This window comes from Crotalus tigris, unplaced genomic scaffold (assembly GCF_016545835.1).
Source record: "Crotalus tigris isolate CLP2741 ecotype Arizona unplaced genomic scaffold, ASM1654583v1 scf7180000019525.322107, whole genome shotgun sequence".
NCBI classification, from domain to species: Eukaryota; Metazoa; Chordata; class Lepidosauria; order Squamata; family Viperidae; genus Crotalus; species Crotalus tigris.
The window spans coordinates 150776-222864 of NW_024097580.1; the positions used below are offsets into that span (position 1 = coordinate 150776).

At 37.6% G+C, this 72089-nt stretch overlaps 3 protein-coding genes across 3 annotated transcripts; all 3 read left to right on the top strand.

Annotated features, from left to right (window-relative positions):
• Window positions 1-4944: 4944 nt before the first annotated feature.
• Window positions 4945-17880, top strand: LOC120316933 (vomeronasal type-2 receptor 26-like; the record flags this gene model as incomplete). The annotated part of the gene is made up of 7 exons (XM_039363098.1): window positions 4945-5162; window positions 5677-5962; window positions 6801-7655; window positions 15878-16105; window positions 16301-16427; window positions 16515-17390; window positions 17870-17880. Coding segments are annotated over exons 1-7 (2601 nt in total), but the record flags the coding sequence as incomplete, so codon positions are not given.
• A 4111-nt stretch (window positions 17881-21991) lies between these two features.
• Window positions 21992-37198, top strand: LOC120316934 (vomeronasal type-2 receptor 26-like). Its single transcript, XM_039363099.1, has 6 exons — window positions 21992-22209; window positions 22731-23016; window positions 31654-32397; window positions 35363-35590; window positions 36086-36212; window positions 36300-37198. The coding sequence occupies exons 1-6, from the start codon at window positions 21992-21994 to the stop codon at window positions 37196-37198; spliced, it is 2502 nt and encodes an 833-aa protein (XP_039219033.1).
• A 4372-nt stretch (window positions 37199-41570) lies between these two features.
• LOC120316935 (vomeronasal type-2 receptor 26-like) lies at window positions 41571-51830 on the top strand. The gene is made up of 6 exons (XM_039363101.1): window positions 41571-41776; window positions 42291-42576; window positions 43401-44255; window positions 49985-50212; window positions 50718-50844; window positions 50932-51830. The coding sequence occupies exons 1-6, from the start codon at window positions 41571-41573 to the stop codon at window positions 51828-51830; spliced, it is 2601 nt and encodes an 866-aa protein (XP_039219035.1).
• Window positions 51831-72089: the final 20259 nt, after the last annotated feature.

Sequence of the window (72089 nt, forward strand, 5' to 3'; positions counted from 1 at the left end):
CTCCTTCGACAACCAGCTTTTGGCCTCATCTTTTCTGTGGCAGTTTCTTGTATATTGGCCAAAACCTTTGTTGTGGTTCTAGCATTCATGGCCACCAAACCTGGTTCCAAATTGAGGAAATGGGTGGGGGGAAGAATGGTCAGTTTCATTCTTCTATCCTGCTCCCTTGTACAAGTATGTTTTTGTGCTGTGTGGCTGATAATGTTCCCACCATATCCAGATTTTGATGCACATTCCATGTATGAAGAAGTCATCATGGAATGCAATGAAAACTCAGTCATGTTCTGCTGTGTTTTGGGCTTTATGGGTTTTCTTGCTCTGCTTAGCTTCTCTGCTGCTTTTCTAGCTAGGAAGTTACCTGACAGTTTCAATGAAGCCAAATTCATCACCTTCAGCATGTTGGTCTTCTGCAGTGTTTGGCTGTGCTTTATTCCAACCTATCTAAGCACAAAGGGAAAATATACATTAGCTGTGGAGATGTTCTCCATGATCTCCTCCAGTGCTGGCTTATTGGTGTGTATCTTTTTCCCCAAGTGTTTTATCATATTGATCAGACCCGAACTGAACAATAAACAACAGCTGATGAAAAGAAAGTTTTAGGAAAGATAGTCTTTGTATGTCCAGGTTAGAGATCTTCCTCACTTGCCCTTTGAAGCCAGTGAGCAATGTACAGTTAGATTGGCCTGCTGTGTTGCAAAGCCGACCTTGTCCCTGAGATTTGGGTAATTCAAAACTTTTTTTTTTTTACTTCTGAAAGACAATTAAAGATGAGAAGCATAAAACCTTTATAAAGAACAGATAGAATTTGATCAAATACTTTTGAAAACAGATGAAAATTTGATTAAGAAACTTTATAGATTTCTGCTAAAATGGAAGATGGAAGAAGAACAAGTGAAAGAGACAATGATAGTATGGGCAAAAAAACTTTGGATATTCTATAGATTTAGAAGCTTGGCAAAAACTATGGGACAGGAACATCAAATTGACTAAAGCAGCTTCATATAAAGAAAATTTGTATAAAATGTTTTACAGATGGCACATGACACCAGTTAAGTTAGCGAAAATGTTTAAAAATGCTTCGAATTACTGTTGGAAGTGTAAACAAAAACCAGGCACTTATTATCACATCTGGTGGGTGTGTCCCAGTGCAAAGAAATTCTGGCATAAGATTCATATATGGCTGGAAAAGATAACTAAAATACATATATAATTTAGGCCAGAATTGTTTCTGCTAGGAATACTAGGATCTAATTATGGGAAAGAGAAAGAGTATTTAATATTACATATATTGACAGCTGCGAGAATAGCATTTGCCCAATACTGGAAAAATGAAGATCTACCACCCGATGAGATTATAATTAGAAAAATTTTAGAATGTGCAGAAATGGATAGATTAACGTTAGAGATTAAGGAAAAAGAAGACTCAGTCTATTATAAAACATGGGAAAACTTTTATCAATGGTTAGCAAAATGAGATAATGAAACTGAAATTTATTAAGATGATTGATTTCTTCTTTTGATTAATTGATATGCTTTATAATTTCTGTTATTTTTGTTGTCTACAGTTACTGATCAAAATATTAGCCCTGTGGAATACTTGTATCCAGAGGATAGTTTGCTTGCTAAAGCGTGAAATGTTATTGGGGCAACCCCATTGTTCTACCCATTCTCACCCTAAATCCTCCCTTAAACCCTACTCTGAACCCCACCACTCATAATGACCCTGGCTTTTCCCTACCCTGAATATTTAAATAAAATTTTTATTAAAAAAACAAACAAAAAACATGTAAACAAAGAAACAAATAAATGATAATATTATTTTTTGTGATATTTCAGTATGTGATAGGCATCTCTGACTCAATATATAGATTAAATTTGAATTATAATTTTTTCTTTACTGGTCATCCAAATTTATATGCACTCTTGAACATGTAAAAGAAGTGGGGATTAAGTACAAATGAGACTTTCATTTAAACAAGGAATGCCAATTATTTGTTTCTAAAGCAGTCAGATAGCCAACTGACTGCTTTAGAAACAAATTATGGAACATAATTATTAAAGAAAGGATGCAAAAAGAGGGACAAAATGAAATGTGAATGACAAAAATTAAAATATTTTAAAAATTATTTTAAATAATGAAATTAAATTATTGAATTGTCCTTTAGCAAGTTGGCCGTGGCGAGCTGGCTGCAGTGAGTTGACCATGGTGAGTTGGAAGCAGTGATATGGTAAGTTGGTTGTGGTAAGCTGGCCATATGTTTTCTCCTCAGTATCAAAACCAATGAAATCTCTGGCACAAAAATAATTCTAGTAAATTCAAATAAATTCCATCAGAATATGTACATACTTTTATCCAATTTACATAATGATCTCTTTCTAGGAAATTCAAATGAGTATGGTAACTGTGTAAACAGTACATTCTATTGTTATGTGTCTGTTTTAGTAGATAGAGTGTTGCAGCACTTGTGTGAGAGGCATATGGTAATTCTAAATGCCAACTGATGAGTTACTTGAATGAGCCTGGGTTGGAATTTGCAGAGAACTTGGAATCTGGTTATCTGATGAACCATCTCACTCGAATGGGATTAGCTCATCTAAGCCATGGTGCCATAAGAGGCATGCTGTGTATGGTGGGTGGTTCAGGAGAAGAGCATTTTCTACCATGGTGCCCACCCCTTGAAGCTTGTGTCCCCGAGATTAGATCAACACCCACCATTTTGGTCTTCTGAAATAGGTTGGATATCAGGTTGCCCCGATAGTTACCATGTTTGCCCAAAAGAAAGACCTATCTCAAAAATAAGCCCTAGCTTGATTTGGGAGGGGGGAGTAATATAAGCTCTACTTCAAAAATAAGCTCTAGTTTTGGGGTGAGGCACACACTTAAAAATCAATCCCCACACTCACTTACCTTGCATCCAGGCCTCACCGGCCCATTTCGTCTGTGGCATCCCCAGGCCTGCATTTTGCAGTCAGAAGCCTTTCCAGAAGACCAGTGCAGCCAAGAACCGAACTATGGATTAAATCTTCTGGAAATGCCTCTGACTGCAAAATGCAGGCCAGAGCTCCATTCTCAGCTGCAGAACAAAGCTGCTCCTTTGGCTGCAGAAGACGTGGGCTGGCTGGCTGGGGCTGTCAGTGCTGGAGGTGAGTGGAAAAATAAAACCTAGTGCCTCTTTTGGAGGCAAAAAATAAAATAAAATAAAATCGGGTCTTATTTTCAGGGAAACATGGTAATAGATTAGGCAGAACCTATCTCACTTCCATCCTCTCCATTTTCATTATTAAATTTTAATTCAGTTAAAATTGAATGTTAATTGAATTTTAAATTTATGGTCTGCATTTAATGTTTTAATGTTTTGTATGATATTTGATTGAATGCCTGTAAGCTACCTAGATTTCTATGTTGTGAGATGAGCAGCATAGAAGTTAAATAATTAATTCTTTGTTGGGGCTACAGTAGCAGAGATAAGATATAATCCAGTGATGGGGAACCTTTTAGAGACCGAGTGCCCCAAAACTGGCCCTGCCCCCCAATCCCCTGCCCCACCTGCCCGCAGGGCCACTCACTGCCTCTAGGGTCCTCTGCAGATCACCCAGATAGCCCAGCAACGCTATGGCAGTCACGCCCTCTGTCCGCACTTGTAGCATCAACTGGATGCAATGGGGCATGAGGGCAGAGTCTTGTCTAGGCTGCCTGGCTGCCATGTCCTTGGCTGCACTGCTCTGTGTGTGCCACGCTCGGGGTTAACTCTCCTTCGGGGGGGGGGGCTGCTGGACAGAAAGGGGTCACGGGGACAGGGCTGTTATTTTTTCTTGTTCACTTTACAACAAACAAAATACATTTTGTTTCTTAACAGTACTGTGTCATATGTCTCTTACATTTATTTACAGTTATTTACATTAATTTTCATACATTTTTATTTCTATGTTCTAACCAAACATAACATTTATTCCATATCTCGTAAAATTCTGTTGCTTCCTTGTCTTTTATTTCTAGAGTAAGCTTGTACATCTCAGTGCATTCTAGTATCTTGTGAATGATCATATCATTTGTTGGTTCACATTTCCAACACTGCGCATATGCAATGCGTGCCGCTGTTATTATGTGTATGGTATGAGTCCTTACCTAAACTGTTTTTTTCCTCTGTTCTATTTCTAGTAAACTAATCTTCACTTTGCTATATGCTTATTACATTGTCATTAGTTGGTTTCCCAATGCAGTCTTCATAAATTAGCATCCTACAGCATCATATATCATTCTTGAATAGTAGAATTCAACCACAGGATAACCAAGTATTGCAATAAACATCCAAATTTTTGGAAGAATATATGAAAATAATGGTAATGTAATGGATAGTAGAGAATAGAGAGTAATGTTATTTAGGGCAATGGAAGAATGGAATGGAATTTAATGGAATGGAACATAGAATGGAATGAAACAAGAATAGAGTAGAGTAGAGTAGAGTAGAATAGAATAGAATAGAATAGAATAGAATAGAATAGAATAGAATAGAATAGAATAGAATAGAATAGAATAATGCCTTTATACATACATATATTTACATCTCTATTTTGATTTATGGATCTAATGATATTAGTTTTTTCTTATTGCTCATGCATCCTGCCTCTGGAGGCCCTCACATGTTTTGAAGATCTTCACATATGTGACTGTCTTATTATCATGAAGAAATTAACCAGTTTGTCTCTTCCAAATCCTATGGGACCCCATTAAAACAGCAGGAAGGGACACTGAATTATGGTATTTATTGTTCCCATGATATTCCAGCTTATGGCTGGGAACCCCAAAGCTCTGTGATTTGATAGTATGTTGCACTCACGAATTGTGTCTGAAGAACATCTCAAAAAGAACGGTCAGCCTGAGCCACTTCAAATAACTTGTGCCAGACAGACGCATTTGCACCCAAAAGAAGACACTCATGGAAGATGTTAGCATTCATGGAGTTACTGTTAATTGTATTGCCTGAAGTGGTGTGCAAGGATCCTGGCCTTCAATGTGACTTTCATCAGCCTCTTCCTATTTGGCACACCTATCATCAGCTTGGAGACATTAATATTGCTGGTATTATTTCTGCCTTCTTTGCATCTTCTAATCCCATTAATTTTATTCAAGATCCTTCTCAGGGATTTCATCATGGACTTATGTAAGTAAACCATTAATTTATTGTCAAGCTCTGAACCTTGCTGGTATATTACCTGATGCTTGAAATGTTTCCTCTAAGGGCAAAAAGTCCAGAAAGAAACATCTAAAATGGGATGCCTAGGTTTATTTTATGTGAAGTTATATTTTACTTTAGTCTCCAGACAATGTTGAAATGAAGATCAGATCTCCATTTATAAGAAATCATATCTAAATATCTATTAATATACAGGAGCGTGGCTTAATTTATGAAGCTGTTACTATCATTAAGAAAGGGGAAGCCCATATTTTCCATGATCATTTTTCTCATTTGATATTTCTGTGCCAAAATGTAGCAATTTCCTTCTGCATATAAGCCATTCTTAAAATCTGTTGTTTGAAAGTGGGCCATTTTCATAAAAAGACCATAGAAATAAGAATAATTTCACACATTCCACAAAATGTGTTGTATTGAAGGATTACAAGTGCCATAATGTGAAGCAGACCTTTCCTAATGTATTTTTTTAAATGTTTTACAGAATAGTTTTTCAGAATTACCAGCATATTCTGGCATTAGCATTTACTATAAAACAGATTAATGAAAATCCTCAGATCCTACCCAACATCACACTGGGCTTCCACATTTTTAACAGCAATTTTAGTCCAAGCTGGACTTACTTCGCCTCAATGCTTCTGCCTTTCACTCAGGGAAAATTCATCCCTAACTACAAGTGTGGGGTCCCAAATATCTTGGCTGCAGTCATTGGGGCACCTGACATCTCTCTTCACATGGCAACTGTGCTCTGCATCTACAAAATTCCTCAGGTAAGAAGACCTACACTATCATTCTGCCATACCCTCACAGGTATCATCTATATGATTGCCTCTGAGAAATGGAGAAACTGTTCTGATTCCTAGATATTATTTTTTGTTTGATAGGATCAGTAGAGCTGCCTGAGTAATGAGTAAGTTTGAATAGACAGTGGGGATACGTGACATAGGAAAACATTTCTCAGTTCTAGAAATTGATCCAAGGTTCAAATCTGATATATCCAGAATGAGACTACTTCTAGGAAATGGTATTTACTGATACGTAAAGAGTGACATCTTGGTGATATTCCTAAGAATCCTTTCAGATTCCTAGATATTATTTTTGCTTGCTAAGATTAGCATAACAGCATGAGTAATCATATCTCTGAACAGATGGTGGGGCTATTTGACACAGCAAAACATTTCTCAATTCTAGAAATTGATCCAACGTTCAAATTTGATATATCCACAATGAGGCAACTTCTAGGAAATGTTATTTACTGATACGTAAAGAGTGACATCTTGGTCAGATTCCTAGATATTATTTTTGCTTGATAAGATCAGCATAACAGCACGAGTAATCATAACTCTGAATAGATGGTGGGGCTATTTGACACAGCAAAATATATCCAAATTCCAGACACTGAACTAAGGTTCAAATATTTAAAATGAGATTACTTCCACAAAAATGTATTTACTGATACCTCAAGAGTGACATCTTGGTTGATATTTCCTAATAAACACAACCAGTTGCATATTGTTTCACAATATAACATCAAAGATACCCAAAAATGCAAATGAATTTTTAGACTTACAAAGAGCTTTGCAAGTGCATATGTTTATCTTTCTATAGTTGATATATGGCTCTGCTCCAGTCATGGATAAAGAGACTCAAGCAGTTTTCTTCCAACAAATGTTTCCAAATGAATCCCACCAACATAATGGCCTCCTGCAGCTATTGCTGTATTTTAGATGGATCTGGATTGGAATTCTTGTATTAAAGGATGAGAAAGGAGAGAACTTCCTTCAGGAGATGCTCCCCACATTTTCTGAGCATGGCATCTGTACTGAATTCATAGCAGAGTTCCCAAATGTAGCTTTTTACAGTGATTTTACTGATACCATTGATGAAGGACTATATATATACCATGTTCTCATGAAGAGCACAGCCAATGTAATTCTCTTATATGGGGAAACTCAGTCCTTATCAGTTCTGAGAAGCTTTCTCCAGTTTTCAGAAGTGGAGGATATACCAAAGAAGAATAAGATTTGGCTTATAACAGCTCAGACAGATTACACTTCAGTTGCCGTTCATAAATTTTGGGATATCCATTTTCTCCATGGTGCTTTGTCCTTTGCAGTTCATACAAAGCATGTCCAAGACTTCCAGGAATTTCTTCAAAACTTGAATCCAAACAACAACAACCAGCATGATCGTTTTGGGAAAGATTTTTGGGAACAGGCATTTGATTGTTTCTTTGCAAACTCAAAAACTGAGATATCTGGGAAGAAATGTACTGGACAGGAGAGGCTTGAGACCCTTCCCACATCTGTGTTTGAAACACTAATGAGTGGCCAGAGTTACAATATTTACAATGCAGTGTACGCTGTGGCACATGCTTTGCAATCTCTGTATTCATCCAAATCCAGGGGAAAAACATTTGTTAAAGAAGGAAGGAAACAGTTTCATAATCAAGTGTGGTGGCAGGTAAGTCTGTAACCAGAGCAGTACAGAAACCACCATATCTGTAATTGCAAGATCTATCCATAGACTTCTTCTTCTTCTTCTTCTTCTTCTTCTTCTTCTTCTTCTTCTTCTTCTTCTTCTTCTTCTTCTTCTTCTTCTTCTTCTTCTTCTTCTTCTTCTTATTCTTCTTCTTCTTCTTCTTCTTCTTCTTCTTCTTCTTCTTCTTCTTCTTCTTCTTCTTCTTCTTCTTCTTCTTCTGCCATATCCATTATCGGACGTTGGTGATCACGTTAGTGATCCTGTTTTTATCAGCAGCTGCACAAAAAAGTGCAGCTGAGTTTTGTCCAAACCAGTCCCTTAGATTTTGAATCCATGATGTTCTTCTTCTGCCTGGACCTCGTTTGCCTTCAATCTTTCCCTGGAGGATTAAATGGAGTATGCTGTATTTTTCTGGGTGTCGCATCACTTGTCCAACATATTCTAATTTTCATTTTTTAATTGTTTTGATGATTTCCCTTGGCTTTCCCAGGCGGCTTATCACCTCCCCACTTCTGATCTTGTCAACCCAGCTTATACGTAACAGCCGCCTGTAAATCCATATTTCAAATGCTTCTAGTCTCTTCAGCTGGCCTTCTGTCAGAGATCAACTCTGTACTCCATAGAGCAGGATAGATAAAATATAGCATTTGACAAGCCTGATTTTCACTCATAGGCTTATGTTGTGACTGCAGAAGACCTTTTTCATTTTGAAGAATGCTGTTCGAGCTTTCTCTATCGTACTCTTTACTTCAGTGGTCATATCCCAGCTTTCATGTAAATTAGAACCAAAGTGCGTGATCCTTTCAACTTTTTCTAGTGGTATTCCTTCTGAATTTATTGGTAGTAAATTAACAACTTGTTTGCTGATGTCCATGACCTTGGTTTTTGAGGTGTTAAGCTTCAAGCCATATTTTTCAGATATTTCTGTGACTCTGTTGATGAGGAGCTGAAGTTCTTCATGCTTACTGGCAAGCAGAACTGTATTGTCGGCATATCTTAAATTGTTGATCCAAACACCGTTTACTTTGATGCCAGCATCGATGTTCTCCAGTGCCTAATTGAAGATTGACTCAGAGTAGATATTGAACAACAGTGGAAACAGAATATATCCCTGTCTGACCCCTCTTCTTATTTCCGCATCAGCGGAGTATTTTTGGCCTAGTCTCACATTTGCTACCTGATGCCAATACAGATTCTTTATGATTTGGATGTCTTTGTCATCTAATCCCCCTTGTTTCAGGATTTCTAATAGTTTGCTGTGTCTTATTTTATCAAAAGCTTTTTCAAATCAATGAAGCACATGTAAACACTGTGATTGACATCTCTACAACACTGTACAAGAACTTGAATGCTGAAGCACATCTCATGTACCAAGATTGTTTCTGAAACCAAATTGTGTGTTACCTAGACGCCCTTCAATTTTGATGTATATTTTTATGTGAATTATTCTCAGGAATATTATCAGGGCATGACTCATTAAGCTTATTGTTCTGTATTCGGTACACTTCTTTGCATTTAATTTTTGGGGGGATTGTCACAAAGGTTGATTTTAGCCAATCGTTTGGTATCTTTCCTGTTTCATATATCCAACTGAAGATCTGCAGTAAAAAATTCTTCCTATTGTCTTCCAGCAATTTTAAAATTTCTACTGGGATATCATCAGGGTCTGTGGCTTTTCTTGTTTTTGCTATTTTTATTGCATGTTCAACCTCCTCCATAGTGATATTTGGTCCAGTTGTTATACTTCCCATATCTATAGCATCCCTAGTATCCTCAAAAAGTTCTTCAATATATTCCTTCCATCTTTTTAGTTTTTCATCCTCATCTAAGATAATTTCCCCCTCTTTGTCAACTAAATTGTTGGTTTTCTTTTTGTAGAGGCCTTCTGCTTCATTCACTTTTTTTGTGTAAATTGAAATTATCATGTATACATTCTGTCTCTTCTATTTCCTTGATCGGATGGTACATCTGCACCTGGGTATGTCTTTACTGATTTTACTGAGTTCCTAAATCTTTTGTTTATTGTAAAATAGTCAGTTTGGTTCCTTACTACATTATTTCGTGTATCTGCTGGTGATCTCCAAGTGTAGAGGCATCTTTTTGGCAACTTGAAAAAAGTATTCACTATACATTGCCTATATTCCTTGCAGAAGTCTACAAATCTGTCACCTCTACCATTTCTGGTTCCTAAGCCAAAGTTTCTAACTACAGGAGCATCACTTCCCTCCCCACTTTTGCATTGAAGTCCCCCATGACTATTGTGATATCATTACTTTTTAGGGTTTTCAGTACATCGCTTATACCTTTGTAGAACTTCCCTAAATCCTCCTCATCGCTGTCAGCTGTGGGAGCATAAACTTGTATAACATTCATATTTACTGGAGTACTATTTATTTGGATCATTATCATTCTATCAGATACAGGAATAAAGGACTTGATGCATTTATTTACACGATTGTTTACGATTATAGCTACTCCATTTTGATGGTGTTTGCTATTCTCATCAGAGTGGTAGATAGTATAATTTCCTATTCTACAGATTCCATTTTCAGGCCAGCGCATTTCACTCACTCCCAATATAAAGATATTGTATTTAGACCTTTCTTGGATAGTGTTGTGTGTTTTCCCTGCTTCGTAAAGGCTTCTCAGATTTCACATAGCAATTCATAGTTTTGGGTTTCTCTTGCTTCTAGCAGACCGAGAGATTCTTAACATCCCTGCCCCATTTAAGGAGTGCTGTACTCGGGGCCATTGTTAGGTTTTGCCACCATTAACATGATTTTCCTGGGAAATATATAGTGTAGTAGTCTTCTCTTTGCTTTCTACACTGCTGTGCACATGCTGTTCAAGTGGCTGCCACCACACCATGTGCTGTTCTTCTGAATACCTTCCAACCAATATGATCGATAGTGGGGAGCCAGCTGCCACTCACTAGTCCTTTTGGTCCATGGAAGATATTTGATTCCCTCCAACCCACCATTACAGCATAAAACCCATAATGGGTAGGGCCCCCCTATCTGCCAACCGGGGAAAGGCTCTGTGGGGGTTCTAGGCTCCCCCTAAGAGCCACAGGCCCTAGTGAACAATAATTCCTTGAGGGATTGACATTAGCTTTAAATGTGAGATACAGTAATGGATTAACCAACTGAAATATTTATATGCTGATGTTAAAATTGTAAATAGCATCCTATAAAATTGTAACAACATCTCTTAGAATGTAAGAGATGTAGAATATGAGAAATTAACTGCCTGCAAAATTTAGAATAGGATATGGTGATTCTTCCAAGCTGGTTTCTTTCTTGTTTCATACCTATAGACAAAATCTGGCCAGACTGAGCACTTTAATACATGTATCCACAGTATAATCTGTGAACTATTCAGGAAGGAGTGTTTTTATCCTCTTTCTCTCACATAATATTCAAACTGAGTTGTCTTTTACTTGTCAAAAATATATTCCCTCCCTCCTGAGAATTCACCTCCTTACTACATTCCATCTCTCTGCCATAAATTCAGTCTATTAATAAATAGAATGAGGTGATCTATTCCATTCATATGATGTGCAGTAGTCAAACTCGCCATGTCACGTGATGTGTCACAATGTATCACAAGTTTTTTCCCATTGCCGGAGTTGGGATGAGTGCAGCTTCCATGTGACACAACCAGCCCGCAGACCGGCAGTTTTACACCCCTGTTCTAGATGTTTTTTTGGAGTAGTTGATTTTAATGACACACAATTCTGTGATTGTTGAAAGTACAGTCATGCCTTTATTAGTCATTCCATTTATTAAAGAGGAAGGACTGATAATTATATTGTGACATGATTACTGAGAAAAGGATTCAGATGTTCCCTTTCCATCAGGCATCGGTTTCCCAGACTTCACAAACCATTAGAAGTCACCTATATTTCTACACACAGAAATTAACAGCAAAACGTGCTTAGTTTGGGAGCAAATGAATGGAAAAGAATGAGAACAGCTTTATATGCTTCCAGGAATAGAGTTCTAGGAATAGCAGGGAAGGGAGTGAAGGTGTTTTTAACATCTCAGGTGCTTAATAAAAGAGGACCAAGATAGGATCTAATTTTGAGTCTACTGTTTGTGAGACGTATATACTCCCAAGTGATGAAAGAATCATAGGTTTAAAAATGGATATTTAAGCACTTGCTTAGTGCAGGATTTCAAATTCTAGCATCTCAGCAGCTGTTGATTCTGTCTCTCTTTGAACACATCCAGTAAAAGAATGGGCATTGCCCTTTGGTCATTATTTCTCATTGCCAAAGCGATCAAATGCACCACATCATGTGATGTGCCGTGACGTATCGTGACTTTTTTTGCATTGCCAGAGCTGGGCTGGGTATGGCCTCCATATGATGCAACGGGCCTGCAGGCCGGCAGTTTGACACCCCTGGCCTAACCTCTTCTACTGAGACTTGGTTTCATAGGTAAAATATAGTTTGCAAAAATATTTTTTAAAAATATTTTTAAGTTTAGATTTTACATTTTAAAAGTAAGTCTGTTTCCATTATACTGAACATTTTACAGATCATCCTTACTGAGCTAAGGTAATCAGCGCCAGAATTTCCATTGCTAAGTGATACAGTTATAAATTATGCTGTCATTTGACCATGCAACTTACAAAAGCAATTGTGACAGTTCCCAATTATCATTTTTTAAGTGAGGACTGCACAGGTTTAGAAGCACCTCATGTGATTACAACTTCCAACTTCCTTCCAATTTCCCCATTGACTTTGCTTGTGGAAAGCCAGCAATGAAGGTTACAAATCCCAATCATGTAATTTGGGGATGCTGCAAAAGTCAAAAATCCATTTACCAAGTTCCAATATTGTGATCACATGATCACAGGGTTGTTGTGACAGCTGGAATTTCAAATGATTGCTGAACAAGCACTCATTCAATGAGGACCACTTGTACTTAAGTATTTCAGTGTTGTCTCAAATATAGAGACCTCCAAGTCATTTTCAGCCCCAAAAGGTAGACCAGACTGAGAAACCATCACCATGTAGGTCAGGACTAATTTTATTGCAAGAACTGTAGTAACTGAATCTTGCAAGTCTGAATGTGCTTAGCTCTCTACCATATTCTCTTTGTTTGATACACTAAGGATTCTCTGAAATGTTTTCTCAAATCATATTTCTTAGTCAAGGTTCAAGTAATTCTTATTTGAATGTCACCTTGATAGTGGCTCTCCGTTCTGTCCTTCAAGACCATTTATATGATCATTAGAAATGTAGATATTTCTGCATTCACAACACATTAGCTATGGAAGAAGGACCCTGACTACCTCTGTCTCTTGCTAACTGTCCAGTGTATCAGACACTGTTACCATAACTTAGTATGCCTTATGGCCATTTTTCTCTCTGTTTTGAACATAAGATAATATAGCTAAATACATAACACAATATCTAGATAAAACATATTGTAACTGGAAAGGGTTTTCTGTTTGTCTGTACATACATACATACATACATACATACATACATACATACATACATACATACATACCTTTTCAGTTAGATTTTTTTTTAACTTGTTAGTTCCTTGCCTTTAGTCCAGGGGTGTTAAACTTCCAGCCCATGAGCCGGACGCGTCACTATGAAACCGCGCACACCCCATTGCCGGCAATGGAGAAAAAGCTCTGATATGTCATGCGACGTTGCAAGATTGACATGTCTGCTCTAGTCTGTTTGATTTTAACTATTCTGTAACTGAAGGCAGGGCTAGATGAAACAAAAGTTGGAATTAAGATTGCCGGGAGAAATATCAACAACCTAAGATATGCAGATGATACCACTCTAATGGCAGAAAGTGAAGAGGAACTAAAGAGCCTCTTGATGCAGGTGAAGAAGGAGAGTGCAAAAGTTGGCTTGAAACTCAACATTAAGAAAACCAAAATCATGGCATCCGGCCCGCTCAATTCCTAGCAAATAGATGGGGAAGAAATGGAGGTAGTGACAGATTTTATTTTTCTGGACTCCAAGATCACCTCAGATGGGGACTGCAGCCAAGAAATCAAAAGATGTTTGCTCCTGGGGAGGAAAGCTATGGCAAATCTAGACAGCATACTAAAAAGCAGAGACATCACCCTGCGTATAGTCCAGGCCATGGTTTTCCCAGTTGCAATGTATGGCTGTGAAAGTTGGACCATAAGAAAGGCTGAGCACCAAAGAATTGAGGCCTTTGAACTATGGTTCTGGAGAAGACTCCTGCGAGTCCCTTGGACTGCAAGGTGTTCAAACCGGTCAGTCCTAGAAGAGATCAACCCAGACTGCTCTTTAGAAGGCCAGATCCTGAAGTTGAAACTCAAATACTTTGGCCACCTAATGAGAAGGAAGGACTCACTGGAGAAGGGCCTAATGCTGGGAAAGATTGAGGGCAATAGAAGAAGGGGACGACAGAGAATGAGATAGCTAGATCGAGTCACTGAAGCAGTAGGTGTGAACTTAAATGGACTCCAGAAGATGGTAGAGGACAGGAAGACCTGGAGGAACGTTGTTCATGGGGTCGCGTTGGGTCGGACACGACTTCGCAATTAACAACAACAACAACAACTGAAATCAAATTTTAGCACAGCTACAAGGCTCTTAATAAGTAAGAAGAGTATTCAACTATTATAGCCCTATATATTCTACATATTGTTGTTGTTTAATCATTAAGTCGTGTCTGAGTCTTTGCGACCTCATGGACCACAAGACCAAGCCTCCCCCTATCCTCCACTGTCTCACAGAATTTGCCCAAATTAATGTTCATTGTCCTGAAGACACTATCTAACCATCTCATCTTCTGCTTTCCTTTTGACTTCTCTTTTGCTTTCCTTCTTTCCCAACATCAGGATCTTTTCCAACAAGTCCTCTCTTCACATTAGGTGGCCAAAGTATTTGAGCTTCACCTTCAATATCTGTCCTCCAGAGCAGTCAGGGTTTATTTCCTTTAGGATTGACTGATTTAGTCTACTTGTACTCCAAGGGGCTCTCAAGAGTCTTCTCCAGCACCACAAATCGAAAGCATCAATTCTTTGGTGCTCAGCCTTCCTTATGGTCCAACTCTCAGTTTTACATTACTACTAGGAAAACCATAGCTTTGACTATACAGACTTTTGACAGCAAGGTGATGTCTCTGCTTTTTAATACATTGTATAGGTTTGCCATAGCTTTCCTCCCAAGGAGTAAATTTCTCTTAATTTCATGGTTGAAGCCACTATTTGCAGTCACTGCTTCCATTTCTTCTCCTTCTTTTTGCCAGGAGTGATGGGAACAGATGCCATGATCTTAGTTTTTTCATGTTGAGTTTCAAGCTAACTTTTGCACTCTCCCATTTTATCTTCATCAAGAGGTTCTTTATTTCCTCTTAACTTTCTGCCATTAAAGTAATATTGTCTACTTATCTGAGGTTGTTAATGTTTTTCCTGGATATCTTAATTCCAGCTTTGATTTATCCAGCCTGGAGTTTTTCATGATTTATTCTGCATATAATTTAAATGACAAGGTGAAATATACAGCTTTGTGGTACTCCTTTCCCTATTTTGAACCAATCATTTGTTCCATGTCCAGTTATAACTGTTGCTTATTGAACCTACACAGAGGTTTCTCAGTTGCTTTTAAGAACTTGTCACAGTCTGTTGTAATCCACACAATCAAACGCTTTAGCATAGTTAATAAAACAGAAGTAAATGTTTTTCTGGAACAAACATGCTTTCTCATAATCCAGCAAATGTTGGCAATTTGTTCACTATTTCCTCTACCTTTTCAAAAAATAATTTGTACTTCTTCTGATTCTTGGTTCACATACCACTAAAGCCTAGCTTGTAGGATTTTGAGTATAGCCTTGGTATTGTGTGAAATGAGCACAATTATGTAGTAGTTTTAAACTTCTTAGTATTTATTATATATTTATTACAAGTCCTCTGGCTTAAGTAGCTTTCACAATTAAACTACAAATGTTTTGTTTTGTTTTTTGCAATTATTTGTTAATTTTATTTCAGTAAACTGATATGTTATGTCTTCCTTTGTGTTAGAATTATTATTATGTAATTTGTTTTATACTGGCCTAACAACTAAATTAAAAAAAATGTTTATATTTTCTTTGTTTAAAGAAACATTCATATGAATGTTTTGAATATATGAATTCTGTCTCCCTCCCTCAGTCCTATTCTCTCTCTTTTCCTTTCTGACTATCAATATATTTCAGGTTCATTCTTTTCTGAGAAGTGTCAAATTCAACAACAGTGTTGGTGAAAAGATTTCCTTCGACAAAAATGGAGAATTCATTGGTGGATTTGATATTATCAATTGGATCACATTCCCAAATCAATCCTTTGTGAGGGCCAAAGTTGGAAAAATAGATCCCACAGCTCCAGCAGACAAGTTCTTCAATATTTCTGTGGATTCCACCACGTGGCCAGTAGGCTTTAACCAGGTTAGCTTTTTGAATCTAGATTGGTCTGCCAATAATTGTAGATATTTAATTCATTATTATTTCAGATCAATTACATCAAAAATTATGTTATCACACTGCTTTATTTTTAATCTATTGATTGTACACTAATAGTATCACTCCAAGCACTTCCTTTCCCCTCTATATTTTAAAATATTCTTCTTCATTCATTGATAGGCATTACCTCTATCTTTGTGTAATGATCCTTGTGAGACAGGATACAGCAAGGCCAAGAAAGAAGAGGAGTGGTTTTGCTGCTATGATTGCGACCTATGTCCAGAAGGGAAAATATCAAATGAGAAGGGTAGGAAATTTTCAAATATAATGGGATTAAGCCAAGATGGCACAACACTATAATTCCCTAAATCAAATCACATGCATTCTTTTTCAGACATAGATGACTGCTCTCCATGTCCAGAAGACCAATATCCAAATCCTGACAAAAATATGTGCCTTCCAAAGCGGATCACCTTTTTGTCCTATGAAGAACCCTTGGGAATCAGTCTGACTATTCTTTCTCTTTGCTTTTCTTTAATGACAACTTTGGTAATAACAATTTTTGCGAAACACAAAGACACTCCCATTGTCAAAGCCAACAATCAGAATCTCACTTATACACTCCTAGTTTCTCTTCTCCTTTCTTTCCTTTGTGTCTTTCTATTTGTTGGGAGACCTAATACAATTGTGTGTCTCCTTCGACAACCAGCTTTTGGCTTCATCTTTTCTGTGGCGGTTTCTTGTATATTGGCCAAAACCTTTGTTGTGGTTCTAGCATTCATGGCCACCAAACCTGGTTCCAAATTGAGGAAATGGGTGGGAGGAAGAATAGTTAGTTTCATTCTACTGTCCTGCTCCCTTGTTCAAATATCTATTTGTGCTTTGTGGATGATAACCTCACCACCATATCCAGATTTTGATGTGCATTCAATACCTGAAGAACTTATCCTGGAGTGTAATGAAGACTCGGTCATGTTCTACTGTGTTTTGGGTTTTATGGGTTATCTTGCTCTGATTAGTTTCTCTGCTGCTTTTCTAGCTAGGAATTTACCTGACAGTTTCAATGAAGCCAAATTCATCACCTTCAGCATGTTGGTCTTCTGCAGTGTTTGGCTGTGTTTTATTCCAACCTATCTAAGCACAAAGGGAAAATATACATTGGCTGTGGAGATCTTCTCCATGATCTCCTCTAGTGCTGGCTTATTAGTGTGTATCTTTCTTCCCAAGTGTTTTATCATTGTGATGAGACCTGAACTGAACAATAAACATCAGCTCATGAAAAGAAAGTTTTAACAAATCTCTCTGTTTGCCTGACATCATATATAATGTATTTTGGGGAACTTATTCACTTGTTCATTGAAGCCACAAAGCATTGTGCAGTTAGACTGGCCTTCTAGGATGCCCTGTCCCCTAGGGCTCTTTTTCTTTCTGGAAGTCAATTATAATTGGGGACCATCATAAATGTATAAATAAATAAATAGGACAAATTGATTTGTTGAGATATTTCAATTATGTGATAGACAATTCTGACTAAATATATAGATTAAATGTGAATTAAATAATAATCTTTATTGGTCATCTTAGTTCATATCCAGACTAGAATGTGTAAAAAGAAGTGGGTATTAAACAACAATGAGCCTTTCATTTAAATAGGGAAGACCTATGAATCGGGTTTTTAAAAAATATATTTTTTTTTTTACAATAACAATCTCCAGTGCCTGTTGCACAGTGTGTTGTCTTGGTTTATATATTTGAAAAAAAAAACAATGATAATTAAAAAACAGTCAATAATAATTGATTTTGATAATTCCATAATTACTATATTCTTTGTTCTTCCCTTTTTCCAATTATATTCTCCTTCTTCAACCTTAAAAAGATACAATACTTAATATTTTCAATGTATAAATGATTAAATATAAACATTTTTTTCATTTTTGTTCAGATAATCATAACTTATCATCAGCTTATATTATTCTTATAGAAATCATCTCATTAGTTCACCATGCATCCTATTTTCGTAGTTATTGTTTAAGCTTAATTTCCCCTTTATATTCAATCCATTCTTGTCAATCATGATTTTCTCAATGTTAGTCATCTAAATATCCATTTTTTTCCATTTAAGTACACCGTCCCAATGTTTTCATATTTCATATGTTATAAAAGTACTATATTTCTTATCTATCATAGCATCTGCATATGACATCCTTTCTGATCAGCTTATATTTCATTTATATTTATAAAAAATACATCTTCCCAATATTTTTACATTTCATATATTTTAAAACATACTATACTACTTAAATCTCTTATCCCTCTTGTTATACAGCCCCTTTATGTTTAAAGGTCTCTATTCTTTAAACATATTCAAACAAGTATTACTCATGTAATACTCCATCTGGTAGGGTGAGTCGAATCTCTTGAATCTGTCTCTAGCCTTCTTCTTTTGCTGAGTAGATTTTCAAGTTGATATATTCTGCTTACCTTGCAGCTTCTGTGTTTTTGTAAGTTTTGTTGGAAGTAAAAAAGATAAATAAGTAAAATATATACTTTCTGTCTCCCAAACTCTGATGATTCACCTGGGAATTCTATAGTCCATTCCATTTTTGTGGTATGGCAAAGTCTTGTAATTTTTTTTCTATTTGTATTAAATTGTTTGTAGCTTTGTTGATTTGATCATTTTCAATTTCTGATTCATCAATTTCTGAATTATTTACTGTTAATGTTCTGTGTTCTGATTCTCCACTAGGTGTCAGTAGTTGTTTATTTTCCAGTTTTTTTCAGACAGAAAGTTATTATTGTTATATATTTTTTATAATTTCATCAAAACCCTTTAGGGTATGGTCTTAACAGATTTTTTTTTAGTTTCTAGATGTATCCAAACTATGGTATTTTAAATTTAATATCCATATATTTCTTTCTCCCATAGTATTAATTTGCCATTTCTGTCTATGAGGGAGTGGAGGTATAGTTCCCTCCTTTCACTTTTGGAGGTTTTCTTGCTTTGGGGTACTTTCCGAAGGATTCAGCTAAAGGGTAGAAAAGAAAAGATCGATACTCTCACCAATTCCAAACATGCTGTTCACCAATGTTCTGGTTCATGCTCTTCGACTTTGGCTGCAAGTAGCTTGGGCTAAACGCTTATGTACAGCTAGCCTTTCTCCTGTCGGTTCAGAGGGCTTCCCTCAGATCAAACAGAATGACTGCCATCGTTTCGTAATCAACAGGGAACCCCTTCCTTCACGGTCACCTCTTCAGGGCAACTTCAGACTCATTTAAGGTCTCCCTGGCAGGGCGAAACTGGCTGTGGGGAGCAGAGCTTTACTTTATAAATTATTAAACATTGGGGTTGGATATTAAACATTTCTCATGTTTTCAGAAATAGCGCTTCCAATTTCAGCATAGTTACCTTAAAAGTAATCCTACATATATACCTGTAGAGGTATTTATGTACTAGTATTATGCTTTGCATCTTCCAGGTTCTGAATTAAACAGTAAAGATATAACACTAAAACTCATTCCATAAAGTGTATCGTACTGAAGGGTTGGAGGTACCATAAGATGAAGCAGACATTTCAACATCTCCAACGTCCTCAGATTTTGATATGCAGTCAGTGTCTGAAGAACTTATCCTGGAGTGTAATGAAGACTCAGTCATGTTCTACTGTGTTTGGGGTTTTATGAGTTTTCTTGCTCTGGTCAGCTTCTCTGCTGCTTTTCTAGCTAGGAAGTTACCTGACAGTTTCAATGAAGCCAAATTCATCACCTTCAGCATGTTGGTCTTCTGCAGTGTTTGGCTGTGGTTTATTCCAACCTATCTAAGCAAAAGAGGAAAATATGTGCTGGCAGTGGAGAGCTTCTCCATGATCTCCTACAGTGCTGGATTATTGGCCTGCATCTTTCTTCCCAAGTATTTTATCATTGTGATGAGACCTGAACTGAACAATAAATATCAGGTTATGAAGAGAAAGTTTTAACAACTCTTTTCATTTGCCTGATATCCTTTATATGTAGATTTTGTAGATCTGTTCCACTTGAACATTTAAGATAGAGAACAATGTGCAGTTAGATTTGATTTGCTATGTTGCAATACTTACCCTTTACCTGATATTTGGATAGCTTTTTCCTTCTGGAAGTTAATTGTAAATAGGGATCATGTAAACAAACAAACAAACAAACAAACAAATAAATAACAGTTCAAATTGATTTATTGACATATTTCAGTATGTGATGTTGAGCTCTGACTAAATATATAGGTTAAATGTGAATCATAAATTTGTCTGTACTGGTCATCTTAATTCATATGCACCCTATAATGTGTAAAAAGAAATAGGGTTAAATACAAATAAGGCTTTTGTTTAAACATGGAAAGCCTATGAATTGTTTCTGAAGCAATCAGACAGAGGAAATTCTCTTAAGCCTATTATGTTTATTGGTCACCTACTAAATAGTATAGGATTTCGTTCTTGAGCAGGGCATTGGAATAGAAAAATTCCAAGGTTGCTTTGTTTTTCTATTAAAACATGGGGTACATTTAAAAGATCTTCCAGCTGGCACTCTGTTTTCTCCAATGATATCTCTGACACAAAAATAAATCTAGTAAATTCAAATAAATTCCAGCAGAGGGGCAACTGCTTCAACTTTCTGCCAAGTACATTATACCTCCTGAAGTTGCTGAGTGCTGTTTTCATAAATCTGAAGGGTACTGAATTGAAAGATTGTGGCAAAAACTACCTCCTTCCTTCATTGACCACTGACACCTGCAACTAAAAGCAGTTTTCAAGTTACAATTCCTTAGTGACAGTTCAAAGTTACAATGGACATCTCCATCGCTATGTAACTCCTGTAATGACATCATCACATTTTGAATGCTGAGCAATGAGCCCACATTTATGAGTGCTTGCAACGTCTCAAAGTCATGCAAACATCCGTTATGATTTTTTTGCTGGGCTTATGACCATGATTCTGCACTCAATTAAAGTTGCAAGGTGAGTAGCAAGGAGTAAAACAGTTGTAAGTTGAGTTATACTTACCATGTTATATGAAGAGAGCAAGGGTTTGAGTCCCTACCAAATCTCATTTTTTTCCTCTGTTCGGTGGCTAGTAAACCAATCTTTACTCTGCTGTATGCTTACCACATTGTCATTCCTCTCTTTTTCAATGAAGTCTTCATAAATTAGCATCCTACTGCATCATATGCAATCTTAAACAGTAGAATTCAACCACATGACAACTAAGTATTGCAATAAACACTTAAATTTCTGGAAGAATACATGAACATAATAGCAATGGAATTGAGAGTAGGGAATGGAGAGCAGTGTAGTTTAGTGTAGTGGAAGAAAGGAATGGCATGGCATGGCATGGCATGACATGGTATGGCATAGCATAGCATAGCATAGCATAGCATAGCATAGCATAGCATAGCATAGAACAGAACAGAACAGAATAGAATAGAATACATCTATAGTAATGCTTTTATCCATACATATATTTACATCTCTATTTTGATTTATCGATATAATGATTTTATTTTTGTCTTGCAGCTCATGCACTCCTGCCTCTGGAGGCCCTCACATGTTTTGAAGATGTTCACATATGTGACTGTCTTATTATCATGAAGAAATTAACCAGGTTGTCTCTTCCAAATCCTATGGGACTCCATTAAAACAGGAGGAACTGACACTGAATTATGGTATTTATTGTCCCTATGATATTCCAGCTTATGACTGGGAGCCCCAAAACTCTGTGAGTTGATTTGATAGTATGTTGCATTCACAATTTGTGTCTGAAAAAAATCTTGGTAAGTCTGATCCACTTCAAATAACTTGTGGCAGAGAGAGGCATTTGCACCAAGAAAGAAGACACTCATGGAAGATGTTAGTATTCATGGAGTTACTGTTAATAGTATTGCCTGAAGTGGTATGCAAGGATCCTGGCCTTCAATGTGACTTTCATCAGCCTCTTCCTATTCGGCACACCTATCATCAGCTTGGAGACATTAATATTGCTGGTATTATTTCCGCCTTCTTTGCATCTTCTAGTCCCATTAATTTTATTCAAGATCCTTTTCAGGGATTTCATCATGTAGTTTTGTAAGTATACCATTAATTCATTGTCAAGCTCTGAACCTTGCTGGTATATTACCTGATGCTTGAAATATTTCCTCAAATGGCAAAAATTCCAGAAAGAAACATCTAAAAAAAAGATTCCTAAGTTTATTTTATGTGAAGTTATATTTTACTTTAGTCTCCAGATAATATTGAAATGGAGATCAAATCTCCATTTATAAGAAATCACATCTATTGTAAATATCTATTAATATACAGGAGTGTGGCTTAATTTATGAAGCTGTTACTATCATTAAGAAAGGGGAAGCACATATTTTCATGATCAGTTTTCTCATTTGATATTTCTGTGCTAAAATGTAGCAATTTCCTTCTGCATATAAGTCATTCTTAAAAGCTGTTGTTTGATAGTGGGCCATTCTCACATATAAGAACAAAGAAATAAGAATTATTTCACACATTCCACAAAATGTGTTGTACTGAAGGATTACAAGTGCCATAATGTGAAGCAGGCCTTTCTTAATGATTTTTTAAAAATTGTTTTACAGAATAGTTTTTCAGAATTACCAGCATATTCTGGCTTTAGCCTTTACTATAAAAGAGATCAATGAAAATCCTCATATCCTACCCAACATCACGCTGGGCTTCCACATTTTTAACAGCAATTTTAGTCCAACCTGGGCTTACTTCACCTCAATGGTTCTGCCTTTCACTCAGGGAAAATTCATCCCTAACTACAAGTGTGGGGTCCCAAATATCTTGGCTGCAGTCATTGGGGCACCTGACATCTCTCTTCACATAGCAACTGTGCTCTGCATCTACAAAATTCCTCAGGTAAGATGTGCTGAAGACATACACTACCATTCTGCCATACCCTCACACGTATCTATATGCTTCTCTCTTGTGAAATGGAGAGACCTTTCAGATAACTGCTTAATAAGAGCAGAATAGGAGGTGGGGCGAACTAGCTTGAATGAGCACTGAATTTTTGCCTCATCCAGACTGTCGCAGAGAATTGATTAAGAAATATAACACCCAAATAAGGACTATGAAAATTTAAGAGATTATGAAACGTGAGTTACTTCCCTTGCTTTCCTCCTCAAGTTTGGATTATATTTGATTCAGTTTTGGACATTCTCCCAGAGAAGCTTTGAATTTGGATGTTTGACTAAGAGAGTTGAGAGGCTTTTGAAGGCTGATGGGGAGAGGAGGGGCCCTATGATTGAAGACTGATAGGAGAAAGAATTTGGAGAGAGTTTAAAGGAGTATAGCTGAAAAGATAATAGCTGATTTATAAGTGTACAGTGTGAAGGCTGGTTACTCCCTCCTTCCAGTGTTGAGATCTGGAGAAAGTGAAAATATTAAACACCTTTAAGACAGATCTTTGATAAGGCGTGTGTAATAAAGATAGTTGCTGCCTTTGGATTTTTTTATTTCCATCATGTTGCTTTCATGGAGATAAATTGATAAGGACAAGACAAAGGGAGGAACGTATGTGTATGGACTATAGACTATGTAAAAATTCTTAAAAGGTTAAGAGCTGTTTTTGGTGGTTGGATGTCAAAGCACAGCCATAGTGCAGAAAGTGTTTGGCAAAGACCCAAAGTAGGCCTTAGAGTAGACCTTCAGATTTATGTCTGATTTGAGTGGAAAAAGCCTTAAACATGGATGTGAGGAAAAAATCACCTGAGACGTCAGTGACTCAACCAGATAAACTTGATATTCTCTTACAAGAGTTAAGAGAAATGAAGATAAATATAAAAGAAATAAAGAATGGGAATCCTCCAGGGGAAAACAACTCAAGAAGCTTGGGAAATTTTGAAAAGTGAGATAATAAAGGCTCAGTCTAGCACAATACCAACAAAGAGGAAAAATAACAGCTCTCAGAAGAAACCAGCATGACTGCATAAAGGACTCTCTGTGAAATTGAAAGATAAAAGGGACAAGTACAGAAAGTGGAAAGAGGGACACATAACTAAGTCAGAGTATCAGCAAATAGCCCTAGCCTGCAAAGACGAAGTGAGGAAACTAAGGCTCAAAATGAACTAAGGCTTGCAACCAAAGTCAAAAATAACAAAAAAGCTTCTTTCAACATAAAGAACAAGAAAAAATTGAAGGAAACGATTGGTCCATTGGTGGGTGAAAGTGGCAAGAAGGTGGCTAGCAACAGGGAGAAAGTAGAACTATTTAACTCATTTTTCGCATCTGTCTTTATACAAAGGGAAAAAACCGACCAACCTATCAAAAATAGTGCCATAAAAAACAAAATAGAAATACAAGTTAAGATAGGCAAGAAAATGGTAAGTGAACACCTGTCCAGCCTAGACGAGTTCAAATCATCAGGACCAGATGGATTACACCCCAAGGTTCTCAAGGAACTGGCAGATGTGATCTCAGAACCACTGAACTATATTTTTCAAATATCCTGGAGCACTGGGGAACTACCAGAGGACTGGAAAAGAGCTGATGTAGTTCCCATCTTCAAAAAAGGAAAAAAAGGACCCAGGAAATTACAGACCTATCAGCCTGACCTCAATACCTGGGAAGATTCTGGAAAAGATAATCAAACAATGAATCAGTGAACACCTACAGGCAAACAAAGTCATTGCTAAAAGCCAACATGGGTTTTTCAAAAACAGATCATGCCAGACAAATCTTATTGCCTTCTTTGACCAAGTGACAAAATTAGTGGACCAGAGGAATGCTGTGGATATAATTTACTTAGACTTCAGTAAGGCATTTGACAAAGTAGATCACAACCTACTACTTGATAACATAGAAAAATGTGGGTTAGACAGCATCACCACCAGATGGATCCATAGCTGGCTGACCAGCAATACTCAGCGTGTGGTCCTCATGGAGGGAAGTGTGTAGTGGGGTGCCCCAGGGCTCTGTTCTAGGCCCAGTGCTTTTCAACGAGGGGATCGATGGGGAACTCATCAAATTTGCAGACGACACCAAGCTGGCAGGAATAGCCAACACTCCAGAAGACAGGCTTAGGATACAGGAGGACCTGGACACACTTGAACACTGGGTGCTATCTAACAAAATGAAATTCAATGGTGGAAAAAGTAAGGTTCTACATTTAGGCAAGAAAAACCAAATGTACAGGTGTAGAATAGGGGGTAACTTGCACAACAGTAGTAACTGTGAGAGGGATCTCGGAGTCCTAGTGGCAATCATTTAAATATGAGCCAGCAGTGTGCTGCAGCTGCCAAAAAAGCCAACTCAGTGCTAGGCTACATTAACAGAGGGATAGAATCAAGATCACGTGAAGTATTAATACCACTTTACAATGCCTTGGTAAGGCCACACTTGGAATACTGCATCCAGTTTTGGTCACCATGATGTAAAAAATATGTTGAGACTCTAGAAAGAGTACAGAGAAGAGCAACAAAGATGATTAGGGGACTGGAGGCTAAAACATATAAGGAACGGTTGCTGGAATTGGGTATGTCTAGTTTAATGAAGAGAAGGGGGGACATCATAGCAGTGTTCCAATATCTCAGGGGCTGCCACAAAAAAGAGCGAGTCAAGCTATTCTCCAAGGCACCTGAAGGCAGGACGAGAAGCAATGGATGGAAACTAACCAAAGAGAGAAGCAACCTAGAACTAAGGAGAAACTTCCTGACAGTTAGAACAATTAACCAGTGGAACAACCTGCCTCCAAAAGCGGTGAATGCTCCAACACTGGAAGTTTTCAAGAAGAGACTGGACAGCCATTTGTCTGAAATGGTGTAGGGTTCCTGCCTGAGCAGGGGGGTGGACTCGATGACCTCCAAGGTTTCTTCCAGCTTTATCATTATTATTATAAGACAAATATAATGGAGGATTTGAAGCAAATAAAAGATAAAATGGATAATATTGATATAACAATAACAGATCTGGCAAAACAAAGTCAGGATATGGACACGAAATATTACAGAAGTGAATAATCAGATGGGAGAACATGATAAGGTGTTAAAAAGTCAGACAACTGTAATGCATCAGTTGAAAAAGTATTTTATTGAGATATGTGATTGTCAGCGCCGATATGTCAACGTATATGTTGACATCCGGAGAAAAGTGAAGAAAATGAAGCAAAATTGATTCAAGCAGTACTGGATTGGGCTACCTTGATTCTCCCAGATGTCCCCTTTACAAGATATGATACTGATGCAATACATAGAGTAGGCCCAAAAAGGTTGGGAAGAAAATTGCCGAGAGATATTGTGGTACAACTCTGATTATACGCATAAAAAGAGCAATTGATGCGCAAATTGCAAAACATGTCATCTATAATGTTTGGGGGACATCAGATACAAGTTTTTTTCCAAATTTATACAATGAGACTTTACAATGGAGGAAAGAGATGCGTCACGTTTGTCAAATATTGAAGAAAAATAACATTCACTACAACTAGGGATATCTGGGTTTGTTTTTTTTTTTGAGTTTTTCTTACAGTGGAAGGTTTTACAGAGTTGAAACAAAGGAGGAGGTGATGGAGAAATTAAGGAAGCATGGAATCATTAATAAAGAAGATATTCAGGAGAAAGAGAAACTGGATGAAGCAACAGGAGTTAAATGTTCATAGTAGAGATAGTATCTAAGTATTTGTAATTTTACAATATATGTTTGGGTGTAGAAATTAAGGGTAAAGATGGTCAAGGGAGGTGGAGTGGGCGACCAAAGTCCGTGCAGGGATGGCTACTCTTCCCCCCCCCCCAGAGGTCTGAAGCAGTAGAGAGGAGGAAGATCTCCTGAAGAAGGGAAGGGGGACAATATATATGTATATGGGTGGGTAAGAGATTATTTATGTTTTGGGACAATATGCTTACTTTGTAGTTTTAGTTTTGTAAGATTTATGTTAGAGCACATATGGAGACCAAAGGGAATATGTAATATAAGGAATAGTTAGGGAAATTGTTGAAGGTAGCTACATGGAATGTACATGGCTTGGGGAAAAAATATAAATGAGCAAGAATTGAAAAATCAATCCACAAAGAGAAAATAGATATTGTATTTTTACAAGAAATACATCAAAAGAAAGACGAGGTGAATGAACTTAGGTTATATTGGGCTGATGTAAATGAAAAGGCATTTGGTACATGAAAAGCAAGAGGGGTAGCAATCATGGTGGCTAAAAGATGTGAATTTAAGATAAAAGCCATAAAAAGGGATGATATGGGAAGATTTCCTACAATTCAAGGCTTGATTTATGGACAAGAGGTCACTTTAGCAAATTTGTATGCACCTAATACAAATCAAAGAGAGTTTTATAATAGGGTATATACAGAAATAGAAGAAATAAAAAAAGGTTATGTGATAATGGCAGGTGGTTATAATATGGTTATGGATACAGGAATTGATAAATCTAATCCATCAAAAGCGGAAAGAAAGTATAATAATACAGAGTTAAGAAAATTTATTAATAGAAATAGATTAAAAGATGTTTGGAGAAAATTACATGGCAATCAAAAAAGTTATACATATTTTTCTAGTTGACATAAAAATTTTACAAGAATAGATTATATATTTGTAACATCAGAAATGTTATCTAAAATAATGAAAGCAGAGATAAAAATAATTAAAATATCAGATCATGCAATGGTAACTATGGAAATGGAAATAGATTGTGGTTATAAACAGGCAAATAGATGGAGAATGGATTCAAGGATTTTTAAAACTAAAGAGATTTTAGAGAAAATGGAAAGAGAATTAAAAGACATATGGACTATAAATGAAGAAGGAGGTAGTAATATAGGTGTAATATGGGATGCAATGAAAGCAGTGGCATGAGGTTTAGGGATAAAACATTCTTATAATATAAAAAAACAAAAAGAGAAACATATAAAAAGGTTGGAAGAGGAAATTAAAGAACTAGAGAGTAAATATATAGAAAGTAGAGAGAATAGGATTATGTTACAATCAGTGCTTTTTTTGTAAAAAAAAAAAAAAAAAAAGTAAGGAGTTCCAGAGCCATTTGATGAACCTCTAACTTCTAGTAGGCAAGAGGATCCAAGTTTTGCTTCTGCTAAGTGAAGATCATATTAACAGAATAACAGCTGGAAGGGACCTTACAGGTCTTCTCAGTGGTTTTTTTTTGTAAAAAAAAAAAAAAGGGTTGGAACTCACACATGTCATACAACCCTACAAGGTTCCGTCCAAAAGAGGTGCTGGAACTCCGTTCAGGGCGTTCTATGACAAAAAAAGTCCTGGTTAAAATTATCAGCTAAAAGAAAAGAGTTGCAAAATATTGAGTTAGAACAGGTTCAAAGAAATCTAATTTATTTAAATAGGGAATTTTATGAAAATAGTAATAAAAATTCTAGAATGTTGGCTAGAGCCACACAAGTTAAAAAGGCAAAAAGCCTGATTGGAGTAATAAAGAATGAAAAGGAAGAAAGATGTAACATGATGAGAGAAAAGTTGTTGACATTTAAATGTGAATGCAAGTCAGCCATATATAGAAAAGAATTTAAACTGTAAAATTTGAGAATATGATAAAGAAAGAATGGAATCACAAATAGAAGAGGAGGAGATACTGGAAGTTATTAATACATTGAAAATAAGTAAAGCACCAGGGTTAGGTGGGCTAGGCGCAGAATATTATAAAATTTTAAAGGATTATTGGTACCGAAGATGAGGTTAATGTTTAATAAAATAATGGAAGGGGAAATTATTCCAAATTCCTCGAAGCAATCTCTGATAGTATTGATAGTGAAACCTAATAAAGATCTTACAAACCCAGGATCATATAGAACAATATCCCTTATAAATCATGATGCTAAGATTTTTACAGCAATATTGACAAATAGATTGAATACATTTATAGAGAATTATATTAAAAATGATCAGTGTGGATTTATAAGAGGCTGACAAATATCAGATTTATAAGAAGGGTATTAAATTTAGGCTATTACATAAAGAATCAAAAATTAAAGGCTGGTTTATTAGAATTAGATGTTTTTAAGGCCTTTGATTGTGTGGCATGGCCTACATTGAAAATATTAACAGAGAAGTTAGGCTTTGGGAAAAAAAATAGAAAGGTGATAAGTCAACTATACTCAGAGAATAAGGCGAGAATAGTCATAAATGATGGTGTTACAGAGACAATAACCTGAAGCCGGGGAACGAGACAGGGTTGCCCCTTATCCCCAGTTCTATTTGTCTTATTGATGGAGGTTTGGGCAAATGCAATCAGGAAAGATTCATTGATTGAAGGAATTGGTGTACATAAGAAAACTAAAATAAATTTATTTGCAGATGATACATTACTAATGTTTCAAAATCCCATAGCTACTATAGAGAGGATATATTTACATTTGAATGAATTTCGTAAATATAGTGGATTGCAAATAAACTGGGAAAAATCAGAAATGATTTTATATAATCATAGTAATGAAGAACTGGATGTATTGAAAGAAAAATATAAATTAAAAATAGTAGATAGTATTGACATCCTAAAAATATTCAAGAATTAAAGAAGATAAATTATGAGAAGTTAAAGAAAGATATAAAAGATAAAATGGATAACTATAAAAAATAAAATTATCATGGTTCAGAATAATTGCAGCAATAAAAATGAAAGTTTTACCGAAAATTATTTTTTTGTTTGTTTTGGATGATCCCAATTAAGTTTTCGGATAAAGAATTAAAGGAAATACAGAGATTGCTGGAGGTGTATTGTAATGGAGGTAAGAGAGCAAGAATCAGTAAAGCATTATGGTATGAACCATTAAAAAAGGGTGGGCTGGGTCTTCCAAATGTTAGAAATTATTGTGTAGCTAATCAATTAAGGGTGTTCCCAGATATTATAGTAGTAAATAGAGATTTATTATGGAGCGATATAGTATTGAACAAATTAAGGGAAATAGGCGATCCTATAGAAACCTATTGGTTTAAAAAGGATATTAAAAAAAATTGTTAAGAGAATTCAAAATCCCCTTTTAAAAAAAATTGATAGAATTTTGGAATAAGTGGAGATATCAGTTAATGCCAGGAATTTCTCCTTTAACAGTAGAAATGGAGAAATTCCCTAAGATTGAACTGAAATATTGGATTAGTAAATTAAAAAAAAAAACATCAGATATATAAATGGGAAGACTGGAAAAACAAGATAAAGAATATAATACAATTAAAGAATGTTTTATCAGATACTAAATTAAATTGGTGGAATTTAATATAGTTAGAAAAATGGATAAAAAGGAAGAAAAATTAGAGGTGAAAGATAGACTGTTAACAAAATTTGAAATGATTATAAAAGAAAGTGAGGAAAATGAAGTATATATAGGTAAAGGAAGAATTGGGAAAATATACAGAATATTAACTAAACTAGAAGATCAGGCAAAAGGTTTAAAATTAATCTGGGAAACTGATTTAGGAGAAATAAACGATAAAGATTGGAAAAATATTTGGAACAGAAGAGTATATAAGAATATGTCAGTTAGAGTTAAGGAAAATGGATATAAAGTGATATGGAGATGGTACCTAACACCACGTAAATTAAATCAAATAGATGTTAAATATACAAATATTTGCTGGAGGTGCAAGAAAGAGATTGGAACATATAAATATATGTGGTGGGATTGTGATAGTGCACAAAAGATATGGGACATGGTGTTTAGGGAAATTAGAGAAATTTTGAATGTAAATTTAGATATGTCACCGAGAATTGCATTACTGTTACTGGTGGAAAAACAAGATATAAATGAAGCAAAAAAGGAATTGACTGTAAATTTGATAATAGCAGCTTGATTACTCATGGTTAAATATTGAAGGCAGAATTAGGTTATTCAAAGAAATGAGTGATGTAATGAAATATGGAATATGGCAATAAATGATAAATTAACAACAGAAATTAAATTTAAAAAGGGATGATTAAAGTAAATAATTATAATGAAATATGGGATAAATTTATAAAAACAGTATTGGTGGAAGGTAAAGGGAATAAACCTGCTCAAGAATATATGCTGTTTTGAAGGGGATAAGGGCACATTTGAAATATATTGTATATTGTTAGTTGTTATATGAGAAGAAATATAGGTAATAAAAATGGATTCCAGGGGTGTGGATGCACTGTAGTATTTGTATTTTATATAATTTTTTATTTAGATTTATATATGTTATGTTTATATTATTTGTATTTGAATAAAATAAAATTTTAAAAAATATTAAAAAAATAAGAGCAGAATAGCACCATGAGTAATTGTAACTGAATATATGGTGAGGATATTTGATCCAGCAAAACATTCCCCAATTCCAGACATTGAACTAAGGTTCAAATTTCAAATATTCACAATGACACTACTTCCAAAAAATGTATTTACTGATATCTCAAGAGAGACATCTTGGTTGATATTTCCTAATAAATAGAAATAGTTGCATAATATTTCTTATTTCTTATAAGAATACCCAAAGACTGAAATGATTGTATTTGTTTTCAGAGGCTCATATAGACTTTCGGAATTGCATATGTTTATCTTTCTCTAGTTGACCTATGGCTCTGCCCCTGTCATGGATAAAGAGACTCAAGCAGTTTTCTTCCAACAAATGTTTCCGAATGAATCCCACCAACGCAAGGGCCTCCTGCAGTTATTGCTCTATTTTAGTTGGCTCTGGATTGGAATTCTTGTAGTAAAGGATGAGAAAGGAGAGAAATTTCTCCAGGAGGTGCTCTTAACATTTTCCGAGTATGGCATCTGCATTGAATTCATAGAAGAGTTCCCAAATGTAGCTTTTTACAGTGATTTTACTGATACCATTGATGAAGGATTACATATATACCATGTTCTCATGAACAGCACAACCAATGTGATAATCTTATATGGTGAAATTCAGTCCTTATCAGTTCTGAGAACTTTCCTCCAGTTTTCAGAAGTGGAGGATATACCAAAGAAGAATAAGATCTGGCTTATAACAGCTCAGAAAGATTACACTTCAATTGCCGTTCATAAATTTTGGGATATCCATTTCCTACATGGTGCTTTATCCTTTGCAGTTCACACAAAAGAAGTCCAAAACTTCCAGGAATTTCTTCAAAATCTAAATCCAAGCAACAATCAGAATGATCATTTTCGGAAAGTTTTCTGGGAACAGGCATTCAGTTGTTTCTTCTCAAACTCAAAAATGGAGGAGTCTGACAAAAAATGTACCGGACAGGAGAAGCTTGACACTCTTCCCACATCTGTGTTTGAAACATGCATGAGTGGCCAGAGTTACAATATTTACAATGCAGTCTATGCTGTGGCACATACTTTGCAATCTCTCTCTCTGTCCAAATCTAGAGAAACAACAGTGGTGAAAGAAAGAAGGAAACATTTTCACAATCAAGTCTGGTGGAAGGTAAGTTTGTAAGCAGAGTAGTGCAGAAACCACCATATTTGTAGCTGCAACCTGTGTCCATAAACTCTAGCAAACAATATTATCCAGGGATATTGACCTCTAAAAACCCAGACATTAGATGTGAGAATGGATTAACTAATTAAAATATTCATATGCGGATATTAAAATTGCAAATAGCATTCTGGAAAATTTCTTAGAATATGCTTCTCTCCATGGAATTAACTGTCTCTCAAGCCCAAACCAAGAATGGCATATGGTAATTCTTCTAAGCTGATTTCTTCTTGTTTTACATCTATAGATAAAATCTTGCCAATCTGAGCACTCTACTATCTGTATCTACAATTTACTCTGTGAATTATTTTTTTTATTGAAAAGTTTTATACAAAATTTTAGTACAATACAATATTCCCCCTCTACCTCCCCCCAACCCTAACCCTCCCCCCTCACTTCCCAGAGCTGATTACAGGGTTAAAAAAAATAAGCAAACAAATTCTAGCTAAACTTATCCAACTATAGAAATAATAAAATCCCTAGAATACTTTAACTCAAATACAAAAGAAAAATTTAAAGCAAAAACATAAATAACAATATAAATAATTCCCACTTTAAGCTTTAAATTATTCAAAAACTAAATAATACTTTCTAAACCCATATTTATTTTGTACAAAATTTATCCATCTTCTCCACACAGGGATGTATCTTTCTTGTGAATGATCCTTCAAGTAAGCAGAAATTTTAGCCATTTCTGCTAAATTAGAAACTGTAAGCAACCATTCTTCTATAATAGGCAAAGAATCTTTCTTCCAATATTGTCCAACCAATAACCTTGCCGCCGTAATAAGATTCAACATTAAAATAGTTTCTTTAACATCACAATCTACAATAATACCTAACAAGAATAATTGTGGTGAAAACTTTATCTTTCTATTAAAAATCTTCTGAATGTTCCACCAAATCTTAATCCAAAAGGCTTTTATGTATCTGCACGTCCACCAAATATGATAATAAGTTGCATCCAAGCACATCCACATCTCCAACACTTAGGCTGTAGATTAGGATACATGCGAGACAACTTTTGTGGATCCAAATGCCACCTATAAAATATTTTATAATAATTTTCTCGTAAATTTTGAGCCTGAGTAAACTTCACATTCCCAACCCAAATTGCCTCCCATGTATCTAATGAAATCGGCTCTTGAAAATTTTGATTTTCAGACAATCTTTAACTAATTCCGTCTCTGAATGCAATTCCACTAAAACATTATAAACTCTCTTTATATGAGCTCGATTTTGATCTCTAATTTGTTTTATCAAATTCTCATCTTCTGAAGTGAAACCAACCTTTTGGTCTAAACTCCATCTATCTAACAATTGCCTATACTGAAACCAAGAGTAAACAATATTTTCTTGCCTTAATTCATCTAGCAATTTTAATTGCCAATTCTTCCCTTCCAATTTAAGCAATTGATTATAAGAAATCCTATCCAACTTCACACCTCTCAATATCCCCTCTACTGTGTGTCCAGGAATCCCCCAAATTGGTGTTTTATAATTTAATCTATAATAATATTTCTTCCAGACATGCAATAGAGCAGTTCTTAAAATATTACTCTGTGAATTATTAAGAAGCGGCTACCTTCCTCCTCTTTCTCTCAGACATAATATCCAACGTGAATTGGATAATTTATTTTTCTGAAATGCAATCCCTTCCTCCTGGGACTTATTATACATTCCATCACTGTTCCATAAATTGTCTATTTAAAAAAATGGAAGGAGGTATTTTACTCCCTCGACATGATATGCTGAAGCTGGGTTTGTTTGTTTGTTGTTATATATGCTTTATTTGAAATGTTTGCATATAGTCAAAGTTCATTGATTATTGAAAGTACAATCATGCCCTTATCTTCCCATCCAATTCACGTGTGGAAGAGGAAGGACTGATATATTGTGACTCTTACTCAAACAAGATTCAGCATGCTGAAATGTTCCCTTTCTATGAGGCATAGGGTTCTGACCTCTTCATAGACCATTTAAGAGCCACTTCCATTTCTACACCCAGTTGTTCACAACAAAACATGCATAGTTTTAGAGCAAATGGATGCAGAAGAATGAAGGCAGCCTTATATTTTTTTCAGAACACAATTCTAAAAGAAACCAGAAAAAGAGTGAAGGTGTTTTTAATATTTCAGGCGGTTAATAAAAGAGGGCCAAGGTGGGATGTTATTTTGAGCTTACTTTTTCTGAGACATATGTTCTCCCATGGGATGAAACAATCATAGATTTCAAATGATGGACAGTTAAGCCATCATATTCAGCATTAATGTAGGATTTTAAATTCCAGCAACTCCTGCAGATGTTAACTCTGCTTCTACTCTAATGTATCCAATAAAAGAAATGTCATCTTCCATTATATTGTAAATTTTACAGACAACCCTTGCTTAATGATGGCAATTGGGAACTGAATTTCCATTGTTAAGTGATGCAGTTATAAAGTGCATTTGACTATGTGGTTTAGCAACAACAGTTCTGGCAGACCCCAGTTACCATTGTTAAGTGAGGACTGCATTGTTTTTTAAGCATGGACTTCATGGGATCACAACCTCCAATTTCCTTCTTGCTTCCCCATTGATTTGCTTGTGGAAGGCCAGCAAGATACTGTTGATTGCAAATCACAATCAAGTAACTGTGGGATACCAGACAGTCAGAAATCCCGGCCAGTTGCTGAGTTCCAGGATTGTGATCATATGAGCACATTCATAAAGAAACATTCATATATATGCTTTGAGTATACAAATTATTTCTCTCTCCCTCTGTCCTGTTCTCTCTTTTTCCGTCTCTGAATGTCTCTTTGTTTCAGGTTCATTTTTTTCTGAGACGTGTCAGATTCAATAATAGTGTTGGTGAAAAGATCTCCTTTGATAAAAATGGAGAATTCATTGGTGGATATGATATTATCAACTGGATCACATTCCCAAACCAGTCCTTTCTTAGAGTCAAAGTTGGAATGATAGATCCTACAACTTCAGCAGACAAGTTCTTCAATATTTCTGTCGATTCCATTATGTGGCCAGTAGGCTTTAATCAGGTTAGCTTTTAGAATCTAGATTATACTGCCTTCATTTAGTGATAAAAGTCTCAGAGCACCATTTCTGACTACTCTAGGTACAAACATCCCAGGGAAGGAAAACATTATCTGTAAGAATGTTTACTTTTCTACTAGTTTGTACTTTTTACTTTGGCCCTTTGTTAATTCTGGATAATAGTTTTCATAGTTTTCAAGTAAAAGTTGCAAACCAGCATACTAGATTTCATCAGTTTAGTGACTTGATTGGTGAGAAATCATCTTTAACTAGCCAGCACCAAAAATACCTTTGGAGAGAGGTGATGATGGTTATACAAGGCCATAGATGTCAATAATTGTAGATATTTAATTAATTATTATTTCAGACAAAATGCATCTCAAAATTATGTCATCATACTACTTCTGCTTTTCATTCTGTTGATTCTACATGACCAGTATCTCTCCAAGCACTTCTTTTCCCCTCTGTATCATAAAATATTCCTCTTCATTCATTGATAGGCATTACCTTTATCTTTGTGTAATGATCCTTGTGAGACAGGCTACAGCAAGGCCAAGAAAGAAGGGGAGTCCTTTTGCTGCTATGATTGCCACCTATGTCCAGAAGGGAAAATATCAAAGGAGAAGGGTAGGAAATTTTCAAATATAATGGGACTAAGCCAAGATGGCACAACACTATAATTCTCTATATCAATTCACCTGCATTCTTTTTCAGATATACATGACTGCTCTCCATGTCCAGAAGATCAATATCCAAATCCTGACAAAAATATGTGCCTTCCAAAGCGGATCACCTTTTTGTCCTATGAAGAACCCTTGGGAATCAGTCTGACTGTTCTTTCTCTTTGCTTTTCATCGATAACAACTTTGGTAATCACAATTTTTGCAAAAAACAAAGACACTCCTATTGTCAAAGCCAACAACCGGAATCTCACCTACAGTCTCTTAGTTTCCCTCCTTCTCTCTTTCCTTTGTGTCTTTCTATTTATTGGGAGACCTGATAAGATTGTGTGTCTCCTTCGACAACCAGCTTTTGGCCTCATCTTTTCTGTGGCAGTTTCTTGTATATTGGCCAAAACCTTTGTTGTGGTTCTAGCATTCATGGCCACCAAACCTGGTTCCAAATTGAGGAAATGGGTGGGGGGAAGAATGGTCAGTTTCATTCTTCTATCCTGCTCCCTTGTACAAGTATGTTTTTGTGCTGTGTGGCTGATAATGTTCCCACCATATCCAGATTTTGATGCACATTCCATGTATGAAGAAGTCATCATGGAATGCAATGAAAACTCAGTCATGTTCTGCTGTGTTTTGGGCTTTATGGGTTTTCTTGCTCTGCTTAGCTTCTCTGCTGCTTTTCTAGCTAGGAAGTTACCTGACAGTTTCAATGAAGCCAAATTCATCACCTTCAGCATGTTGGTCTTCTGCAGTGTTTGGCTGTGCTTTATTCCAACCTATCTAAGCACAAAGGGAAAATATACATTAGCTGTGGAGATGTTCTCCATGATCTCCTCTAGTGCTGGCTTATTGGTGTGTATCTTTTTCCCCAAGTGTTTTATCATATTGATCAGACCCGAACTGAACAATAAACAACAGCTGATGAAAAGAAAGTTTTAGGAAAGATAGTCTTTGTATGTCCAGGTTAGAGATCTTCCTCACTTGCCCTTTGAAGCCAGTGAGCAATGTACAGTTAGATTGGCCTGCTGTGTTGCAAAGCCGACCTTGTCCCTGAGATTTGGGTAATTCAAAACTTTTTTTTTTTACTTCTGAAAGACAATTAAAGATGAGAAGCATAAAACCTTTATAAAGAACAGATAGAATTTGATCAAATACTTTTGAAAACAGATGAAAATTTGATTAAGAAACTTTATAGATTTCTGCTAAAATGGAAGATGGAAGAAGAACAAGTGAAAGAGACAATGATAGTATGGGCAAAAAAACTTTGGATATTCTATAGATTTAGAAGCTTGGCAAAAACTATGGGACAGGAACATCAAATTGACTAAAGCAGCTTCATATAAAGAAAATTTGTATAAAATGTTTTACAGATGGCACATGACACCAGTTAAGTTAGCGAAAATGTTTAAAAATGCTTCGAATTACTGTTGGAAGTATAAACAAAAACCAGGCACTTATTATCACATCTGGTGGGTGTGTCCCAGTGCAAAGAAATTCTGACGTAAGATTCATATATGGCTGGAAAAGATAACTAAAATACATATATAATTTAGGCCAGAATTGTTTCTGCTAGGAATACTAGGATTTAATTATGGGAAAGAGAAAGAGTATTTAATATTACATATATTGACAGCTGCGAGAATAGCATTTGCCCAATACTGGAAAAATGAAGATCTACCACCCGATGAGATTATAATTAGAAAAATTTTAGAATGTGCAGAAATGGATAGATTAACGTTAGAGATTAAGGAAAAAGAAGACTCAGTCTATTATAAAACATGGGAAAACTTTTATCAATGGTTAGCAAAATGAGATAATGAAACTGAAATTTATTAAGATGATTGATTTCTTCTTTTGATTAATTGATATGCTTTATAATTTCTGTTATTTTTGTTGTCTACAGTTACTGATCAAAATATTAGCCCTGTGGAGTACTTGTATCCAGATGATAGTTTGCTTGCTAAAGCGTGAAATGTTATTGGAGCAACCCCATTGTTCTACCCATTCTCACCCTAAATCCTCCCTTAAACCCTACTCTGAACCCCACCACTCATAATGACCCTGGCTTTTCCCTACCCTGAATATTTAAATAAAATTTTTATTAAAAAAACAAACAAAAAACATGTAATAAAGAAACAAATAAATGATAATATTATTTTTTGTGATATTTCAGTATGTGATAGACATCTCTGACTCAATATATAGATTAAATTTGAATTATAATTTTTTCTTTACTGGTCATCCAAATTTATATGCACTCTTGGACATGTAAAAGAAGTGGGGATTAAGTACAAATGAGACTTTCATTTAAACAAGGAATGCCAATTATTTGTTTCTAAAGCAGTCAAATAGCCAACTGACTGCTTTAGAAACAAATTATGGAACATAATTATTAAGGAAAGGATGCAAAAAGAGGGACAAAATGAAATGTGAATGACAAAAATTAAAATATTTTAAAAATTATTTTAAATAATGAAATTAAATTATTGAATTGTCCTTCAGCGAGTTGGCCGTGGTGAGCTGGCTGCAGTGAGTTGACCATGGTGAGTTGGAAGCAGTGATATGGTAAGTTGGTTGTGGTAACCTGGCCATAAGTTTTCTCCTCAGTATCAAAACCAATGAAATCTCTGGCACAAAAATAATTCTAGTAAATTCAAATAAATTCCATCAGAAATCCAGTACATACTTTTATCCAATTTACATAATGATCTCTTTCTAGGAAATTCAAATGAGTATGGTAACTGTGTAAACAGTACATTCTATTGTTATGTGTCTGTTTTAGTAGATAGAGTGTTGCAGCACTTGTATGAGAGGCATATGGTAATTCTAAATGCCGACTGATGAGTTACTTGAATGAGCCTGGGTTGGAATTTGCAGAGAACTTGGAATCTGGTTATCTGAGGAACCATCTCACTCGAATGGGATTAGCTCATCCAAGCCATGGTGCCATAAGAGGCATGCTGTGTATGATGGGTGGTTTAGGAGAAGAGCATTTTCTACCATGGTGCCCACCCTTTGAAGCTTGTGTCCCCAAGATTAGATCAACACCCACCATTGTGGTCTTCTGAAATAGGTTGGATATCAGGTTGCCCCTATAGTTACCATGTTTGCCCAAAAGAAAGACCTATCTCAAAAATAAGCCCTAGCTTGATTTGGGAGGGGGGAGTAATATAAACTCTACTTCAAAAATAAGCTCTAGTTTTGGGGTGAGGCACACACCTAAAAATCAATCCCCACACTCACTTACCTTGCATCCAGGCCTTTCCTCACTGGCCCATATCTTCTGTGGCATTCCCAGGCCTTCATTTTTCAGTCAGAGGCCTTTCCAGAAGACCAGTGCAGCCAAGAACCGAACTATGGATTAAATCTTCTGGAAATGCCTCTGACTGCAAAATGCAGGCCAGAGCTCCATTCTCAGCTGCAGAACGAAGCTGCTCCTTTGGCTGCCGAAGACGTGGGCTGGCTGACTGGGGCTGCCAGTGCTGGAGGTGAGTGGAAAAATAAGACCTAGTGCCTCTTTTGGAGGCAAAAAATAAAATAAAATAAGACCAGGTCTTATTTTTAGGGAAACATGGTAATAGATCTTTCATTCAGTTAAATTTGAATGTTAATTGAATTTTAAATTTATGGTCTGCATTTAATGTTTTAATGTTTTGTATGATATTTGATTGAATGACTGTAAGCTACCTAGATTTCTATGTTGTGAGATGACCAGCATAGAAGTTAAATAATTAATTCTTTGTTGGGGCTACAGTAGCAGAGATAACATATAGTCCACTGATGGTGAACCTTTTAGAGACCGAGTGTCCCAAAACTGGCCCTGTCCCCCATCCCCTGCCCCACCTGCCCGCAGGGCCACTCACTACCTCTAGGGTCCTCTGCAGATCACCCAGATAGCCCAGCAACACTATGAATGTTCTATGAAGAGACTACAATATAGGCTTTATGGTTATTAGTGGAGAACTGATTCCCTAGTCAAGTTTCTAAAAGAATTAAACAAAACTGTATTCTGACTCTTATATTCTTTAATTTTTAAACTAACTCTACGGTATGAGTCCTTACCTAAACTGTTTTTTTCTCTGTTCTATTGCTAGAAAACCAATCTTCACTCTGCTATATGCTTATTACATTGTCATTAGTTGGTTTCTTCAATTTATATTTTTAAAATTTTATTTTTTCTTTTTCACTTTACAACAAACAAAATAAATTTTGTTTCTTAACAATACTGGGTCATATGTCTCTTACATTTATTTACAGTTATTAATATTAATTTTCATACATTTTTAAATGTAAAATTCTGTTGCTTCCTTGTCTTTTATTTCTAGAGTAAGCTTGTACATCTCAGCGCATTCCAATATCTTGTGAATGATCATCTCATTTGTTGATATATTTTCACATTTCCAACACTGAGCATACGCAATGCGAGCTGCTGTTATTATGTGTATGGTATGAGTCCTGTTTTTTTCTCTGTTCTATTGCTAGTAAACCAATCTTCACTCTGCTATATGCTTATTACATTGTCATTATTTAGTTTCCCAATGCAGTCTTCATAAATTAGCATCCTACAGCATCATAAGTCAACCTTGAATAGTAGAATTCAACCACAGGACAACCAAGTATTGCAATAAACATACAAATTTTTGGAAGAATATATGAAAATAATGGTAATGTAATGGATAGTAGAGAATAGAGAGTAATGTTATTTAGGGCAATGGAAGAATGGAATGGAATAGAATTGAATGGAACATGGAATGGAATGAAACAAGAATAGAGTAGAGTAGAGTAGAGTAGAGTAGAGTAGAGTAGAGTAGAGTAGAGTAGAGTAGAGTAGAATAGGATAGGATAGGATAGGATAGGATAGGATAGGATAGAATAGATCTATAATAATGCCTTTACACATACATATATTTACATCTCTATTTTGATTTATGGATCTAATGATTTTAGTTTTGTCTTATTGCTCATGCATCCTGCCTCTGGAGGCCCTCACATGTTCTGAAGATCTTCACATATGTGACTGTCTTATTATCACGAAGAAATTAACCAGTTTGTCTCTTCCAAATCCTATGGGACTCCATTAAAACAGCAGGAAGGGACACTGAATTATGGTATTTATTGCCCCCATGATATTCCAGCTTATGGCTGGGAGCCCCAAAGCTTTGGGAGTTGATTTGATAGTATGTTGCACTCACGATTTGTGTCTGAAGGATATCTCAAAAAGAACGGTCAGTCTGATTCACTTCAAATAACTTGTAGCAGAAAGAGGCATTTGCACCCAGAAAGAAGACACTCACAGAAGATGTTAGTATTCATGGAGTTACTGTTAATTGTATTGCCCGAAGTGGTGTGCAAGGATCCTGGCCTTCAATGTGACTTTCATCAGCCTCTTCCTATTCGGCACACCTATCATCAGCTTGGAGACATCAATATTGCTGGTATTATTTCTGCCTTCTTTGCATCTTCTAATCCCATTAATTTTATTCAAGATCCTTCTCAGGGATTTCATCATGGACTTATGTAAGTACCCATTCATTTATTGTCAAGCTCTGAACCTTGCTGGTATATTACCTGATTCTTGAAATGTTTCCTCTAATGGCAAAAATTCCCAAAAGAAACATCTAAAATAGGATGCCTAGGTTTATTTTATATGAAGTTATATTTTACTTTTGTCTCCAGACAATGTTGAAATGAAGATCAGATCTCCATTTATAAGAAATCACATCTAAATATCTATTAATATACAGGAGTGTGGCTTAATTTATGAAGCTGTTACTATCATTAAGAAAGGGGAAGCACATATTTTCCATGATCTGTTTTCTCATTTGATATTTCTGTGCCAAAATGTCGCAATTTCCTTCTTCATATAAGCCATTCTTAAAATCTGTTGTTTGAAAGTGGGCTATTCTCACATATAAGAACACAGAAATAAGAATTATTTCACACATTCAACAAATATGTTGTACTGAAGGATTGCAAGTGCCATAATGTGAAGCAGACCTTTCCTAATGTATTTTTTTAAAATGTTTTACAGAATAGTTTTTCAGAATTACCAGCATATTCTGGCATTAGCATTTACTATAAAACAGATTAATGAAAATCCTCAGATCCTACCCAACGTCACACTGGGCTTCCACATTTTTAACAGCAATTTTAGTCCAAGCTGGACTTACTTCGCCTCAATGGTTCTGCCTTTCACTCAGGGAAAATTCATCCCTAACTACAAGTGTGGGGTCCCAAATATCTTGGCTGCAGTCATTGGGGCACCTGATATTTCTCTTCACATGGCAACTGTGCTCTGCATCTACAAAATTCCTCAGGTAAGAAGACCTACACTATCATTCTGCCATACCCTCACAGGTATCTATATGATTCTCTCTGAGAAATGGAGAAACTTTTCTGATTCCTAGATATTATTTTTTTTTTTTGATAGGATCAGTAGAGCTGCCTGAGTAATGAGTAAGTTTGAATAGACAGTGGGGATACGTGACAAAGGAAAACATTTCTCAATTCTAGAAATTGATCAAAGGTTCAAATCTGATATATTCAGAATGAGACTACTTCTAGGAAATGGTATTTACTGATACGTAAAGAGTGACATCTAAGAATCCTTTCAGATTCCTAGTTATTATTTTTGCTTGGTAAGATTAGCATAACAGCATGAGTAATCATAACTCTGAACAGATGGTGGGGCTATTTGACACAGCAAAACATTTCTCAATTCTAGAAATTGATCCAACGTTCAAATTTGATATATCCACAATGAGACTACTTCTAGGAAATGGTATTTACTGATTCCTGAAGAGTTATATCTTGGTCAGATTCCTAGATATTATTTTTGCTTGATAAGATCAGCGTAACAGCACGAATAATCATAACTCTGAATAGATGGTGGGGCTATTTGACACAGCAAAATATATCCAAATTCCAGACACTGAACTAAGATTCAAATATTCAAAATGAGACTACTTCCACAAAAATGTATTTATTGATATCTCAAGAGTGACATCTTGGTTGATATTTCCTAGTAAACACAACCAGTTGCATATTGTTTCACAATATAACATCAAAGATACCCAAAAATGCAAATAAATTTTTAGGCTCACTTAGACTTTTGGAAGTACATATGTTTGTCTTTCTATAGTTGATATATGGCTCTGCTCCAGTCATGGATAAAGAGACTCAAGCAGTTTTCTTCCAACAAATGTTTCCAAATGAATCCCACCAACATAAAGGCCTCCTGAAGCTATTGCAATATTTTAGATGGATCTGGATTGGAATTCTTGTAGTAAAGGATGAGAAAGGAGAGAAATTCCTTCAGGAGATGCTCCGCACATTTTCTGAGAATGGCATTTGCATTGAATTCATAGCAGAATTCCCAAAAGAATCTTTTTACAGTGATTTTACTGATACCATGGATGAAGGATTATATATATACCATGTTCTCATGAAGAGCACAGCCAATGTAATTCTCTTATATGGTGAAACTCAGTCCATATCAGTTCTGAGAAGCTTTCTCCAGTTTTCAGAAGTGGAAGATATACCAAAGAAGAATAAGATTTGGCTTATAACAGCTCAGACAGATTACACTTCAGTTGCCTTTCATAAATTTTGGGATATCCATTTTCTCCATGGTGCTTTGTCCTTTGCAGTTCATACAAAGGAGGTCCAAGACTTCAAGGAATTTCTTCAAAACTTGAATCCAAACAACAACAACCAACATGATCGTTTTCGGAAAGATTTTTGGGAACAGGCATTTGATTGTTTCTTTGCAAAATCAAAAACTGAAATATCTGGGAAGAAATGTACTGGACAGGAGAGGCTTGAGACCCTTCCCACATCTGTGTTTGAAACACTAATGAGTGGCCAGAGTTACAATATTTACAATGCAGTGTATGCTGTGGCACATGCTTTGCAATCTCTGTATTCATCCAAATCCAGGGAAAAAACATTTGTTAAAGAAGGAAGGAAACAGTTCCATAATGAAGCATGGTGGCAGGTAAGTCTGTAAGCAGAGTAGTACAGAAACCACCATATATGCAATTGCAAGATCTGTCCATAGACTCCTCTCCTCCTCTTCCTCCTCCCCCTCCCCCCTCCTCCTCCTCCTCCTCCTCCTTCTTCTTCCATATCTGTTATCAGACATTGGCGATCATGTTGGTGATCCTGTTTTTATCAGCAGAAAAAGTGCTGCTGAGTTTTGTCCAAACCAGTCCCTTAGATTTTGAATCCATGATGTTCTTCTTCTACCTGGACCTCATTGAATCCATGATGTTCTTCTTCTGCCTGGACGCAATTCAAGGTGTTGGTTATTACCTTTAAAGCCCTTCATGGCTTAGGACCAGGTTACAGGACCGCATACTGCCGCATAGTTCCCAGAGACTTGTGAGGTCCCACAAATTGGGCCTCCTTCAGGTTCCGTCGGCCAGACAATGTCGGCCGGCGGGCCCTCGGGGAAGGGACTTTTCTGTGGTGGCTCCTACTTGGTAGAATCAACTTCCCCCCGAGATTTGAACTACTCCCACCCTGCTGGCCTTTAAGAAAGCCATTAAAACTCTCCTGTTCCGGCAGGCCTGGGGTTGATGACCCCGGGAGGGGCGGGATACGACTGGACACGCTTTATGAATGCACTTATTTTATTGTTTTATCGTTATATTTATTGTTTTAATTTTCTATGCCGCCCTGAGTCCCTAGGGATTGGGCAGCATATAAATTTTATTAATAAATAAATAAATAAATAAATTTGCCTTCAATCTTTCCCTGGAGGATTAAATGGAGTATATCGTATTTTTCTGGGTGTCGCATCACATGTCTGAAGTATTTTAATTTTCATTTTTTAATTGTTTTGATGATTTCCCTTGGCTTTCCCAGGCGGCTTATCACCTCCCCACTTCTGATCTTGTCCACCCAGCTTATACGTAACAGATGCCTGTAAATCCATATTTCAAATGCTTCTAGTCTCTTCAGTTGGCCTTCTGTCAGAGATCAACTCTGCACTCCATAGAGCAGCGTAGAAAAAATATAGCATCTGACAAGTCTGATTTTCAGTCATAGGCTTATGTCATAATTGCATTTTGAAGAATGCTGTTTGAGCTTTCTCTATTGTAGTCTTTATTTCAGTGGTCATGTCCCGGATTTCATGTAAATTAAAACCGAAGTGCATGATCCTTTCAACTTTTCTAGTGGTATTCCTTCTGAATTTATTGGTGGTAAATTAACAACTTGTTTGCTGAAGTCCATGACCTTGATTTTTGAGGTGTTAAGCTTCAAGCCATATTTTTCAGATATTTCTGTGACTCTATTGATGAGGAGCTGAAGGTCTTCATGCTTACTGGCAAGCAGAACTGTAATGTCAGTATATCTTAAATTGTTGATCCAAATACCGTTTACTTTGATGCCAGCATCGATGTTCTCCAGTGCCTCATTGAAGATTGACAGAGAGTAGATATTGAACAACAGTGGAGACAGAATACATCCCTGTCTCACCCCTCTTCTTATTTCTGCATCAGCAGAATATTTTTGGTCTAGTCTCACATTTGCTACCTGATGCCAATACAGATTCTTTATGATTTGGATGTCTTTGTCATCTAATCCCCCTTGTTTCAGGATTTCTAATAGTTTGCTGTGTCTTATTTTATCAAAAGCTTTTTCAAAATCAATGAAGCACATGTAAACCCTGTGACTGACATCTCTACAATGCTGTACAAGAACTTGAATGCTGAAGCACATCTCGTGTACCAAGATTGTTTCTGAAACCAAATTGTGTGTTACCTAGACACCCTTCAATTTTGTTGTATATTCTTGTGTGAATTATTCTCAGGAATATTATCAGGGCATGACTCATTAAGCTTATTGTTCTGTATTCGGTACACTTCTTTGCATTTATTTTTTGGGGGGATTGTCACAAAGGTTGATTTTAGCCAATCATTTGGTATCTTTCCTGTTTCAAATATCCGATTGAAGATCTGCAATAAAAAATTCTTCCTATTGTCTTTCAGCAATTTTAAAATTTCTACTGGGATATCATCAGGGCCTGTGGCTTTTCTTGTTTTTGCTATTTTTATTGCATGTTCAATCTCCTCCATAGTGATATTTGGTCCAGTTGTTATACTTCCCATATCTATATCATCCCTAGTGTCCTCAAAAAGTTCTTCAATATATTCCTTCCATCTTTTTAGATTTTCATCCTCATCTAAGATAATTTCTCCCTCTTTGTCAACTAAGTTGTTGGTTTTCTTTTTGTAGAGGCCTTCTGCTTCATTCACTTTTTTGTGTAAATTGAAATTATCATGCATATGTTCTGTCTTTTCTATTAACTTGCATCTCTTTGCAAACCACTTTTCTTTTGCCATGAGATGAAGAATTTCCTCCATCATCCACTGTTGTTTCTTGTGGTACCCCTCTCTCTGTTTTGAATTTGTTACCTCTACTATTGCATTTTTAAATTTATTCCAGTTCGCTTCTACATCATCATCATTCAGGTTGTTGGTTTCCCTTAAATGATTTTCTAGTTCTTCTTTAATTTTACCTCCATGTTTAATGATGAAGTCTCTGTTGCTTCTTGGTTTAGCGGGGTTTGGGTTTTTCATCCTTTTTAGTTTCAGCTAGACTTCAGCAAGTAGTAGATTATGATCAAATGGTACATCTGCACCTGGGCATGTCTTTACTGATTTTACTGAGTTTCTAAATCTTTTGTTTATTGTAAAATAGTCAATTTGGTTCCTTACTACATTATTTCGTGTATCTGCTGGTGATCTCCAAGTGTAGAGGCATCTTTTTGGCAACTTGAAAAAAGTATTCATCACATATTGCCTAGGTTCCTTGCAGAAGTCTACAAATCTGTCACCCCTACCATTTCTTGTTCCTAAGCCAAAGTTTCTGACTACAGGAGCATCACTTCCTTCTCCAAGTTTTGCATTGAAGTCCCCCATGAGTAGTGTGATATCATTACTTTTTAGGGTTTTCAGTACATTGCTTATATCTTTGTAGAACTTCTCTAAATCCTCCTCATGAACTATTCAGGAAGGAGTGTTTTCATCCTCTTTCTCTCACATAATATTCAAACTGAGTTGTCTTTTACTTATTTGAAATATATCCCCTCCCTCCTGAGAATTCCCTCCTTACTACATTCCATCTCTCTGCCATAAATTCAGTCTATTAATAAATAGAATGAGGTGATCTATTCCATTCACATGATGTGCAGTAGTTGCTTTTTCTTCTAGATCAGGGATGTCAAACTCGCCATGTCACGTGACATGTCACAATGTATCGCAACTTTTTTCCCATTGTCGGAGTTGGAATGGGTGCAGCTTCCATGTGACACAACCAGCCCGCAGACCGGCAGTTTTACACCCCTGTTCTAGATGTTTTTTTGGAGTAGTTGATTTTAATCTCACACAATTCTGTGATTGTTGAAAGTACAGTCATGCCTCTATTAGTCATTCCATTTGTGAAAGAAGAAGGACTGATAATTATATTGTGACATGATTACTCAGAAAAAGATTCCAATGTTCCCTTTCCATCAGGCATTGGTTTCCCAGACTTCACAGACCATTAGAAAGCCATCTGTATTTCTAGACTTAGAAATTAACAGCAAAACATGCTTAGTTTGGAGCAAATGAATGGAGAAGAATGAGGACAGCCTTATATGCTTCCAGGAATAGAGTTCTAGGAATAACAGGGAAGGGAGTGAAGGTGTTTTTAGCATCTCAGGTGCTTAATAAAAGAGGACCAAGGTAGGATCTAATTTTGAGTCTACTATTTGTAAGACGTATATACTCCCAAGTGCTGAAAGAATCATAAGTTTAAAAATGGATATTTAAGCACTTTCTTAGTGCAGGATTTCAAATTCTAGCATCTAAGTAGCTGTTGATTCTGTCTCTCTTTCAACACATCCGGTAAAAGAAAGGGCATTGCCCTTTGGTCATTATTTCTCATTGCCTAACCCAAAGAGGTCAAACGTGCCACATCATGTGATGTGTCGTGACATATCGTAACTTTTTTTGATGAGCTGGGGTGGGTGCCGCCTCCATATGATGCAACCGGCCTGCAGCCGGCAGTTTGACACCCCTGGCCTAACCTTTTCTACTGAGACTTTGTTTCATGGGTAAAATATAGTTTGCAAAAATATTTTTTTAAAATTAAGTTTAGATTTTACATTCTAAAAGTAAGTCTATCTTCCATTATACTGAACATTTTACAGATCATCCTTACTGAGCTATGGTAATCAGGGCCAGAATTTCCGTTGCTAAGTGATACAGTTACTGTATAAATTATGCTGTCATTTGACCATGCAACTTACAAAAGCAATTGTGACAGATCCCAATTATCATTGTTAAGTGAGGACTGCACAGGTTTAAAAGCACCTCATGTGATTACAACTTCCAACTTCCCCATTGACTTTGCTTGTGGAAACGTAGCAATAAAGTTTACAAATCCAAATTGTGTAATTTTGGGATGCTCCAAAAGTCAGAAATCCAGTTACCAAGTTCCAATATTGTGATCACATGGTCACAGGGGTGTTGTGACAGCTGGAATTTCAAATGATTGCTGAACAAGCACTCATTGAATGAGGACCACATGTACTTAAGTATTTCTGTGTTCTCTCATATATAGAGACCTCCAAGTCATTTTCAGCCCCAAAAGGTAGACCAGACTGAGAAACAATCACCATGTAGGTCAGGACTAATTTTATTGCAAGGACTGTAGTAACTGAATCTTGCAAGTCTGAATGTTCTTAGCTCTCTACCATATTCTCTTTGTTTGATACACTAAGGTTTCTCTGAAATGTTTTCTCAAATCATATTTCTTAGTCAGGGTTCAAGTACTTCTTATTTGAATGTCACCTTGATAGTGGCTCTCTCTTCTTTCCTTCAAGACTATTCATATGATCATTACAAATGTAGATATTTCCCCATTGACAACTCTGTGGGAGAAGGACCCTGACTACCTCTGTCTCTTGCTAGCTATCCAAAAATGGGGATATCAGACACTGTAGCCCAGTTCTGTGTTTGAGCTAAGATTGAATGCATATCACTCCTCCAAGTGAAGTGATCCTGAATCCCATCTAGGTTACCATATGTTAGTATGCCTTATGGCCATTTTTCTCTCTATTTTGAACATAAACACAATATCTAGATAAAACATATTGTAACTGGAAAGGGTTTTGTGTCTGTCTGTATATACATACATACATACATACATACATACATACATACATACATACATACATACAGACCTTTTCTGTTAGATTTTGTTTTAACTTGTTAGTTCCTTGCCTCTAGTCCAGGGGTGTCAAACTGCCAGCACGCAGGACGGACGCATCACTAGGAAATCGTAGAAAATCTTAATTTCATGGCTGAAGCCACTATCTGCAGTGATTTTGTAGCCCAAGAAAATAAATCTGTCACTGCTTCCATTTCTTCTCCTTCTGTTTGCCAGGAGTGATGGGAAGAGATGCCATGATCTTAGTTTTTTCATGTTGAGTTTCAAACTAACTTTTGCACTCTTCCATTTTTCCTTCATCAAGAGGTTCTTTATTTCCTCTTCACTTTCTGCCATAAAAGTAATATTGTCTGCTTATCTGAGGTTGTTAATATTTTTCCTGGATTTCTTAATTCCAGCTTGTGATTTATCCAGCCTGGAGTTTTTCATCATTTACTCTGCATATAATTTAAATGATCTGTTCCGTTCTCTCTTTTTTCCTTTCTGAATATCAATATATTTCAGGTTCATTCTTTTCTGAGAAGTGTCAGATTCAACAACAGTGTTGGTGAAAAGATCTCCTTTGACAAAAATGGAGAATTCATTGGTGGATTTGATATTATCAACTGGATCACATTCCCAAATCAATCCTTTGTGAGGGTCAAAGTTGGAACAATAGATCCCACAGCTCCAGCAGACAAGTTCTTCAATATTTCTGTGGATTCCACCATGTGGCCAGTAGGCTTTAATCAGGTTAGCTTTTTGAATCTAGATTGGTCTGCTTTCATTTAAATATCGTTATTGATGAAAGTCTTAAAGCATCATTTCTGACTAACCTACAGTAGGTACAACTGCCATGGGGAAGGACAAATATCAGTATTTTTTTTATTTTTCTAGCAATTGCTATTGAACATTGTACCCTTTATTTTGGCCCCCTATTAATTATGGACAATGGTTTTCATGGTTTTGATGTAAAAACTGCAAGCTAGTGTACTAGATTTCATCAGTTAGCTGGCTTCAAAATTCAGAAGTTGAGAAAACCAACTTTAACGACTCAGCACAGAAATTGTTTTTGGGCAGTGGGGATAGAAGGCCATAAATACCAATAATTGTAGATATTTAATTCATTATTGTTACATCAAAAATTATGTTATCATACTGCTTCATTTTTAATCTATTGATTGCACACTAATAGTATCACTCCAAGCACTTCCTTTCCTCTCTGTATCTTAAAATATTCTTCTTTATTCATTGATAGGCATTACCTCTATCTTTGTGTAATGATCCTTGTGAGACAGGATACAGCAAGGAAAAGTTAGAAGGGGAGTCATTTTGCTGCTATGATTGCCGCCTATGTCCAGAAGGGAAAATATCAAAGGAGAAGGGTAGGAAATTTTCAAATATAATGGGATTAAGCCAAGATGGCACAACACTATAATTCCCTAAATGAAATCACATGCATTCTTTTTCAGATATAGATGACTGCTCTCCATGTCCAGAAGACCAATATCCAAATCCTGACAAAAATATGTGCCTTCCAAAGCGGATCACCTTTTTGTCTTATGAAGAACCCTTGGGAATCAGTCTGACTGTTCTTTCTCTTTGCTTTTCTTTAATGACAACTTTGGTAATAACTATTTTTCTGAAACACAAAGACACTCCCATTGTCAAAGCCAACAATCGGAATCTCACTTATATACTCCTAGTTTCTCTTCTCCTTTCTTTCCTTTGTGTCTTTCTATTTGTTGGGAGATCCAATACGATTGTATGTCTCCTTCGACAACCAGCTTTTGGCCTCATCTTTTCTGTGGCAGTTTCTTGTATATTGGCCAAAACCTTTGTGGTGGTTCTAGCATTCATGGCCACCAAACCTGGTTCCAAATTGAGGAAATGGGTAGGAGGAAGAATGGTTAGTTTCATTCTACTGTCCTGCTCCCTTGTTCAAATATGTATTTGTGCTTTGTGGATGATAACCTCACCACCATATCCAGATTTTGATGTGCATTCAATACCTGAAGAACTTATCCTGGAGTGTAATGAAGACTCGGTCATGTTCTACTGTGTTTTGGGTTTTATGGGTTTTCTTGCTCTGATTAGTTTCTCTGCTGCTTTTCTAGCTAGGAATTTACCTGACAGTTTCAACGAAGCCAAATTCATCACCTTCAGCATGTTGGTCTTCTGCAGTGTTTGGCTGTGTTTTATTCCAACCTATCTAAGCACAAAGGGAAAATATACATTGGCTGTGGAGATCTTCTCCATGATCTCCTCTAGTGCTGGCTTATTAGTATGTATCTTTCTTCCCAAGTGTTTTATCATTGTGATGAGACCTGAACTGAACAATAAACATCAGCTCATGAAAAGAAAGTTTTAACAAATCTCTCTGTTTTCCTGACATCAAATATAATGTATGTTGGGAATTTTTTCACTTGTATGATGCCCTGTCCCTAGGATTTTGATAGTTTGAAACTCTTTTTCTTTCTTGAAGTCAGTTATAATTGGGGACCATCATAAATGTATAAATAAATAAATAGGACAAATTGATTTGTTGAGATATTTCAGTTATGTGATAGACAATTCTGATTAAATGTATAGATTAAATGTGAATTGTATATTTACCTTTATTGGTCATCTTAATTCATATCCAGACTAGAATGTGTAACAAGAATTAGGTATTAAACACAAATGAGCCTTTCATTTAAATAGGGAAGACCTATGAATCGGGATTTTAAAAATATTTTATTGTTTTTTTACAATAACAATCTCTAGTGCCTGGTGTACAATGTGTTGGCTTGGTTTATATATTTGAAAAAAAGACAATGATAATTTAAAAAACAGTCGAAAATAATTGATTTTGATAATTCCATAATTACTATATTCTTTGATCTTCCCTTCTTCCAATTGTATTCTCCTTCTTTAACCTTAAAAAGATACAATACTTAATATTTTCAATGTATAAATGATTAAATATAAACATTTTTTTCATTTTTGTTCAGATAATGATAAGTTATCATCAGCTTATATTATTCTTATAAAAATCATCTCATCTCATACATCCTATTTTCGTAGTTATTGTTTAAGCTTAATTTCCCCTTTATATTGAATCCATTCTTATCAATCATGATTTTCTCAATGTTAGTCATCTAAATATCCATTTTTTTCCATTTAAGTACACCGTCCCAATATTTTAATATTTCATGTTATAAAAGTACTATATTTCTTATCTATCTTATCGCATCTGCATATGACATCCTTTCTGATCAGCTTATATTTCACTTATATTTATAAAAATTACATCTTCCCAATATTTTTACATTTCATATATTTTAAAACATACTACTTAAATCTCTTATCCCTCTTGTTATATAGCCCCTTTATATTCAAAGGTCTCTATTCTTTTAACCATATTCAAACAAGTATTACTCATGTAATACTCCATTTGGTAGAGTGAGTCAAATCTCTTGAATTTGTCTCTAGCCTTCTTCTTTTGCTGAGCAGATTTCCAAGTTGATACATTCTGCTTACCTTGCAGCTTCTGTGTTTTTGTAAGTTTTGTTGGAATAAAAAAGATAAAAAAGTAAAATATATACTTTCTGTCTCTAAACTCTGATGATTCACCTGGGAATTCTATAGTCCATTCTGTTACGGTTGTTATGGCAAAGTCTTGTAGATTTTTTTTCTATTTGTATTAAATTGTTTGTAGCTTTGTTGATTTGATCATTTTCAATTTCTGATTCATCAATTTCTGAATTATTTATTGTTAATGTTCTGTGTTCTGATTCTCCACTAGGTGTCAGTAGTTGATTATTTTCCAGTTTTTTTCAGACAGAAAGTTATTATTGTTCTATATTTTTTATAATTTCATCAAAACCCTTTAGGGTATGGTCTTAACAGGTTTTTTTTTATTTTCTAGATTTATCCGAACTATAGTATTTTAAATTTAATTTCCATATATTTCTTTCTCCCTTAGTATTAATTTGCCACTTCCGTCCATGAGGGAGTGGAGGTGTAGTCCCCTCCTTTCACTTTTGGAGGTTTTCTTGCTTTGGGGTTCTTTCCCAAGGATTCAGCTAAAGGGTAGAAAAGCGAAGATCGATACGCTCACCAATTCCAAACATGCTGTTCACCAATGTTCTGGTTCATGCTTTTCGAGTTCGGCTGCAAGTAGCTTGGGCTAAACGCTTATGTACAGCTAGCCTTTCTTCTGTCGGTTCAGAGAGCTTCCCTCAGATCAAACAGAATGACTGCCATCATTTTGTGATCAATGGGGCACCCCCTCCTTCACGGTCACCTCTTCAGGGCAACTTAAGACTCATTTAACGTCCCCCTGGCAGGGTGAAACTGGCCTTGGGGAGCAGAGCTCTATTTTATAAACTATTAAACATTGGGGTTGGATATTGGACATTTCTCATGTTTTCAGAAATAGTGCTTCCAATTTCAGCATAGATTTATCTTAAAAGTAATCCTACATGTATATCTGTAGAGGTATTTATGTACTAGTATTATGCTTTGCATCTTCCAGGTTCTGAATTAAACAATAAAGATATAACACTAAAACTCATTCCATAAAGTGTATCGTACTGAAGAGTTGGAAGTACCATAAGATGAAGCAGACATTTCAACATCCCCAACATCCCCAGATTTTGATATGCAGCCAGTGTCTGAAGAACATATCCTGGAGTGTAATGAAGACTCAGTCATGTTCTGCTGTGTTTTGGGCTTTATGGGTTTTCTTGCTCTGCTTAGCTTCTCTGCTGCTTTTCTAGCTAGGAAGTTACCTGACAGTTTCAATGAAGCCAAATTCATCACCTTCAGCATTTTGGTCTTCTGCAGTGTTTGGCTGTGCTTTATTACAACCTATCTAAGCAGCTGGGCTCTTCCCAGTGGCAGTACAAGGTGTGGTGCAGTGGCAAAGAAGAAAGTCAGCTTACTTGTGATGCCAGTTGCCATGAGTGATTCTCTTTGGTAGTATGCACCATATGCTCAGCCTGGCTGTTGGAAGCTGGATGGAACATGTCAGATGTGGCATGCCAGATCAAGTTGGCTTGAAGAAAAGCCTGAAACTCAGAAGACGTGAATTGGGATCCGTTGTCGGAGACAAGGACGTCTGGAAGACCATGTGAGGCGAAGATTCCTCTGAGCACCTGGATGGTCCTAGCAGTAGTAGTAGAGGAGACAGGAAGAACCTCTAACCACTTGGAATGGCTGTCTATGAGGAGAAGAAAGAATTGCCCCTGAAAGGGCCCAGCATAGTCGATGTGTACCCTCGACCATGGAGTATGTGTCTCCTCCCACCTAAGTACAGGGCCCTGGGGCATTTCAGGCCTTGACTGTTGGCACACTTGGTACCCATGAACCTGGGTCTCAATCTCTTTATCGCACCCAGGCTACCAGAGATGGCTAAGTGCAAGCGCCTTCATCTGGATTATTTCTGGATGTCCCTCATGAAAAGAGAGCAAGACTCTAGTCCTCAATGAGGCTGGGATGACTACCCTGCTACCCCATAGTATACACCCCTTGAAAGTGGAAAGCTCGTGCTTTGTTTGCCAGAAACTCTGGAATTCTGCAACAGGACACGTGTCAGGCCATCCTGACAACACCCATGTCAGCACGCATGATCAGTGGCAGTATCTGCAGCCAGGTCCCTAGCATTGAGGGGAGATTCAGGCAATTCCTGAATGGAGAGAATGTGCAGAGCAGGAGCAGGATGTGCCTCTACCTGCTGTAGAGGTAATCTGCTGAGGCCATCTGCATTGCCCATTTCTTTACCTGGTTTGTGAAGCAGGGTGAAGTCATATGCTGACAGGAAAATTGACCATCTCAGCATCCGTGGAGATATTATGTGAGGGGTTTGTTTGTTATAAACAAGCCCAGCAGAGGCTTATGGTCTGTATAGACCGTGAAGTGGTGGCCATATACGAAATCATGGAATTTCTTTATGCCAGCCACTATTGCCAAGGCTTCTCTGTCAATCTCCGCATAATTATGCACTGCAGATGAGAGAGTCCTGGAATAGTAGGCCACAGGGACTTGTGTCCCATGAGCCTTGAGGTGGCTCAGCACAGCCCCAACCCCATAAAGGGATGCATCACAGGCTATGCATACAGGCAATTACTCATTGAAATGAGCTAACACGGCATTTGAGGCCAGCAAGGCCTTGACCTCTGAAAAACTCTTTTCAAGGACTTGTGTCCACTACCAAGGAGCCTGTTTATCCAACAGTTGTTGTAACAGCTCAGCCACTGTGGCCTTGTGAGGTAGAAATGTATGATAGAAGTTTAACAATCCCAGAAAAGCTTGAAGTTCACTTTTGGATTTGGGACTTGGGGCCTGCTGAATTGCTTTGAGCTTGGATTCAGCAGGATGGATGACTTCAGCATCAATACGGAACCCCAGAAATTCAGTGGCGGTAACTCCAATCTTATATTTGTCTTGCTTCAGCTTCAGCCCTGCTTGGCGGAAACGCAGTAAGACAGCCCTAAGCATTTCATCTAAGTTCCTAGATGAGGACGTCATCAAAGTAGGGACAGACCCCAGGAATACCATGGAGCATTCGCTCCATCACACTTTGGAATATTCCAGGGGCCACATTAACCCAAACTGCAGCCTTTTTACCTTAAAGGCTCCCCGGTGCATCACAATTGCTTGGGCCTTAGCTGTTGCCTCATCAACAGGTAGCTGTTGATAGGCGTGAGCCATATCAAGCTTTGCAAAGATTCCCCCCCCGAATGAGGCCAGAATGTGGCTCACTGGGTAGGCATGCTGCTGCAATGCCTTATTAAGTGTACATTTATAGTCCGCACAAATTCAGACTTCTCCATTGGCCTTCAATGGCATGACTATAAGGGTTTCCCATGGACTAGAGTCCACAGGTTCTAAGATGCCCTGCTGGAGCAGCTTGTCCAGCTCTGCATCTATTTTATTCTTTAGGGCAAAAGGCACCCTTCAGGGCTTGATCCTGATGGGTGTGATGGCTGGGTCTAAACGTAAAGCAATGGGAGTCCCCTTGTACTAGCCAAGCTCTGAACTGAACACATCAGCAAACTTCTTGCAAACTTCTGCAAGGCCTGACGTTTGCAGATTGTGAAGTCCAGTCCCTTGAATTCCAAGGGCCTTGAACCAATCGCGTCAAATAAGACTCATACGATCACCCCCAACTACCACATCTAGCAGCCCTTCAAAACTCCTACGCTGCACCTTGAGCATGGCCTCCTCCTTCACGCTGACTCTGGAATTCTGGAAGTCAGTAAGGATTAAATTTGAAGGCCTGAGTTAAACTTATAGGCCACTTCTGCTGCAAATCTTTTTAAAAGTATCTAAGGAAATGATTGATAGAACAGACCCTGTGTCCAACTGCATCGACAAGGGAACCCCTTGCAACTTCATGTCAATGTGAAGCTTCTTTTTACGTGGCCTGTGAACCCAGGTTTTGAAAATGGCCCTATGGGAGAGGCAGAAGCCCACCCTTTTTTGGCTGGGGACCTTGGTATCTTTCACAGGCAATTCTTCTCAAGATTGTTCCTTCTGGCGACCCAAACAGATGGAGGCACTATGGCCTTGCCTTCCACATGCCTGACAGATAGTGGAGCGGAACTGGCAGTCAGAGCGCTTGTGGCGTCCTCCACACCCGAAACACTGAGGGAATGAGGTTGTCTGTTGTCTATCTTCCTGAGGCCTTCTTTCTGCTTGCTGATGAATCTTGTCTACCTCCAACTCTGGATCCTCTTCTGGAATCTCCCGAGCAACCTCGTGATGGATGGTGCTAGGCGTTGGGGGGTTCTTGGCAAGCTGCATGGCCTTCACAGCTCCTCCCACTGCTTCTTCAGCTGCAATCTCTCTCAAAGCATCTTGAAATGAGACATCTTCTTTTGCAAAAAGTTTCTGTTGCAGCTCATGACTTCGTAGGCCGCAAACCAAGCAATCCTAGAACCTCTCTTCTAGATCCTTAAATGCACATGGCCTAGCTGTTTGTTTTAAGGCAGCGACAAAGTCCGCAGCAGACTCACCAGGCCTCTGATCCCTCTGCTCAAAGGCATGCCTCCATGGAATTATTGAGAGTTTGGGCTCGAAGTTCTCTCACAGCATCCTCTTTAAGTCAACATACACAATTGATTCCAGTAGTGCTAGGACTACATGATTCTCTGCAATATCAAAAGTCTCTTGCTCACAGACACACAGCAATGTAGCAGCTTTAAGGCCATCTTCTTGGATCTTGTTTACTCAAATGTAATTCTCTACTCGAGCCACGTAGGAACTCCAGCGCTCAGGGTGAGAAGTATCAAATTCCGATAGACAGCGTAGCTTTGACATTGTTACAGCCTGGAGCCTCTTCGATGCCTCTCGCTGCAAGGTATGAGAAGGGGTCACTTCCAGCGTTCTCATATTGGCAGGCAATCGCTTCCTCCAGACGCCAAACTTCCCAGCACTTCAGGCCTGGTAAGTCAGCCTAGCTTCTCCTGTTGTTCTTCTTACAGCCAATCTCACCTTCATCGCCAATGTTCTGTTTTTGAATCAGAGACATTGAAGCGAGGCAGGAGTAACAAACATAACTTCTTTATTGAGATGACAAACAGAACAGAACAGCAAACAAAATGGCGCTGGCTCTTTTATACTTCCCTTGCAGGGACAGCATTAGCCTATCAATGCAAGGCTAGTCTCCCACCTTCCACATGCTCACAAAGCTGGAGACAGCCTGTCTGGTCCCGGGTCTGCCCATGCCTTCTGCAGTCTCCTGAGCCTACTGAGTCATTCAGCAGGCCCAGGACATAACAATATAGACTATAAATGAAGAAGGAAGTAGTAATATAGGTGTAATATGGGATGCAATGAAAGCAGTGGTACGAGGTTTAGGGATAAAATATTCTTATAATATAAAAAACAAAAAGAGAAACATATAAAAAAGTTGGAGGAAGAAATTAAAGAACTAGAAAGTAAATACATAGAAAGTAGAGAGAATAGGTTTATGTTAGAATCAGTGAGATATATATATATATATATATATATATACACACACACACACACACACACACACACACACACACACACACATTCATTTTTAGATTGCTAACAAAGAATAAAGGGAGAACTGGGACAGCTATTTCGAATTTCTTAACTCTCTTCAGCCAGACTTACCCTTCTGAGATTCGAACCTCGGCTGTGTGCATGTTAGGCAGCTGAGTGATAGATAAATAAATTTAATTATATATATTAAAAAAGGTGCTGGAACTCACACATGCCACCTTGCCTACCCTACAAGGTTCCATCCAAAAAAGGTGTCGGAACTCTGTTCAGGGTGTTCTATGACAAAAAAAGTCCTGGTTAGAATTATCAGCTAAAAGAAAAGAGTTGCAAAATATTAAGTTAGAAGAGGTTCAAAGAAATCTAATTTATTTAAATAGGGAATTTTATGAATATAGTAATAAAAATTCTAGAATGTTGGCTAGAGCCACACAAGTTAAAAAGGCAAAAAGCCTGATTGGAGTAATAAAGAATGAAAAGGGAGAAAGATGTAAAATGATGAGAGAGAAATTGTTGACATTTCAGAAATTTTTTGAAAGAATTTAAACTGTAAAATTTGAGAATATGATAAAAAATAATGGAATCACAAATAGAAGAGGAGGAGATATTGGAATTTATTAATAAATTGAAAATAGGTAAAGCACCAGGGTTAGATGGACTAGGCACAGAATATTATAACATTTTTAGAGGATTATTGGTGCCAAAGATGAGGTTAATGTTCAATGAAATAATGGAAGGGGAAATTATTCCAAGTTCCTGGAAGCAATCTCTGATAGTATTGATAGCAAAACCAAATAAAGATCTTAAAAAACCAGGATCATATAGACCAGACATGTCAAACACAAGGCCGGGGGTTGGATGCAGCCCACAAAGTGGTTTCATGTGGTCCGCAAAGCCATCCTGGAAACAGTGAGGGAATGGCCCCCTCTGCCTTGGCCCTAACCCTGGCCATCTGGGAGCCAATGTACATAGCTATCTGTTGAGTCCGTCGCGAAATGGTAAGACAGGAGAAACAGTTGTAGTTCTCAGGAAATCTTTATTCTTCAGTTCAGCTTACATTGGAATATGGCGGCGGCGCCCAAAACTCTCGGCCTCCTTTTATAGACCTTTCCCAGGTCAATCTGCTACTTTTGGCGCGCCAGCACCCGCGCATGCGCACACGTACTGGTGACAGCCTGTCTGGTCCCGGGCAGCTTGCACCTGGCCGGGACCGCCTGCAATGCCCCGAGCCTGCTTGCAAGGCTCAGGACATAACACCCCTTTCCCCCGGGCTAAAACTACGACCAATGCCATAATAATACACAACCCACTCTTAGTACAATGCTCTGCTCCCCCAATGTTCGAAGTTCCCCCCGTTTCCATTGCCTTAGTGTTTCTACCCTTCTACTGGCTCTGTTTAGCCAATAGTGTTATGTAATCCTCTAAGTACTTAGAAGATTTCCTTGCCCTCTGTGACCTCCTAAGCTCTGGGTGTCTGACAGGTACCCCCTGACTGAGGGGTGATGTGTGTCTGTTCCCCTTGTTATGCCTTGGTGACTCCGAAGGACTGTGCTCCAATGCCTGGCCTGCTTGCTTGCCCACCGGGCTCGTCAGGCCAGGGCTTCTTCCAGTGTATGACCTGGTTGTCCCACCTAGCTGTAGGCTCTCTGGCCTTCTAAGTGACTGTCACTGTTGGGCGTTTCTGTAGAACCTCCTAGGTCCGTCCAAGACCTGTCAGGAGGCTGTCTATCCCCTGAATCCCATTCTGTGTCCGGGCTTGTGTGGGTTTCAGTACTTTCCCAAAACTCAGTTGTCCCCTGAGTGTAGTCAGAGGTCTTGTAGTTGGGATTTGGTTCCTCGACCACCTCCCTGTGTGTTTGCCCCCTACTAAGGACAGGGTTGAAGTCAGGCCAACTAGGAGGAGTGTGTGCCAGCTCTCTTGCAGGGAATGGATTGTTGGGATGCTCCCGGGTATTCTCTCTGACTGGAGTACTGAGTGACACGGGTGAAAAGTGATCATGCCCCCGGGGTGACTCCCTGGCTGGAGTAGGCATGAATGCCTGATAACTGGTTAAGCTCCTAGAATTCCTGTTTAGAGCACTCGCGGAATTTTGGCATGGGCTGTTTGTGGCCCCCTCATTGGTAAAGGGCAGCATTCCATGCCCCTCCCTTTGCCCAAAGGGCTTTCCCCTCCCCCCTTGGAAAAGACCCAGGAGTCTCAGCGGGAAGGTCCCGTCTAGGGCGAAGTTGGTCAATGTGCCGACGCAGGACACGACTGTTGTCCAGAGATACCTCGTAGGATAGAGGACCTGTGACCCTGGATATAGATGCGGGGACCCATGTATGACCAGGCCCATAATTACGAGTCCAAACCGGGGCACCCACAAGTAGTTGCCTAGGTGCCCTGGGGTGTGAGACAGAAGGAGGCAGTCTGTCCGGATGCAACCGGTCAAGCTTGGTAGTCAGTTTGCGCCCCCAATGAAGTTCAGCTGGGCTTCTCCCTGTAGAAGTGGACGATGTGGTGCGATAAGAAAGGAGGAAGTCAGCCAACCTGTGATGCCAGTCCCCGTAGGTGAGCCTCTTCAAGGCGTCCTTGGTGATGCGAACCATGCGTTCAGCCATACCGTTGGTGGATGGGTGGAAAGGTGCAGAAGTGGCATGACGAATCATGTTAGCCCGCAAGAAAGCTTGGAATTCGGAGGAAGTGAATTGAGGGCCGTTGTCAGACACAATGACGTCTGGGAGCCTGTGTGCAGCAAAAATCCCCCTCAGTACTTGAATAGTCTTTGCAGTGGTGGTGGAAGAGACAGGTACAACCTCAAGCCATTTTGAATGGCTGTCAATGAGGACCAAGAAGAATTGATCCTGAAAGGGCCCAGCGTAGTCAATGTGCACCCTAGACTGTGTTTCCTCCCATCTATGCACAGGAGCTTGGGGCATTTCAGGGCATGAACGTTGACAAAGGTGGCAAGCATGCACCTTAGCTTCTATGTCTTTGTCTACCCCTGGCCACCACAAGTGGCTGCGTGCAAGAGCCTTCATTCGAACAATGCCAGGATGACCCTCATGGAGGGAATCTAAGACCCTAGTCCTCATTGAGATGGGAATGACAACCCTGCTTCCCCAAAGCAGACAACCCTGAGAGGTGGACAACTCGTTCCTTTTAGACCAGAAACTCTGAAACTCAGGACTAGGACAGTGCTCAGGCCATCCAGACAAAACCCAAGAAAGGACACGTGAAAGTGTGTGATCTGTGCCTGATTCAGCGGCTACATCCCTGGCATTCAGGGGGGACTCGGGCAAGGCTTGAATGGAGAGAATATTGATGGCTGGCGCGGGGTCAGCCTCTATTACCGGCAGGGGTAATCTACTGAGGCCATCAGCATGGCCCATTTCCTTCCCAGGCTTGTGAAGTAGGGAAAAATCATATGCAGACAAAAAGATAGACCACCTGAGCATCCTGGGGGAGATGATTTGGGGAGTTTGTTTACGTGTGGTAAACAATCCCAGCAAAGGCTTATGGTCAGTGAAGACCGTGAATTGCCTACCATATAAAAAATCATGGAATTTTTTAATTCCAGCAACAACAGCTAAGGCCTCCCTGTCTATTTGAGCATAGTTGCGTTCAGCTGAAGACAATGTCCTCGAGTAATATGCAACAGGAACCTGAGTACAGCACCCACCCCATAAGGGGAAGCATCACAAGCGATGCACACAGGAAGGGACTCATTGAAGTGTGCAAGTACACTGTTAGAAGTGAGTAAGGCCTTGACCTCATTGAAACTAGCCTCATGTGTTTGTGACCACTGCCACACTGCCTGTTTATCTAATAGCCTGTGAAGAGGCTCAGCTACACTAGCCTTATGTGGAAGAAAGGAATTGTAGAAATTCAGAAGGCCCAGAAAAGCCTGCAGTTCGGCCTTAGACTTTGGCCTAGGGGCTTGCATAATGGCTTTTAGTTTGGATTCAGCAGGATGAATCCCAGCAGCATCAATTTTGAACCCCAGAAACTCAGTAGAAGGTACCCCAATTTTACATTTGTCCTTCTTGAGTTTGAGTCCCGTTTTCCTGAACCTTAACAGGACAGCCCTTAGCCTTTCAGCTAGAATGTGTGTGGAGTCTCCTGCAATTAAGACATCATCAAAATAGGGGCAAACCCCTGGTATACCCCGTAGTGTGTTTTCCATTACGCTTTGGAAAATCCCAGGAGCGACATTTACTCCAAATTGAAGTCTCTTTACCTTGAAAGCCCCTCTGTGGGTCACAATAGTCTGAGCTATAGCAGCGTCATCATCAACAGGCAGCTGTTGATATGCTTGAGCTAGGTCAAGCTTTGCAAAAACGCGCCCCCCCTTGAGGGAGGCCAGGATATGACTGACCACAGGAACAGGATAGGCATGTTGCTGCAATGCCTTATTTAGAGTGCATTTGTAATCAGCACAGATGCGAATGTCCCCATTTGCCTTAAGAGGCGTGACAATGGGGGTCTCCCATGGACTGGAGTCAACAGGTTCTAGAATTCCTTGTTGGATCAGTTTGTCCAACTCAGTGTCAATTTTACTCTTTAAAGCAAAAGGGACCCTTCTTGCTTTAATTCTAATGGGAGTGACCGTGGGGTCTAACTTTAATGACACAGGGGGTCCTTTGAATGTGCCCAGCTGGGGGCTGAAAATGTCTGCAAATTCTTTGCAGACTTCCTGTAGGTCGAGTGTTTGTAGGCTGTTGAGCCCTGTGACGTGTATCCCCAAGGCCTCAAACCACTCGAGTCCTATGAGACTCGTTCGTTCACCCTCTACTACTAGTAGGTCTAGTGGACCCTCAAAATCCTTATACTGTATGTTAAGGGTGGCCTCCCCCTTAACACACACTCTGGAGTTTTGAAAATCCGTTAGCACAATGTCAGAAGGCCTCAACTTGGCCTGGGTTCTGCTGCCGGAACAAATCTTCCTAAATGTGTGTATAGAAATGATCGAAAGTGGAGACCCCGTGTCCAGTTCCATAGTTAATGGAACCCCTTGTAGCTTCACCTTAAGTGACAGCTTTTTCTTAATGGGCTTGTGTGTGCCTGTCCTGTAGATGCTTCTTCGCGAAGCACAAAACCCCACCCTATTCTGGCTGGGGACCCTGGTACCTTTCAGGCGCAATTCTTCCTGAGGTTGTACCTTCAGATGGCCCAGGCACAAAGCTGCAACATGTCCTTGTTTTCCGCACACCCGGCAGATAGTGGAGCGGAACTTGCAGTCAGCTCTCTTGTGGCGACCTCCACAACCGATGCACTTGGGGAGAGCTGAAGAGCTTCCTCTTGGTTTTCCTTCCTTTGTGGGGTGGAGACGGTCCACTTCCTCGTCCGGATCCTCCTCGGAGTTTCTTTGGACTTCTTCCTGGTGCACGGATGCAGCATCTGGACTGTTTCTGATCGGCTGCATGTTCTTGATGGCGCCGCCCGCTGCTTCTTCTGCGGTGACCTCTCTCAAGGCATCTTGGAAGGACAAGTCCTCCTTGGCGAAAAGTCTCTGTTGCAACTCTCGATGCCTTAGCCCGCACACAAATCGGTCCCTCAGTCGTTCTTCGAGGTCCTTGAACTCACAATGTTTGGCGGCTTTCCTCAGTGCGGCGATGTACTCCTTGGCTGATTCTCCAGGTCGTTGATCTTCTGCTCGAAGGTGTGGCGCCACGCGATGACGGACATCTTAGGTTGGAAGTGCTCCTTCAGTAACGTCTTTAGATCTGCGTAGCTGACAGACTCTAAAGGAACAGGTGCTGCAAGGTTCTCAGCGATTTCGAATGCGTCTTGACCGCAAACGCACAGCAGGGTGGCAGCCTTCAAGCTCTCTTCCCTCACCTGGTTCACTTTGAGGTAGTTTTCCACCCTGGCTACGTAGGACTCCCACCTCTCTGGATGTGAGACGTCGAATTCCGAAAGCCTTCCAATCTTCGCCATTTCGTATCAGGAAGGGTCTATCAGCCAGCCTACCCCCGAATTCACACTGGATTGGCGAGTAGCTGCCGAGTCAACGCCGTTCCTGCTGCTCCGGACTCACTCGGGTAAGCTTACACCTTCTCTTTTCCGATGTAAGGCAATCCCATCCTCGTCACCAGTGTTGAGTCCGTCGCGAAATGGTAAGACACGAGAAACAGTTGTAGTTTTCAGGAAACCTTTATTCTTCACTTCAGCTTACATTGGAATATGGCGGCGGCGCCCAAAACTCTCGGCCTCCTTTTATAGGCCTTTCCCGGGTCAATCTGCTATTTTTGGCGCACCAGCACCAGCGCATGCGGACACGTACTGGCGACAGCCTGTCTGGTCCCAGGCAGCATGCACCTGCCCGGGACCGTCTGCAATGCCCCGAGCCTGCTTGCAAGGCTCAGGACATAACACTATCTATGCTGAAAAGCATTTAGTCTTAGCTCCATAAGCCCCCCGCCTGCATGAGGCTCCTCCAGTGGCCCAGACCTTGGCACTTGCCCTGGTCCCACCCCCTTCTGCCAGAGACCCTCAGATCTATCCCACTACTGTCCAGGCCCCCTTGACATGAATGATGTACAGCTGGCCACATCCATCCAGTAGGCCACTCCCACTCCATCCATGCCTACCCAGTAGGCCGCACCCACCCTGGCCACACCCACCCAGCCCACTGAGGGCAACTGCAATGCTGATGTGGCCCTCAATGAAACTGAGTTTGACACCCCGATATAGGCTTTGGAAAAAAAATTAGAAAGATGATAAGTCAACTATACTCAGAGAATAAGGCAAGTATAGTCATAAATGATGGTGTTACAGAGACAATAACCTGAAGCGAGGGAACGAGACAGTGTTGCCCCTTATCCCCAGTTCTATTTGTCTTATTGATGGAGGTTTTGGCTAATGCAATTAGGAAAGACTCATTGATTGAAGGAATTGGTGTATATAAGAAAACTAAAATAATTTTATTTGCAGATGATACATTACTAACGATTCAAAATCCCATAGCTACTATAGAGAGGGTATATTCACATTTGAATGAATTTGGTAAATATAGTGGATTGCAAATAAACTGGGAAAAATCAGAAGATATATAATCATAGTAATGAACAAATGGATGTATTGAAAGAAAAATATAAATGAAAAATAGTAGATAGTATCAAATATTTAGGTATTGACATCCTAAAAATATTCAAGAATTAAAGAAGATAAATTATGAGAAGTTAAATAAAGATATAAAAGATAAAATGGATAACTATAAAAAATAAAATTATCATGGTTCAGAATAATTGCAGCAATAAAAATGAAAGTTTTACCAAAAATTATTTTTTGGTTTGTTTTGGATGATCCCAATTAAGTTTTCGGATAAAGAATTAAAGGAAATACAGAGATTGCTGGAGGTGTATTGTAATGGAGGTAAGAGAGCAAGAATCAGTAAAGCATTATGGTATGAACCATTAAAAAAGAGTGGGCTGGGTCTTCCAAATGTTAGAAATTATTGTATAGCTAATCAATTAAGGGTGTTCCCAGATATTATAGTAGTAAATAGAGATTTATTATGGAGCGATATAGTATTGAACAAATTAAGGGAAATAGGCGATCCTATAGAAACCTATTGGTTTAAAAAGGATATTAAAAAATTGTTAAGAGAATTCAAAATCCCCTTTTAAAAAAATTGATAGAATTATGGAATAAATGGAGATATCAGTTAATGCCAGGAATTTCTCCTTTAACAGTAGAAATGGAGAAATTCCCTAAGATTGAACTGAAATATTGGATTAGTAAATTAAAAAAAAAACAAAAAACATCAGATATATAAATGGGAAGACTGGAAAAACAAGATTAAGAATATAATACAATTAAAGAATGTTTTATCAGATACTAAATTAAATTGGTTGAATTTAATACAATTTAAAAAATGGATAAAAATGGAAGAAAAATTCGAGATGAAAGATAGACAGTTAACAAAATTTGAAATATTATAAAAGAAAGTGAGGAAAATGAAAAATATATAGGTCAAGGAAGAATTGGGAAAATATACAGAATATTAACTGAACTAGAAGATCAGGCAAAAGGTTTAAAATTAATCTGGGAAATCGATTTAGGAGAAATAAACGATAAAGATTGGAAAAATATTTGGAACAGAAGAGTATATAAGAATATGTCAGTTAGAGTTAAGGAAAATGGATATAAAATGATATGGAGGTGGTACCTAACACCTCATAAATTAAACCAAATAGATGTTAAGTTTACAAATATTTGCTGCAGGTACAAGAAAGAGATTGGAACATATAAATAACACAAAAGATATAGGACATGATGTTTAGGGAAATTAGAGAACTTTTGAAGGTAAATTTATATATGTCACTGAGGATTGCATTACTTTTACTGGTGGAAAAATTATATAAGTGAAGCAAAAAAGGAATTGATTGTAAATTTGATAATAGCAGCTAGATTAGTGATGGTTAAACATTGGAGGCAGAATTGGGTTATTCAAAGAAATGAGTGTTATAATGAAATATGGAATATGACAATAAATGATAAATTAACAACTGAAATTAAATTTAAAAAGGGATGATTAAAGTAAATAATTATAATGAAATATGGGATGAATTTATAAAAACAGTCTTGGTGGAAGGTAAAGGGAATAAACCTGCTCAAGAGTATGTGTTGTTTTGGAGGGGATAACGGCACAATTGAAATATATTGTATATTGTTAGTTGTTATATGAGAAGAAATATAGGTAATAAAAATGGACTCCAGGGGTGTGGATGCACTGTAGTATTTGTATTTTTATATAGTTTTTATTTAGATTTATATGTGTGATATTTGTATTATTTGTATTTTAATAAAATAAAATTTAAAAATTTATTTAAAAAAATAAGAGCAGAATAGCACCATGAGTAATTGTAACTGAATATATGGTGAGGATATTTGGTCCAGCAAAACATTCTCCAGTTGCAGTTGCAGACATTGAACTAAGATTCAAATTTCAAATATTCACAATGAGACTACTTCCCCAAAAATGTATTTACTGATATCTCAAGAGTGACATCTTGGTTGATATTTCCTAATAAATAGAAATAGTTGCATAATATTTCTTATTTCTTATAAGAATAAGAATACCCAAAGACTGAAATGATTGTATTTGTTTTCAGAGGCTCATGTAGACTTTTGGAATTGCATATGTTTATCTTTCTCTAGTTGACCTATGGCTCTGCCCCTGTCATGGATAAAGAGACTCAAGCAGTTTTCTTCCAACAAATGTTTCCGAATGAATCCCACCAACGCAAGGGCCTCCTGCAGTTATTGCTCTATTTTAGTTGGCTCTGGATTGGAATTCTTGTAGTAAAGGATGAGAAAGGAGAGAAATTTCTCCAGGAGGTGCTCTTAACATTTTCCGAGTATGGCATCTGCATTGAATTCATAGAAGAGTTCCCAAATGTAGCTTTTTACAGTGATTTTACTAATACCATTGATGAAGGATTACATATATACCATGTTCTCATGAACAGCACAACCAATGTGATAATCTTATATGGTGAAATTCAGTCCTTATCAGTTCTGAGAACTTTCCTCCAGTTTTCAGAAGTGGAGGATATACCAAAGAAGAATAAGATCTGGCTTATAACAGCTCAGACAGATTACACTTCAATTGCCGTTCATAAATCTTGGGATATCCATTTTCTACATGGTGCTTTATCCTTTGCAGTTCATACAAAGGAGGTCCAAGACTTCCAGGAATTTCTTCAAAATCTAAATCCAAGCAACAATCAGAATGATTGGGAACAGGCATTCAGTTGTTTCTTCTCAAACTCAAAATGGAGGAGTCTGACAAAAAATGTACCGGACAGGAGAAGCTTGACACTCTTCCCACATCTGTGTTTGAAACACGCATGAGTGGCCAGAGTTACAATATTTACAATGCAGTCTATGCTGTGGCACATGCTTTGCAATCTCTCTCTCTGTCCAAATCTAGAGAAACAACAGTGGTGAAAGAAAGAAGGAAACATTTTCACAATCAAGTCTGGTGGAAGGTAAGTTTGTAAGCAGAGTAGTGCAGAAACCACCATATTTGTAGCTGCAACCTGTGTCCATAAACTCTAGCAAACAATATTATCCAGGGATATTGACCTCTAAAAACCCAGACATTAGATGTGAGAATGGATTAACTAATTAAAATATTCATATGCGGATATTAAAATTGCAAATAGCATTCTGGAAAATTTCTTAGAATATGCTTCTCTCCATGGAATTAACTGTCTCTCAAGCCCAAACCAAGAATGGCATATGGTAATTCCTCTAAGCTGATTTCTTCTTGTTTTACATCTATAGATAAAATCTTGCCAATCTGAGCTCTCTGCTATCTATATCTACAATTTACGCTGTGAATTATTAAGAAGGGGCTATCTTCCTCCTCTTTGTCTCAGACATAATATCCAACCTGAATTGGATATTTTACTTTTCTGAAATGCAATCCCTCCCTCCTGGGACTTATTACATTCCATCACTGTTCCATAAATTGTCTATAAATAAAATGGAAGGAGGTATTTTACTCCCTCGACATGATATGCTGAAGCTGGGTTTGTTTGTTTTTTGTTATATATGCTTTATTTGAAATGTTTGCATACAGTCAAAGTTCATTGATTATTGAAAGTACAATCATGCCCTTATCTTCCCATACAATTCAGGTGTGGAAGAGGAAGGACTGATATATTGTGACTCTTACTCAAACAAGATTCAGCATGCTGAAATGTTCCCTTTCTATGAGGCATAGGGTTCTGACCTCTTCATAGACCATTTAAGAGCCACTTCCATTTCTACACCCAGTTGTTCACAACAAAACATGCATAGTTTTAGAGCAAATGGATGCAGAAGAATGAAGGCAGCCTTATATGTTTTTCAGAACACAATTCTAAAAGAAACCAGAAAAGGAGTGAAGGTGTTTTTAATATTTCAGGTGGTTAATAAAAGAGGGCCAAGGTGGGATGTTATTTTGAGCTTACTTTTTCTGAGACATATGTTCTCCCATGGGATGAAACAATCATAGATTTCAAATAATGAACAATTGAGCCATCAAATTCAGCATTAATGTAGGATTTTAAATTCCAGCAACTCCTGCAGATGTTGAATCTGCTTCTACTCTAATGCATACAATAAATGAAATGTCATCTTCCATTATATCGTAAATTTTACAGACAACCCTTGCTTAGTGATGGCAATTGGGATCTGAATTTCTATTGTTAAGTAATGCAGTTATAAAGTGCATTTGACTATGTGGTTTAGCAACAACAGTTCTGGCAGACCCCATCTTGTTTCCCCATTGACTTTGCTTGTGGAAGGCCAGCAAGATACTGTAGATTGCAAATCATAATCAAGTAACTGTGGGATGCCATGACAGTCAGAAATCCAGGTCAGTTGCTGAGTTCCAGGATTGTGATCATATGAGCACATTCATAAAGAAACATTCATATATATGCTTTGAGTATATGAATTATTTCTCTCTCCCTTTGTCCTGTTCTCTCTTTTTCTGTCTCTGAATGTCTCTTTGTTTCAGGTTCATTTTTTTCTGAGATGTGTCAGATTCAATAATAGTGTTGGTGAAAAGATCTCCTTTGATAAAAATGGAGAATTCATTGGTGGATATGATATTATCAACTGGATCACATTCCCAAACCAGTCCTTTCTTAGAGTCAAAGTTGGAGTGATAGATCCCACAGCTCCAGCAGATAAGTTCTTCAATATTTCTGTCAATTCCATCACATGGCCAGTAGGCTTTAATCAGGTTAGCTTTTAGAATCTAAGTTATACTGCCTTCATTTAGTGATAAAAGTCTCAGAGCACCATTTCTGACTACTCTAGGTACAAACATCCCAGGGAAGGAAAACATTATCTGTAAGAATGTTTACTTTTCTACTAGTTTCGATACCATCAACCATGGTATCCTTCTGCGTCGTCTCAAAGAGATGGGGGTGGGAGGCACTGTATTGCGGTGGTTCTCCTCCTACCTCTCTGACAGGTCGCAGTCGGTGTTGGCGGGTGGACAGAGATCGACCCCTAGGCGCCTCAATTATGGGGTGCCTCAGGGCTCGGTCCTGTCCCCCCTCCTCTTTTTTTTTTATTGAAATTTTTCAAAAATTTTACAAATAAACATCCCCCCCTCCCAAACCACCCCACCCTCCCCCCCCCGACTTCCCAGAACTGAATATAGGATTATTTAACAAATTTTAAAAAATAACGTTTACAATTTATAAGATAATTAATAAAAATAATAAAGGTCATAATAATAATATATATAATAATATATATAATAATAATATGCATAACATAAGCTTTAAAATGAATAATATATACTAAAAAAGAAAGAAAGAAAAAAAAGGGAAAAGAAAAGAGAGAGAAAAAAAAAGAAAAAAGTAGACGAAAAATAGAACATATATATAAAAAATATATATATATATATAAGTAATAATACGTAAAAAAAAAAGGAAGAAAGAAAAAAGGAAAAAACAATCATTACAAGTTATAAAAAAGCTAAATGGTATTTTTCCATATCCAAATTATATTGTATGAAATTTATCCATTTTTCCCATACTGCAAAGAATTTCTCTTGAGATTGCTCCTTTAAAAAAGCCGAAATCTTTGCCATTTCTGCCAGATACGAAACTTTGTGAAACCACTCTTGCAAAGTAGGCAAGGATTCCTTCTTCCAATATTGCCCTATTAACAGCCTAGCGGCTGTAATCAAATTTAACATCAATATAACCTCCTTAGCATCACAATCAGTAACAATACCTAGTAAAAATAATTGCGGAGTAAATTTTACCCTCCGTTTAAAAATTCTTTGGATATTCCACCATATCTTAATCCAAAAAGCTTTTATATGCTTACACGTCCACCAAGTATGATAATAAGTAGCATCCAAATGTCCACATCTCCAGCATTTCGGCTGCAGATTAGGGTACATAATGGACATTTTCTTTGGATCAAGGTGCCATCTATAAAACATCTTATAAAAATTCTCTCTTAAATTTTGCGCTTGTGTGAATTTAACATTTCTTATCCAAATAAGTTCCCAGGTATCCATTGAAATCGTTTCACCAATATTCTGTGCCCATTTAATCATACAATCTTTAACTAATTCAGGTTCTGAGTCCAATTCCACTAAAACCCCATAAACTCTCTTAATATGGGTTGGCCTTTGATCTCTTACTTGTTTTAAAAGAGCTTCATCTTCTCTAAGCCAGCCCATTTTACAATCCATCTTCCATCTGTCCACTATTTGTCTGTATTGGAACCATGAATAAGTTAAATTTTCATGCGTTAATTCTTCCAAAGATTTTAACTGCCAATCTTGGCCATCCCATCTAAGTAACTGTGCATAAGAGACCATATCCATATTAACCCCTTTCCTTATGCCTTCTATGGCATGCCGAGGTATAGCCCATAATGGTATTTTGAAGTCACTTTTATAATACTTTCTCCACACTCTAAGCAAAGAGATTCTTATAATATGAGACTTAAAAACCCAATCCACTTTTTTATTAAATATTAAATAGGCATGCCATCCAAAAAGTAAGTCCCAACCTTCCAAATGAAGTATTTCTATATTTGTTAAATTCACCCAGTCGCTGATCAATGTTAATACTACAGCATCATAATACAATTTCATATTTG

What these genes read in the sequence shown, in the direction of transcription:
- LOC120316935 (XM_039363101.1), top strand. Translation starts at nt 41,571, where the DNA reads ATGGAGTTACTGTTAATTGTATTGCCCGAAGTGGTGTGCAAGGATCCT. An exon ending in ATAATGAAGCATGGTGGCAG is followed by an intron (nt 44,256 to 49,984) that starts GTAAGTCTGTAA and finishes AATATATTTCAG; the next exon opens with GTTCATTCTTTTCTGAGAAG. An exon ending in GAAAATATCAAAGGAGAAGG is followed by an intron (nt 50,845 to 50,931) that starts GTAGGAAATTTT and finishes ATTCTTTTTCAG; the next exon opens with ATATAGATGACTGCTCTCCA.
- LOC120316934 (XM_039363099.1), top strand. Translation starts at nt 21,992, where the DNA reads ATGTTAGTATTCATGGAGTTACTGTTAATAGTATTGCCTGAAGTGGTA. An exon ending in GGCCAGTAGGCTTTAATCAG is followed by an intron (nt 35,591 to 36,085) that starts GTTAGCTTTTAG and finishes ATTCATTGATAG; the next exon opens with GCATTACCTTTATCTTTGTG. An exon ending in GAAAATATCAAAGGAGAAGG is followed by an intron (nt 36,213 to 36,299) that starts GTAGGAAATTTT and finishes ATTCTTTTTCAG; the next exon opens with ATATACATGACTGCTCTCCA.